General features: G+C 41.6%; 4 protein-coding genes and 1 non-coding gene across 6 annotated transcripts; 4 read left to right on the top strand and 1 right to left on the bottom strand.

Annotated features, from left to right (window-relative positions):
* Window positions 1–33,108: 33,108 nt before the first annotated feature.
* Window positions 33,109–35,497, top strand: LOC123491675 (INO80 complex subunit C-like). 2 transcript variants are annotated; one of them, XM_045223311.1, is made up of 5 exons: window positions 33,109–33,430; window positions 33,976–34,092; window positions 34,208–34,319; window positions 34,533–34,600; window positions 34,752–35,497. In XM_045223311.1, the coding sequence occupies exons 1-5, from the start codon at window positions 33,176–33,178 to the stop codon at window positions 34,881–34,883; spliced, it is 684 nt and encodes a 227-aa protein (XP_045079246.1). In that variant the 5' UTR covers window positions 33,109–33,175; the 3' UTR covers window positions 34,884–35,497. The 2 variants fall into 2 exon arrangements, with proteins under 2 accessions (XP_045079246.1, XP_045079247.1); XM_045223312.1 differs by lacking the exon at window positions 33,976–34,092.
* A 295-nt stretch (window positions 35,498–35,792) lies between these two features.
* Window positions 35,793–35,865, bottom strand: trnat-ugu. The gene has a single exon. It is a non-coding gene; the product is annotated as a tRNA-Thr (tRNA).
* A 4,941-nt stretch (window positions 35,866–40,806) lies between these two features.
* On the top strand, window positions 40,807–42,321 carry LOC123491641 (H-2 class II histocompatibility antigen, A-Q alpha chain-like). Its single transcript, XM_045223195.1, has 4 exons — window positions 40,807–41,029; window positions 41,244–41,510; window positions 41,648–41,929; window positions 42,118–42,321. The coding sequence occupies exons 1-4, from the start codon at window positions 40,972–40,974 to the stop codon at window positions 42,246–42,248; spliced, it is 738 nt and encodes a 245-aa protein (XP_045079130.1). The 5' UTR covers window positions 40,807–40,971; the 3' UTR covers window positions 42,249–42,321.
* A 2,727-nt stretch (window positions 42,322–45,048) lies between these two features.
* Window positions 45,049–49,984, top strand: LOC123491640 (H-2 class II histocompatibility antigen, E-S beta chain-like). The gene is made up of 6 exons (XM_045223194.1): window positions 45,049–45,271; window positions 45,787–45,907; window positions 47,820–48,092; window positions 48,729–49,010; window positions 49,190–49,303; window positions 49,397–49,984. The coding sequence occupies exons 2-6, from the start codon at window positions 45,847–45,849 to the stop codon at window positions 49,450–49,452; spliced, it is 786 nt and encodes a 261-aa protein (XP_045079129.1). The 5' UTR covers window positions 45,049–45,271; window positions 45,787–45,846; the 3' UTR covers window positions 49,453–49,984.
* A 1,803-nt stretch (window positions 49,985–51,787) lies between these two features.
* LOC121543262 (cytoplasmic dynein 1 light intermediate chain 1) lies at window positions 51,788–64,138 on the top strand. The gene is made up of 13 exons (XM_041853020.2): window positions 51,788–51,913; window positions 52,092–52,165; window positions 55,764–55,880; window positions 56,048–56,278; window positions 56,511–56,680; window positions 56,944–57,037; window positions 57,281–57,416; window positions 57,537–57,648; window positions 58,143–58,202; window positions 58,407–58,451; window positions 58,647–58,737; window positions 58,954–59,064; window positions 63,177–64,138. Exons 1-13 carry the CDS (start codon window positions 51,822–51,824, stop codon window positions 63,257–63,259), a joined length of 1,416 nt encoding a protein of 471 aa, XP_041708954.1. The 5' UTR covers window positions 51,788–51,821; the 3' UTR covers window positions 63,260–64,138.
* The last annotated feature ends 7,711 nt before the right edge of the window (window positions 64,139–71,849 follow it).

The raw sequence follows: 71,849 nt of genomic DNA, 5'->3' as shown, positions 1-71,849 counted from the left end.
TCTAAAAGACAGATACAGACTAGTACATCCTCTCAGTTCTAAAAGACAGACAGATACAGACTAGTACATCCTCTCAGTTCTAAAGACAGACAGATACAGACTAGTACATCCTCTCAGTTCTAAAAGACAGATAGATACAGACTAGTACATCCTCTCAGTTCTAAAAGACAGATAGCAGACTAGTACATCCTCTCAGTTCTAAAAGACAGACAGATACAGACTAGTACATCCTCTCAGTTCTAAAAGACAGATAGATACAGACTAGTACATCCTCTCAGTTCTAAAAGACAGACAGGTACAGACTAGTACATCCTCTCAGTTCTAAAAGACAGATAGATACAGACTAGTACATCCTCTCAGTTCTAAAAGACAGATAGATACAGACTAGTACATCCTCTCAGTTCTAAAAGACAGATAGATACAGACTAGTACATCCTCTCAGTTCTAAAAGACAGACAGATACAGACTAGTACATCCTCTCAGTTCTAAAAGACAGATAGATACAGACTAGTACATCCTCTCAGTTCTAAAAGACAGATAGATACAGACTAGTACATCCTCTCAGTTCTAAAAGACAGACAGATACAGACTAGTACATCCTCTCAGTTCTAAAGACAGACAGTACAGACTAGTACATCCTCTCAGTTCTAAAAGACAGATAGATACAGACTAGTACATCCTCTCAGTTCTAAAAGACAGATAGATACAGACTAGTACATCCTCTCAGTTCTAAAAGACAGATACAGACTAGTACATCCTCTCAGTTCTAAAAGACAGATAGACAGACTAGTACATCTCTCAGTTCTAAAAGACAGATACAGACTAGTACATCCTCTCAGTTCTAAAAGACAGTTAGTTACAGACTAGTACATCCTCTCAGTTCTAAAAGACAGATATAGACTAGTACATCCTCTCAGTTCTAAAAGACAGATAGATACAGACTAGTACATCCTCTCAGTTCTAAAAGACAGATAGATACAGACTAGTACATCCTCTCAGTTCTAAAAGACAGATAGATACAGACTAGTACATCCTCTCAGTTCTAAAAGACAGATAGGTACAGACTAGTACATCCTCTCAGTTCTAAAAGACAGATAGATACAGACTAGTACATCCTCTCAGTTCTAAAAGACAGATACAGACTAGTACATCCTCTTAGTTCTAAAAGACAGACAGATACAGACTAGTACATCCTCTCAGTTCTAAAGACAGACAGATACAGACTAGTACATCCTCTCAGTTCTAAAAGACAGATAGATACAGACTAGTACATCCTCTCAGTTCTAAAAGACAGATAGATACAGACTAGTACATCCTCTCAGTTCTAAAAGACAGATACAGACTAGTACATCCTCTCAGTTCTAAAAGACAGATAGATACAGACTAGTACATCCTCTCAGTTCTAAAAGACAGATAGATACAGACTAGTACATCCTCTCAGTTCTAAAAGACAGACAGATACAGACTAGTACATCCTCTCAGTTCTAAAAGACAGATAGATACAGACTAGTACATCCTCTCAGTTCTAAAAGACAGATAGATACAGACTAGTACATCCTCTCAGTTCTAAAAGACAGACAGGTACAGACTAGTACATCCTCTCAGTTCTAAAAGACAGATAGATACAGACTAGTACATCCTCTCAGTTCTAAAACAGACAGATACAGACTAGTACATCCTCTCAGTTCTAAAAGACAGATAGATACAGACTAGTACATCCTCTCAGTTCTAAAAGACAGATACAGACTAGTACATCCTCTCAGTTCTAAAAGACAGTTAGGTACAGACTAGTACATCCTCTCAGTTCTAAAAGACAGATAGATACAGACTAGTACATCCTCTCAGTTCTAAAAGACAGATAGGTACAGACTAGTACATCCTCTCAGTTCTAAAAGACAGATAGATACAGACTAGTACATCCTCTCAGTTCTAAAAGACAGATAGATACAGACTAGTACATCCTCTCAGTTCTAAAAGACAGATAGATACAGACTAGTACATCCTCTCAGTTCTAAACGACAGATAGATACAGACTAGTACATCCTCTCAGTTCTAAAAGACAGATAGATACAGACTAGTACATCCTCTCAGTTCTAAAAGACAGACAGATACAGACTAGTACATCCTCTCAGTTCTAAAAGACAGATACAGACTAGTACATCTCTCAGTTCTAAAAGACAGATACAGACTAGTACATCCTCTCAGTTCTAAAAGACAGATAGATACAGACTAGTACATCCTCTCAGTTCTAAAAGACAGACAGACACAGACTAGTACATCCTCTCAGTTCTAAATGACAGATACAGACTAGTACATCCTCTTAGTTCTAAAAGACAGACAGATACAGACTAGTACATCCTCTCAGTTCTAAAAGACAGACAGATACAGACTAGTACATCCTCTCAGTTCTAAAAGACAGATAGATACAGACTAGTACATCCTCTCAGTTCTAAAAGACAGATACAGACTAGTACATCCTCTCAGTTCTAAAAGACAGATACAGACTAGTACATCCTCTCAGTTCTAAAAGACAGATACAGACTAGTACATCCTCTCAGTTCTAAAAGACAGATAGATACAGACTAGTACATCCTCTCAGTTCTAAAAGACAGATAGATACAGACTAGTTCATCCTCTCAGTTCTAAAAGACAGATACAGACTAGTACATCCTCTTAGTTCTAAAAGACAGACAGATACAGACTAGTACATCCTCTCAGTTCTAAATGACAGACAGGTACAGACTAGTACATCCTCTCAGTACTAAAAGACAGATAAATACAGACTAGTACATCCTCTCAGTTCTAAAAGACAGATACAGACTAGTACATCCTCTCAGTTCTAAAAGACAGATACAGACTAGTACATCCTCTCAGTTCTAAAAGACAGATAGATACAGACTAGTACATCCTCTCAGTTCTAAAAGACAGATAGGTACAGACTAGTACATCCTCTCAGTTCTAAAAGACAGATAGCAGACTAGTACATCCTCTCAGTTCTAAAAGACAGACAGATACAGACTAGTACATCCTCTCAGTTCTAAAAGACAGACAGGTACAGACTAGTACATCCTCTCAGTTCTAAAAGACAGATAGGTACAGACTAGTACATCCTCTCAGTTCTAAAAGACAGATAGATACAGACTAGTACATCCTCTCAGTTCTAAAAGACAGATAGATACAGACTAGTACATCCTCTCAGTTCTAAAAGACAGATAGATACAGACTAGTACATCCTCTCAGTTCTAAAAGACAGATAGATACAGACTAGTACATCCTCTCAGTTCTAAAAGACAGATAGATACAGACTAGTACATCCTCTCAGTTCTAAAAGACAGATAGGTACAGACTAGTACATCCTCTCAGTTCTAAAAGACAGATAGATACAGACTAGTACATCCTCTCAGTTCTAAAAGACAGACAGATACAGACTAGTACATCCTCTCAGTTCTAAAATGACAGATAGCAGACTAGTACATCCTCTCAGTTCTAAAAGACAGACAGATACAGACTAGTACATCCTCTCAGTTCTAAAGACAGACAGGTACAGACTAGTACATCCTCTCAGTTCTAAAAGACAGATAGATACAGACTAGTACATCCTCTCAGTTCTAAAAGACAGATACAGACTAGTACATCCTCTCAGTTCTAAAAGACAGATACAGACTAGTACATCCTCTCAGTTCTAAAAGACAGATAACAGACTAGTACATCCTCTCAGTTCTAAAAGACAGATAGATACAGACTAGTACATCCTCTCAGTTCTAAAAGACAGATAGATACAGACTAGTACATCCTCTCAGTTCTAAAGAGACAGATAGCAGACTAGTACATCCTCTCAGTTCTAAAAGACAGATAGATACAGACTAGTACATCCTCTCAGTTCTAAAAGACAGATAGATACAGACTAGTACATCCTCTCAGTTCTAAAAGACAGATAGATACAGACTAGTACATCCTCTCAGTTCTAAAAGACAGATAGATACAGACTAGTACATCCTCTCAGTTCTAAAAGACAGATAGATACAGACTAGTACATCCTCTCAGTTCTAAAAGACAGACAGATACAGACTAGTACATCCTCTCAGTTCTAAAAGACAGACAGGTACAGACTAGTACATCCTCTCAGTTCTAAAAGACAGATAGATACAGACTAGTACATCCTCTCAGTTCTAAAAGACAGATAGATACAGACTAGTACATCCTCTCAGTTCTAAAAGACAGATACAGACTAGTACATCCTCTCAGTTCTAAAAGACAGATAGATACAGACTAGTACATCCTCTCAGTTCTAAAAGACAGATAGATACAGACTAGTACATCCTCTCAGTTCTAAAAGACAGACAGATACAGACTAGTACATCCTCTCAGTTCTAAAAGACAGATAGATACAGACTAGTACATCCTCTCAGTTCTAAAAGACAGACAGATACAGACTAGTACATCCTCTCAGTTCTAAAAGACAGATAGATACAGACTAGTACATCCTCTCAGTTCTAAAAGACAGATACAGACTAGTACATCCTCTCAGTTCTAAAAGACAGATAGATACAGACTAGTACATCCTCTCAGTTCTAAAAGACAGATAGATACAGACTAGTACATCCTCTCAGTTCTAAAAGACAGATAGATACAGACTAGTACATCCTCTCAGTTCTAAAAGACAGATAGATACAGACTAGTACATCCTCTCAGTTCTAAAAGACAGATAGATACAGACTAGTACATCCTCTCAGTTCTAAAAGACAGATAGATACAGACTAGTACATCCTCTCAGTTCTAAAAGACAGATAGATACAGACTAGTACATCCTCTCAGTTCTAAAAGACAGACAGGTACAGACTAGTACATCCTCTCAGTTCTAAAAGACAGATAGGTACAGACTAGTACATCCTCTCAGTTCTAAAAGACAGATAGGTACAGACTAGTACATCCTCTCAGTTCTAAAAGACAGATAGATACAGACTAGTACATCCTCTCAGTTCTAAAAGACAGATAGATACAGACTAGTACATCCTCTCAGTTCTAAAAGACAGATAGATACAGACTAGTACATCCTCTCAGTTCTAAAAGACAGATAGATACAGACTAGTACATCCTCTCAGTTCTAAAAGACAGATAGATACAGACTAGTACATCCTCTCAGTTCTAAAAGACAGACAGATACAGACTAGTACATCCTCTCAGTTCTAAAAAGACAGATACAGACTAGTACATCCTCTCAGTTCTAAAAGACAGATAGTCAGACTAGTACATCCTCTCAGTTCTAAAAGACAGATAGATACAGACTAGTACATCCTCTCAGTTCTAAAAGACAGACAGATACAGACTAGTACATCCTCTCAGTTCTAAAGACAGATACAGACTAGTACATCCTCTCAGTTCTAAAAGACAGACAGATACAGACTAGTACATCCTCTCAGTTCTAAAAGACAGACAGGTACAGACTAGTACATCCTCTCAGTTCTAAAAGACAGATAGATACAGACTAGTACATCCTCTCAGTTCTAAAAGACAGATAGAACAGACTAGTACATCCTCTCAGTTCTAAAAGACAGATACAGACTAGTACATCTCTCAGTTCTAAAAGACAGATACAGACTAGTACATCCTCTCAGTTCTAAAAGACAGTTAGGTACAGACTAGTACATCCTCTCAGTTCTAAAAGACAGATAGATACAGACTAGTACATCCTCTCAGTTCTAAAAGACAGATAGATACAGACTAGTACATCCTCTCAGTTCTAAAAGACAGACAGATACAGACTAGTACATCCTCTCAGTTCTAAATGACAGACAGGTACAGACTAGTACATCCTCTCAGTTCTAAAAGACAGATAGATACAGACTAGTACATCCTCTCAGTTCTAAAAGACAGATACAGACTAGTACATCCTCTCAGTTCTAAAAGACAGATACAGACTAGTACATCCTCTCAGTTCTAAAAGACAGATAGATACAGACTAGTACATCCTCTCAGTTCTAAAAGACAGACAGATACAGACTAGTACATCCTCTCAGTTCTAAAAGACAGATAGGTACAGACTAGTACATCCTCTCAGTTCTAAAAGACAGATAGGTACAGACTAGTACATCCTCTCAGTTCTAAAAGACAGATAGATACAGACTCGTACATCCTCTCAGTTCTAAAAGACAGATAGATACAGACTAGTACATCCTCTCAGTTCTAAAAGACAGATAGATACAGACTAGTACATCCTCTCAGTTCTAAAAGACAGATAGATACAGACTAGTACATCCTCTCAGTTCTAAAAGACAGATAAATACAGACTAGTACATCCTCTCAGTTCTAAAAGACAGACAGGTACAGACTAGTACATCCTCTCAGTTGTAAAAGACAGATACAGACTAGTACATCTCTCAGTTCTAAAAGACAGATACAGACTAGTACATCCTCTCAGTTCTAAAAGACAGATAGATACAGACTAGTACATCCTCTCAGTTCTAAAAGACAGACAGACACAGACTAGTACATCCTCTCAGTTCTAAATGACAGATACAGACTAGTACATCCTCTTAGTTCTAAAAGACAGACAGATACAGACTAGTACATCCTCTCAGTTCTAAATGACAGACAGGTACAGACTAGTACATCCTCTCAGTACTAAAAGACAGATAGATACAGACTAGTACATCCTCTCAGTTCTAAAAGACAGATACAGACTAGTACATCCTCTCAGTTCTAAAAGACAGATACAGACTAGTACATCCTCTCAGTTCTAAAAGACAGATACAGACTAGTACATCCTCTCAGTTCTAAAAGACAGATAGATACAGACTAGTACATCCTCTCAGTTCTAAAAGACAGATAGATACAGACTAGTACATCCTCTCAGTTCTAAAAGACAGATACAGACTAGTACATCCTCTTAGTTCTAAAAGACAGACAGATACAGACTAGTACATCCTCTCAGTTCTAAATGACAGACAGGTACAGACTAGTACATCCTCTCAGTTCTAAAAGACAGATAGATACAGACTAGTACATCCTCTCAGTTCTAAAAGACAGATACAGACTAGTACATCCTCTCAGTTCTAAAAGACAGATACAGACTAGTACATCCTCTCAGTTCTAAAAGACAGATAGATACAGACTAGTACATCCTCTCAGTTCTAAAAGACAGATAGATACAGACTAGTACATCCTCTCAGTTCTAAAAGACAGATAGATCAGACTAGTACATCCTCTCAGTTCTAAAAGACAGACAGATACAGACTAGTACATCCTCTCAGTTCTAAAAGACAGATAGGTACAGACTAGTACATCCTCTCAGTTCTAAAAGACAGATAGATACAGACTAGTACATCCTCTCAGTTCTAAAAGACAGATAGATACAGACTAGTACATCCTCTCAGTTCTAAAAGACAGATAGATACAGACTAGTACATCCTCTCAGTTCTAAAAGACAGATAGATACAGACTAGTACATCCTCTCAGTTCTAAAAGACAGATAGGTACAGACTAGTACATCCTCTCAGTTCTAAAAGACAGATAGATACAGACTAGTACATCCTCTCAGTTCTAAAAGACAGATAGATACAGACTAGTACATCCTCTCAGTTCTAAAAGACAGATAGTCAGACTAGTACATCCTCTCAGTTCTAAAAGACAGATAGATACAGACTAGTACATCCTCTCAGTTCTAAAAGACAGATAGATACAGACTAGTACATCCTCTCAGTTCTAAAAGACAGACAGTACAGACTAGTACATCCTCTCAGTTCTAAAAGACAGATAGATACAGACTAGTACATCCTCTCAGTTCTAAAAGACAGATAGATACAGACTAGTACATCCTCTCAGTTCTAAAAGACAGATAAATACAGACTAATACATCCTCTCAGTTCTAAAAGACAGATACAGACTAGTACATCCTCTCAGTTCTAAAAGACAGATACAGACTAGTACATCCTCTCAGTTCTAAAAGACAGATAGATACAGACTAGTACATCCTCTCAGTTCTAAAAGACAGATAGATACAGACTAGTACATCCTCTCAGTTCTAAAAGACAGATAGATACAGACTAGTACATCCTCTCAGTTCTAAAAGACAGACAGATACAGACTAGTACATCCTCTCAGTTCTAAAAGACAGACAGATACAGACTAGTACATCCTCTCAGTTCTAAAAGACAGATAGATACAGACTAGTACATCCTCTCAGTTCTAAAAGACAGATAGATACAGACTAGTACATCCTCTCAGTTCTAAAAGACAGATAGATACAGACTAGTACATCCTCTCAGTTCTAAAAGACAGACAGATACAGACTAGTACATCCTCTCAGTTCTAAAAGACAGATAGAACAGACTAGTACATCCTCTCAGTTCTAAAAGACAGATAAATACAGACTAGTACATCCTCTCAGTTCTAAAAGACAGACAGGTACAGACTAGTACATCCTCTCAGTTGTAAAAGACAGATACAGACTAGTACATCTCTCAGTTCTAAAAGACAGATACAGACTAGTACATCCTCTCAGTTCTAAAAGACAGATAGCAGACTAGTACATCCTCTCAGTTCTAAAAGACAGATAGATACAGACTAGTACATCCTCTCAGTTCTAAAAGACAGATAGATACAGACTAGTACATCCTCTCAGTTCTAAAAGACAGATAGATACAGACTAGTACATCCTCTCAGTTCTAAAAGACAGACAGATACAGACTAGTACATCCTCTCAGTTCTAAAAGACAGACAGATACAGACTAGTACATCCTCTCAGTTCTAAAAGACAGACAGATACAGACTAGTACATCCTCTCAGTTCTAAAAGACAGATAGGTACAGACTAGTACATCCTCTCAGTTCTAAAAGACAGACAGATACAGACTAGTACATCCTCTCAGTTCTAAAAGACAGATAGATACAGACTAGTACATCCTCTCAGTTCTAAAAGACAGATAGATACAGACTAGTTCATCCTCTCAGTTCTAAAAGACAGATACAGACTAGTACATCCTCTTAGTTCTAAAAGACAGACAGATACAGACTAGTACATCCTCTCAGTTCTAAATGACAGACAGGTACAGACTAGTACATCCTCTCAGTTCTAAAAGACAGATAGATACAGACTAGTACATCCTCTCAGTTCTAAAAGACAGATAGATACAGACTAGTTCATCCTCTCAGTTCTAAAAGACAGATACAGACTAGTACATCCTCTCAGTTCTAAAAGACAAATAGATCCAGACTAGTACATCCTCTCAGTTCTAAAAGACAGATAGATACAGACTAGTACATCCTCTCAGTTCTAAAAGACAGATAGATACAGACTAGTACATCCTCTCAGTTCTAAAAGACAGATAGATACAGACTAGTACATCCTCTCAGTTCTAAAAGACAGATAGATACAGACTAGTACATCCTCTCAGTTCTAAAAGACAGACAGATACAGACTAGTACATCCTCTCAGTTCTAAAAGACAGATAGAACAGACTAGTACATCCTCTCAGTTCTAAAAGACAGACAGATACAGACTAGTACATCCTCTCAGTTCTAAAGACAGACAGGTACAGACTAGTACATCCTCTCAGTTCTAAAAGACAGATAGATACAGACTAGTACATCCTCTCAGTTCTAAAAGACAGACTACAGACTAGTACATCCTCTCAGTTCTAAAAGACAGATACAGACTAGTACATCTCTCAGTTCTAAAAGACAGATACAGACTAGTACATCCTCTCAGTTCTAAAAGACAGATAGGTACAGACTAGTACATCCTCTCAGTTCTAAAAGACAGATAGATACAGACTAGTACATCCTCTCAGTTCTAAAAGACAGATAGATACAGACTAGTACATCCTCTCAGTTCTAAAAGACAGATAGATACAGACTAGTACATCCTCTCAGTTCTAAAAGACAGATAGATACAGACTAGTACATCCTCTCAGTTCTAAAAGACAGATAGGTACAGACTAGTACATCCTCTCAGTTCTAAAAGACAGATAGATACAGACTAGTACATCCTCTCAGTTCTAAAAGACAGATAGGTACAGACTAGTACATCCTCTCAGTTCTAAAAGACAGACAGGTACAGACTAGTACATCCTCTCAGTTCTAAAAGACAGATAGATACAGACTAGTACATCCTCTCAGTTCTAAAAGACAGATAGATACAGACTAGTACATCCTCTCAGTTCTAAAAGACAGATAGATACAGACTAGTTCATCCTCTCAGTTCTAAAAGACAGATACAGACTAGTACATCCTCTCAGTTCTAAAAGACAGATAGATCCAGACTAGTACATCCTCTCAGTTCTAAAAGACAGATAGATACAGACTAGTACATCCTCTCAGTTCTAAAAGACAGATTGATACAGACTAGTACATCCTCTCAGTTCTAAAAGACAGATAGATACAGACTAGTACATCCTCTCAGTTCTAAAAGACAGATAGATACAGACTAGTACATCCTCTCAGTTCTAAAAGACAGACAGATACAGACTAGTACATCCTCTCAGTTCTAAATGACAGATACAGACTAGTACATCCTCTTAGTTCTAAAAGACAGACAGATACAGACTAGTACATCCTCTCAGTTCTAAATGACAGACAGGTACAGACTAGTACATCCTCTCAGTACTAAAAGACAGATAAATTCAGACTAGTACATCCTCTCAGTTCTAAAAGATAGATACAGACTAGTACATCCTCTCAGTTCTAAAAGACAGATACAGACTAGTACATCCTCTCAGTTCTAAAAGACAGATACAGACTAGTACATCCTCTCAGTTCTAAAAGACAGATAGATACAGACTAGTACATCCTCTCAGTTCTAAAAGACAGATAGATACAGACTAGTTCATCCTCAGTTCTAAAAGACAGATACAGACTAGTACATCCTCTCAGTTCTAAAAGACAGATAGATCCAGACTAGTACATCCTCTCAGTTCTAAAAGACAGATAGATACAGACTAGTACATCCTCTCAGTTCTAAATGACAGATAGGTACAGACTAGTACATCCTCTCAGTTCTAAAAGACAGATAGATACAGACTAGTACATCCTCTCAGTTCTAAATGACAGACAGGTACAGACTAGTACATCCTCTCAGTACTAAAAGACAGATAGATACAGACTAGTACATCCTCTCAGTTCTAAAAGACAGATACAGACTAGTACATCCTCTCAGTTCTAAAATACAGATACAGACTAGGACATCCTCTCAGTTCTAAAAGACAGATAGATACAGACTAGTACATCCTCTCAGTTCTAAAAGACAGATAGATACAGACTAGTACTTCCTCTCAGTTCTAAAAGACAGATACAGACTAGTACATCCTCTCAGTTCTAAAAGACAGATACAGACTAGTACATCCTCTCAGTTCTAAAAGACAGATACAGACTAGTACATCCTCTCAGTTCTAAAAGACAGATAGATACAGACTAGTACATCCTCTCAGTTCTAAAAGACAGATAGATACAGACTAGTACTTCCTCTCAGTTCTAAAAGACAGACAGATACAGACTAGTACATCCTCTCAGTTCTAAGCGACAGATAGATACAGACTAGTACATCCTCTCAGTTCTAAAATACAGACAGATACAGACTAGTACATCCTCTCAGTTCTAAAAGACAGATACAGACTACTACATCTCTCAGTTCTAAAAGACAGATACAGACTAGTACATCCTCTCAGTTCTAAAAGACAGTTAGGTACAGACTAGTACATCCTCTCAGTTCTAAAAGACAGATAGATACAGACTAGTACATCCTCTCAGTTCTAAAAGACAGATAGGTACAGACTAGTACATCCTCTCAGTTCTAAAAGACAGATAGATACAGACTAGTACATCCTCTCAGTTCTAAAAGACAGATAGATACAGACTAGTACATCCTCTCAGTTCTAAACGGCAGATAGATACAGACTAGTACATCCTCTCAGTTCTAAAAGACAGATAAATACAGACTAGTACATCCTCTCAGTTCTAAAAGACAGACAGGTACAGACTAGTACATCCTCTCAGTTCTAAAAGACAGATAGATACAGACTAGTACATCCTCTCAGTTCTAAAAGACAGACAGGTACAGACTAGTACATCCTCTCAGTTCTAAAAGACAGACAGGTACAGACTAGTACATCCTCTCAGTTCTAAAAGACAGATAGGTACAGACTAGTACATCCTCTCAGTTCTAAAAGACAGATAGGTACAGACTAGTACATCCTCTCAGTTCTAAAAGACAGATAGATACAGACTAGTTCATCCTCTCAGTTCTAAAAAGACAGATACAGACTAGTACATCCTCTCAGTTCTAAAAGACAGATAGATACAGACTAGTACATCCTCTCAGTTCTAAAAGACAGATAGATACAGACTAGTACATCCTCTCAGTTCTAAAAGACAGACAGATACAGACTAGTACATCCTCTCAGTTCTAAAAGACAGACAGGTACAGACTAGTACATCCTCTCAGTTCTAAAAGACAGATAGGTACAGACTAGTACATCCTCTCAGTTCTAAAAGACAGATAGATACAGACTAGTACATCCTCTCAGTTCTAAAAGACAGATAGATACAGACTAGTTCATCCTCTCAGTTCTAAAAGACAGACTACAGACTAGTACATCCTCTCAGTTCTAAAAGACAGACAGATACAGACTAGTACATCCTCTCAGTTCTAAAAGACAGATAGATACAGACTAGTACATCCTCTCAGTTCTAAAGACAGACAGGTACAGACTAGTACATCCTCTCAGTTCTAAAAGACAGATAGATACAGACTAGTACATCCTCTCAGTTCTAAAAGACGTAGATACAGACTAGTACATCCTCTCAGTTCTAAAAGACAGACAGATACAGACTAGTACATCCTCTCAGTTCTAAAAGACAGATACAGACTAGTACATCCTCTCAGTTCTAAAAGACAGATAGATACAGACTAGTACATCCTCTCAGTTCTAAAAGACAGATAGATACAGACTAGTACATCCTCTCAGTTCTAAAAGACAGATACAGACTAGTACATCCTCTCAGTTCTAAAAGACAGATAGATCCAGACTAGTACATCCTCTCAGTTCTAAAAGACAGATAGATACAGACTAGTACATCCTCTCAGTTCTAAATGACAGATAGGTACAGACTAGTACATCCTCTCAGTTCTAAAAGACAGATAGATACAGACTAGTACATCCTCTCAGTTCTAAATGACAGACAGATACAGACTAGTACATCCTCTCAGTACTAAAAGACAGATAGATACAGACTAGTACATCCTCTCAGTTCTAAAAGACAGATACAGACTAGTACATCCTCTCAGTTCTAAAATACAGATACAGACTAGGACATCCTCTCAGTTCTAAAAGACAGATAGATACAGACTAGTACATCCTCTCAGTTCTAAAAGACAGATAGATACAGACTAGTACTTCCTCTCAGTTCTAAAAGACAGATACAGACTAGTACATCCTCTCAGTTCTAAAAGACAGATACAGACTAGTACATCCTCTCAGTTCTAAAAGACAGATACAGACTAGTACATCCTCTCAGTTCTAAAAGACAGATAGATACAGACTAGTACATCCTCTCAGTTCTAAAAGACAGATAGATACAGACTAGTACTTCCTCTCAGTTCTAAAAGACAGACAGATACAGACTAGTACATCCTCTCAGTTCTAAGCGACAGATAGATACAGACTAGTACATCCTCTCAGTTCTAAAATACAGACAGATACAGACTAGTACATCCTCTCAGTTCTAAAAGACAGATACAGACTAGTACATCTCTCAGTTCTAAAAGACAGATACAGACTAGTACATCCTCTCAGTTCTAAAAGACAGTTAGGTACAGACTAGTACATCCTCTCAGTTCTAAAAGACAGATAGATACAGACTAGTACATCCTCTCAGTTCTAAAAGACAGATAGGTACAGACTAGTACATCCTCTCAGTTCTAAAAGACAGATAGATACAGACTAGTACATCCTCTCAGTTCTAAAAGACAGATAGATACAGACTAGTACATCCTCTCAGTTCTAAAAGACAGATAGATACAGACTAGTACATCCTCTCAGTTCTAAAAGACAGATAGATACAGACTAGTACATCCTCTCAGTTCTAAAAGACAGACAGATACAGACTAGTACATCCTCTCAGTTCTAAAAGACAGATAGATACAGACTAGTACATCCTCTCAGTTCTAAAAGACAGACAGGTACAGACTAGTACATCCTCTCAGTTCTAAAAGACAGACAGATACAGACTAGTACATCCTCTCAGTTCTAAAAGACAGATAGGTACAGACTAGTACATCCTCTCAGTTCTAAAAGACAGATAGATACAGACTAGTACATCCTCTCAGTTCTAAAAGACAGATAGATACAGACTAGTTCATCCTCTCAGTTCTAAAAGACAGATACAGACTAGTACATCCTCTCAGTTCTAAAAGACAGATAGATCCAGACTAGTACATCCTCTCAGTTCTAAAAGACAGATAGATACAGACTAGTACATCCTCTCAGTTCTAAAAGACAGACAGGTACAGACTAGTACATCCTCTCAGTTCTAAAAGACAGACAGGTACAGACTAGTACATCCTCTCAGTTCTAAAAGACAGATAGGTACAGACTAGTACATCCTCTCAGTTCTAAAAGACAGATAGATACAGACTAGTACATCCTCTCAGTTCTAAAAGACAGATAGATACAGACTAGTTCATCCTCTCAGTTCTAAAAGACAGATACAGACTAGTACATCCTCTCAGTTCTAAAAGACAGACAGATACAGACTAGTACATCCTCTCAGTTCTAAAAGACAGATAGATACAGACTAGTACATCCTCTCAGTTCTAAATGACAGACAGGTACAGACTAGTACATCCTCTCAGTACTAAAAGACAGATAGATACAGACTAGTACATCCTCTCAGTTCTAAAAGACAGATACAGACTAGTACATCCTCTCAGTTCTAAAATACAGATACAGACTAGGACATCCTCTCAGTTCTAAAAGACAGATAGATACAGACTAGTACATCCTCTCAGTTCTAAAATACAGACAGATACAGACTAGTACATCCTCTCAGTTCTAAAAGACAGATACAGACTAGTACATCCTCTCAGTTCTAAAAGACAGATACAGACTAGTACATCCTCTCAGTTCTAAAAGACAGATAGATACAGACTAGTACATCCTCTCAGTTCTAAAAGACAGATAGATACAGACTAGTACATCCTCTCAGTTCTAAAAGACAGACAGATACAGACTAGTACATCCTCTCAGTTCTAAGCGACAGATAGATACAGACTAGTACATCCTCTCAGTTCTAAAATACAGACAGATACAGACTAGTACATCCTCTCAGTTCTAAAAGACAGATACAGACTAGTACATCCTCTCAGTTCTAAAAGACAGATAGATACAGACTAGTACATCCTCTCAGTTCTAAAAGACAGATAGATACAGACTAGTACATCCTCTCAGTTCTAAAAGACAGATAGATACAGACTAGTACATCCTCTCAGTTCTAAAAGACAGACAGATACAGACTAGTACATCCTCTCAGTTCTAAAAGACAGATAGGTACAGACTAGTACATCCTCTCAGTTCTAAAAGACAGTTAGATACAGACTAGTACATCCTCTCAGTTCTAAAAGACAGATAGGTACAGACTAGTACATCCTCTCAGTTCTAAAAGACAGATAGGTACAGACTAGTACATCCTCTCAGTTCTAAAAGACAGATAGATACAGATTAGTACATCCTCTCAGTTCTAAAAGACAGACAGATACAGACTAGTACATCCTCTCAGTTCTAAAAGACAGACAGATACAGACTAGTACATCCTCTCAGTTCTAAAAGACAGATAGATACAGACTAGTACATCCTCTCAGTTCTAAATGACAGACAGATACAGACTAGTACATCCTCTCAGTTCTAAAAGACAGATAGATACAGACTAGTACATCCTCTCAGTTCTAAAAAGACAGATACAGACTAGTACATCCTCTCAGTTCTAAAAGACAGATAGCAGACTAGTACATCCTCTCAGTTCTAAAAGACAGATAGATACAGACTAGTACATCCTCTCAGTTCTAAAAGACAGACAGATACAGACTAGTACATCCTCTCAGTTCTAAAAGACAGATAGATACAGACTAGTACATCCTCTCAGTTCTAAAAGACAGATAGATACAGACTAGTACATCCTCTCAGTTCTAAAAACAGACAGATACAGACTAGTACATCCTCTCAGTTCTAAAAGACAGATACAGACTAGTACATCCTCTCAGTTCTAAAAGACAGATAGATACAGACTAGTACATCCTCTCAGTTCTAAAAGACAGACAGGTACAGACTAGTACATCCTCTCAGTTCTAAAAGACAGATAGATACAGACTAGTACATCCTCTCAGTTCTAAAAGACAGATAGATACAGACTAGTACATCCTCTCAGTTCTAAAAGACAGATAGATACAGACTAGTACATCCTCTCAGTTCTAAAAGACAGATAGATACAGACTAGTACATCCTCTCAGTTCTAAAAGACAGATAGATACAGACTAGTACATCCTCTCAGTTCTAAAAGACAGATAGATACAGACTAGTACATCCTCTCAGTTCTAAAAGACAGACAGGTACAGACTAGTACATCCTCTCAGTTCTAAAAGACAGATAGGTACAGACTAGTACATCCTCTCAGTTCTAAAAGACAGATAGGTACAGACTAGTACATCCTCTCAGTTCTAAAAGACAGATAGGTACAGACTAGTACATCCTCTCAGTTCTAAAAGACAGATAGGTACAGACTAGTACATCCTCTCAGTTCTAAAAGACAGACAGATACAGACTAGTACATCCTCTCAGTTCTAAAAGACAGATAGGTACAGACTAGTACATCCTCTCAGTTCTAAAAGACAGATAGATACAGACTAGTACATCCTCTCAGTTCTAAAAGACAGATAGAACAGACTAGTACATCCTCTCAGTTCTAAAAGACAGATAGATACAGACTAGTACATCCTCTCAGTTCTAAAAGACAGATAGGTACAGACTAGTACATCCTCTCAGTTCTAAAAGACAGACAGGTACAGACTAGTACATCCTCTCAGTTCTAAAAGACAGACAGATACAGACTAGTACATCCTCTCAGTTCTAAAAGACAGATAGGTACAGACTAGTACATCCTCTCAGTTCTAAAAGACAGATAGATACAGACTAGTACATCCTCTCAGTTCTAAAAGACAGATAGATACAGACTAGTTCATCCTCTCAGTTCTAAAAGACAGATACAGACTAGTACATCCTCTCAGTTCTAAAAGACAGACAGGTCCAGACTAGTACATCCTCTCAGTTCTAAAAGACAGATAGATACAGACTAGTACATCCTCTCAGTTCTAAATGACAGACAGGTACAGACTAGTACATCCTCTCAGTTCTAAAAGACAGATAGATACAGACTAGAACATCCTCTCAGTTCTAAAAGACAGATACAGACTAGTACATCCTCTCAGTTCTAAAATACAGATAGATCAGACTAGTACATCCTCTCAGTTCTAAAAGACAGATAGATACAGACTAGTACATCCTCTCAGTTCTAAAATACAGACAGATACAGACTAGTACATCCTCTCAGTTCTAAAAGACAGATACAGACTAGTACATCTCTCAGTTCTAAAAGACAGATACAGACTAGTACATCCTCTCAGTTCTAAAAGACAGATAGATACAGACTAGTACATCCTCTCAGTTCTAAAAGACAGACAGATACAGACTAGTACATCCTCTCAGTTCTAAAGACAGATAGATACAGACTAGTACATCCTCTCAGTTCTAAAATACAGACAGATACAGACTAGTACATCCTCTCAGTTCTAAAAGACAGATAGATACAGACTAGTACATCCTCTCAGTTCTAAAAGACAGATAGATACAGACTAGTACATCCTCTCAGTTCTAAACGGCAGATAGATACAGACTAGTACATCCTCTCAGTTCTAAAAGACAGATAAATACAGACTAGTACATCCTCTCAGTTCTAAAAGACAGACAGGTACAGACTAGTACATCCTCTCAGTTCTAAAAGACAGATAGGTACAGACTAGTACATCCTCTCAGTTCTAAAAGACAGTTAGGTACAGACTAGTACATCCTCTCAGTTCTAAAAGACAGATAGATACAGACTAGTACATCCTCTCAGTTCTAAAAGACAGATAGGTACAGACTAGTACATCCTCTCAGTTCTAAAAGACAGATAGATACAGACTAGTACATCCTCTCAGTTCTAAAAGACAGATAGATACAGACTAGTACATCCTCTCAGTTCTAAAAGACAGATAGATACAGACTAGTACATCCTCTCAGTTCTAAACGGCAGATAGATACAGACTAGTACATCCTCTCAGTTCTAAAAGACAGATAGATACAGACTAGTACATCCTCTCAGTTCTAAAAGACAGATAGATACAGACTAGTACATCCTCTCAGTTCTAAAAGACAGATAACAGACTAGTACATCCTCTCAGTTCTAAAAGACAGACAGATACAGACTAGTACTTCCTCTCAGTTCTAAAAGACAGACAGGTACAGACTAGTACATCCTCTCAGTTCTGAAATACAGATAGGTACAGACTAGTACATCCTCTCAGTTCTAAAAGACAGACAGGTACAGACTAGTACATCCTCTCAGTTCTAAAAGACAGATAGATACAGACTAGTACATCCTCTCAGTTCTAAAAGACAGATAGATACAGACTAGTACATCCTCTCAGTTCTAAAAGACAGATAGATACAGACTAGTTCACCCTCTCAGTTCTAAAAGACAGATACAGACTAGTACATCCTCTCAGTTCTAAAAGACAGATAGATACAGACTAGTACATCCTCTCAGTTCTAAAAGACAGATAGATACAGACTAGTACATCCTCTCAGTTCTAAAAGACAGATTGATACAAACTAGTACATCCTCTCAGTTCTAAAAGACAGATAGGTACAGACTAGTACATCCTCTCAGTTCTAAAAGACAGATAGATACAGACTAGTACATCCTCTCAGTTCTAAAAGACAGACAGATACAGACTAGTACATCCTCTCAGTTCTAAATGACAGATACAGACTAGTACATCCTCTTAGTTCTAAAAGACAGACAGATACAGACTAGTACATCCTCTCAGTTCTAAATGACAGACAGGTACAGACTAGTACATCCTCTCAGTACTAAAAGACAGATAAATACAGACTAGTACATCCTCTCAGTTCTAAACAGATAGATACAGACTAGTACATCCTCTCAGTTCTAAAAGACAGATACAGACTAGTACATCCTCTCAGTTCTAAAGACAGATAGATACAGACTAGTACATCCTCTCAGTTCTAAAAGACAGATAGATACAGACTAGTACATCCTCTCAGTTCTAAAAGACAGATAGATACAGACTAGTACATCCTCTCAGTTCTAAAAGACAGATACAGACTAGTACATCCTCTCAGTTCTAAAAGACAGATAGATCCAGACTAGTACATCCTCTCAGTTCTAAAAGACAGATAGATACAGACTAGTACATCCTCTCAGTTCTAAATGACAGATAGATACAGACTAGTACATCCTCTCAGTTCTAAAAGACAGATAGATACAGACTAGTACATCCTATCAGTTCTAAATGACAGATAGGTACAGACTAGTACATCCTCTCAGTTCTAAAAGACAGATAGATACAGACTAGTACATCCCCTCAGTTCTAAAAGACAGATAGATACAGACTAGTACATCCTCTCAGTTCTAAAAGACAGATAGATACAGACTAGTACATCCTCTCAGTTCTAAAAGACAGATAGATACAGACTAGTACATCCTCTCAGTTCTAAAAGACAGAAGATACAGACTAGTACTTCCTCTCAGTTCTAAAAGACAGACAGGTACAGACTAGTACATCCTCTCAGTTCTAAAAGACAGATAGATACAGACTAGTACATCCTCTCAGTTCTAAAAGACAGACAGGTACAGACTAGTACATCCTCTCAGTTCTAAAAGACAGATAGGTACAGACTAGTACATCCTCTCAGTTCTAAAAGACAGATAGATACAGACTAGTACATCCTCTCAGTTCTAAAAGACAGATAGATACAGACTAGTTCACCCTCTCAGTTCTAAAAGACAGATAGATACAGACTAGTACATCCTCTCAGTTCTAAAAGACAGATAGATACAGACTAGTACATCCTCTCAGTTCTAAAAGACAGATAGATACAGACTAGTACATCCTCTCAGTTCTAAAAGACAGACAGATACAGACTAGTACATCCTCTCAGTTCTAAAAGACAGATAGGTACAGACTAGTACATCCTCTCAGTTCTAAAAGACAGATAGATACAGACTAGTACATCCTCTCAGTTCTAAAAGACAGATAGGTACAGACTAGTACATCCTCTCAGTTCTAAAAGACAGATAGATACAGACTAGTACATCCTCTCAGTTCTAAAAGACAGATAGCAGACTAGTACATCCTCTCAGTTCTAAAAGACAGATAGATACAGACTAGTACATCCTCTCAGTTCTAAAAGACAGACAGATACAGACTAGTACATCCTCTCAGTTCTAAAAGACAGATAGGTACAGACTAGTACATCCTCTCAGTTCTAAAAGACAGACAGGTACAGACTAGTACATCCTCTCAGTTCTAAAAGACAGATAGGTACAGACTAGTACATCCTCTCAGTTCTAAAAGACAGATAGATACAGACTAGTACATCCTCTCAGTTCTAAAAGACAGATAGATACAGACTAGTACATCCTCTCAGTTCTAAAAGACAGATACAGACTAGTACATCCTCTCAGTTCTAAAAGACAGATAGATACAGACTAGTACATCCTCTCAGTTCTAAAAGACAGATAGGTACAGACTAGTACATCCTCTCAGTTCTAAAAGACAGATAGATACAGACTAGTACATCCTCTCAGTTCTAAAAGACAGATAGATACAGACTAGTACATCCTCTCAGTTCTAAAAAGACAGATACAGACTAGTACATCCTCTCAGTTCTAAAAGACAGATAGATACAGACTAGTACATCCTCTCAGTTCTAAAAGACAGATAGATACAGACTAGTTCATCCTCTCAGTTCTAAAAGACAGATACAGACTAGTACATCCTCTCAGTTCTAAAAGACAGATAGATACAGACTAGTACATCCTCTCAGTTCTAAAAGACAGATAGATACAGACTAGTACATCCTCTCAGTTCTAAAAGACAGATAGGTACAGACTAGTACATCCTCTCAGTTCTAAAAGACAGATAGATACAGACTAGTACATCCTCTCAGTTCTAAAAGACAGATAGATACAGACTAGTACATCCTCTCAGTTCTAAAAGACAGACAGATACAGACTAGTACATCCTCTCAGTTCTAAAAGACAGATAGGTACAGACTAGTACATCCTCTCAGTTCTAAAAGACAGATAGATACAGACTAGTACATCCTCTCAGTTCTAAAAGACAGATAGGTACAGACTAGTACATCCTCTCAGTTCTAAAAGACAGATAGTACAGACTAGTACATCCTCTCAGTTCTAAAAGACAGATAGATACAGACTAGTACATCCTCTCAGTTCTAAAAGACAGATAGATACAGACTAGTACATCCTCTCAGTTCTAAAAGACAGATAGATACAGACTAGTACATCCTCTCAGTTCTAAAAGACAGATAGATACAGACTAGTACATCCTCTCAGTTCTAAAAGACAGATAGATACAGACTAGTACATCCCTCTCAGTTCTAAAAGACAGACAGATACAGACTAGTACATCCTCTCAGTTCTAAAAGACAGATACAGACTAGTACATCCTCTCAGTTCTAAAAGACAGACAGATACAGACTAGTACATCCTCTCAGTTCTAAAAGACAGACAGATACAGACTAGTACATCCTCTCAGTTCTAAAAGACAGATAGATACAGACTAGTACATCCTCTCAGTTCTAAAAGACAGATAGATACAGACTAGTACATCCTCTCAGTTCTAAAAGACAGATAGATACAGACTAGTACATCCTCTCAGTTCTAAAAGACAGACAGATACAGACTAGTACATCCTCTCAGTTCTAAAAGACAGATAGATACAGACTAGTACATCCTCTCAGTTCTAAAAGACAGATAGATACAGACTAGTACATCCTCTCAGTTCTAAAAGACAGTTAGCTACAGACTAGTACATCCTCTCAGTTCTAAAAGACAGATAGATACAGACTTGTACATCCTCTCAGTATTAAAAGACAGACAGGTACAGACTAGTACATCCTCTCAGTTCTAAAAGACAGATAGATACAGACTAGTACAGCCTCTCAGTTCTAAAAGACAGATAGATACAGACTAGTACATCCTCTCAGTTCTAAAAGACAGATACAGACTAGTACATCCTCTCAGTTCTAAAAGACAGATAGATACAGACTAGTACATCCTCTCAGTTCTAAAAGACAGATAGATACAGACTAGTACATCCTCTCAGTTCTAAAAGACAGATACAGACTAGTACATCCTCTCAGTTCTAAAAGACAGATACAGACTAGTACATCCTCTCAGTTCTAAAAGACAGATACAGACTAGTACATCCTCTCAGTTCTAAAAGACAGATAGATACAGACTAGTACATCCTCTCAGTTCTAAAAGACAGATAGATACAGACTAGTACTTCCTCTCAGTTCTAAAAGACAGACAGATACAGACTAGTACATCCTCTCAGTTCTAAGCGACAGATAGATACAGACTAGTACATCCTCTCAGTTCTAAAATACAGACAGATACAGACTAGTACATCCTCTCAGTTCTAAAAGACAGATACAGACTAGTACATCTCTCAGTTCTAAAAGACAGAGACAGACTAGTACATCCTCTCAGTTCTAAAAGACAGTTAGCTACAGACTAGTACATCCTCTCAGTTCTAAAAGACAGATAGGTACAGACTAGTACATCCTCTCAGTTCTAAAAGACAGATAGATACAGACTAGTACATCCTCTCAGTTCTAAAAGACAGATAGATACAGACTAGTACATCCTCTCAGTTCTAAAAGACAGATAGATACAGACTAGTACATCCTCTCAGTTCTAAACGGCAGATAGATACAGACTAGTACATCCTCTCAGTTCTAAAAGACAGATAAATACAGACTAGTACATCCTCTCAGTTCTAAAAGACAGACAGGTACAGACTAGTACATCCTCTCAGTTCTAAAAGACAGATAGATACAGACTAGTACATCCTCTCAGTTCTAAAAGACAGACAGGTACAGACTAGTACATCCTCTCAGTTCTAAAAGACAGACAGGTACAGACTAGTACATCCTCTCAGTTCTAAAAGACAGATAGGTACAGACTAGTACATCCTCTCAGTTCTAAAAGACAGATAGATACAGACTAGTACATCCTCTCAGTTCTAAAAGACAGATAGATACAGACTAGTTCATCCTCTCAGTTCTAAAAGACAGATACAGACTAGTACATCCTCTCAGTTCTAAAAGACAGATAGATACAGACTAGTACATCCTCTCAGTTCTAAAAGACAGATAGATACAGACTAGTACATCCTCTCAGTTCTAAAAGACAGACAGGTACAGACTAGTACATCCTCTCAGTTCTAAAAGACAGACAGGTACAGACTAGTACATCCTCTCAGTTCTAAAAGACAGATAGGTACAGACTAGTACATCCTCTCAGTTCTAAAAGACAGATAGATACAGACTAGTACATCCTCTCAGTTCTAAAAGACAGATAGATACAGACTAGTTCATCCTCTCAGTTCTAAAAGACAGATACAGACTAGTACATCCTCTCAGTTCTAAAAGACAGACAGATCCAGACTAGTACATCCTCTCAGTTCTAAAAGACAGATAGATACAGACTAGTACATCCTCTCAGTTCTAAATGACAGACAGGTACAGACTAGTACATCCTCTCAGTACTAAAAGACAGATAGATACAGACTAGTACATCCTCTCAGTTCTAAAAGACAGATACAGACTAGTACATCCTCTCAGTTCTAAAATACAGATACAGACTAGGACATCCTCTCAGTTCTAAAATACAGATAGATACAGACTAGTACATCCTCTCAGTTCTAAAATACAGACAGATACCGACTAGTACATCCTCTCAGTTCTAAAAGACAGATACAGACTAGTACATCCTCTCAGTTCTAAAAGACAGATACAGACTAGTACATCCTCTCAGTTCTAAAAGACAGATACAGACTAGTACATCCTCTCAGTTCTAAAAGACAGATAGATACAGACTAGTACTTCCTCTCAGTTCTAAAAGACAGACAGATACAGACTAGTACATCCTCTCAGTTCTAAGCGACAGATAGATACAGACTAGCACATCCTCTCAGTTCTAAAATACAGACAGATACAGACTAGTACATCCTCTCAGTTCTAAAAGACAGATACAGACTAGTACATCCTCTCAGTTCTAAAAGACAGACAGGTACAGACTAGTACATCCTCTCAGTTCTAAAAGACAGACAGGTACAGACTAGTACATCCTCTCAGTTCTAAAAGACAGATAGATACAGACTAGTACATCCTCTCAGTTCTAAAAGACAGATAGATACAGACTAGTACATCCTCTCAGTTCTAAAAGACAGATAGATACAGACTAGTACATCCTCTCAGTTCTAAAAGACAGATACAGACTAGTACATCCTCTCAGTTCTAAAAGACAGACAGATCCAGACTAGTACATCCTCTCAGTTCTAAAAGACAGATAGATACAGACTAGTACATCCTCTCAGTTCTAAATGACAGACAGGTACAGACTAGTACATCCTCTCAGTTCTAAAAGACAGATAGATACAGACTAGTACATCCTCTCAGTTCTAAAAGACAGATACAGACTAGTACATCCTCTCAGTTCTAAAATACAGATACAGACTAGGACATCCTCTCAGTTCTAAAATACAGATAGATACAGACTAGTACATCCTCTCAGTTCTAAACTACAGACAGATACCGACTAGTACATCCTCTCAGTTCTAAAAGACAGATACAGACTAGTACATCCTCTCAGTTCTAAAAGACAGATACAGACTAGTACATCCTCTCAGTTCTAAAAGACAGATACAGACTAGTACATCCTCTCAGTTCTAAAAGACAGATAGATACAGACTAGTACTTCCTCTCAGTTCTAAAAGACAGACAGATACAGACTAGTACATCCTCTCAGTTCTAAGCGACAGATAGATACAGACTAGCACATCCTCTCAGTTCTAAAATACAGACAGATACAGACTAGTACATCCTCTCAGTTCTAAAAGACAGATACAGACTAGTACATCCTCTCAGTTCTAAAAGACAGATAGATACAGACTAGTACATCCTCTCAGTTCTAAACGGCAGATAGATACAGACTAGTACATCCTCTCAGTTCTAAAAGACAGATAAATACAGACTAGTACATCCTCTCAGTTCTAAAAGACAGACAGGTACAGACTAGTACATCCTCTCAGTTCTAAAAGACAGATAGGTACAGACTAGTACATCCTCTCAGTTCTAAAAGACAGTTAGGTACAGACTAGTACATCCTCTCAGTTATAAAAGACAGATAGATACAGACTAGTACATCCTCTCAGTTCTAAAAGACAGATAGGTACAGACTAGTACATCCTCTCAGTTCTAAAAGACAGATAGATACAGACTAGTACATCCTCTCAGTTCTAAAAGACAGATAGATACAGACTAGTACATCCTCTCAGTTCTAAAAGACAGATAGATACAGACTAGTACATCCTCTCAGTTCTAAACGGCAGATAGATACAGACTAGTACATCCTCTCAGTTCTAAAAGACAGATAGATACAGACTAGTACATCCTCTCAGTTCTAAAAGACAGATAGATACAGACTAGTACATCCTCTCAGTTCTAAAAGACAGAAACAGACTAGTACATCCTCTCAGTTCTAAAAGACCGGTACAGACTAGTACTTCCTCTCAGTTCTAAAAGACAGACAGGTACAGACTAGTACATCCTCTCAGTTCTGAAATACAGATAGGTACAGACTAGTACATCCTCTCAGTTCTAAAAGACAGACAGGTACAGACTAGTACATCCTCTCAGTTCTAAAAGACAGATAGATACAGACTAGTACATCCTCTCAGCTCTAAAAGACAGACAGGGACAGACTAGTACATCCTCTCAGTTCTAAAAGACAGATATATACAGACTAGTACATCCTCTCAGTTCTAAAAGACAGATACAGACTAGTACATCCTCTCAGTTCTAAAAGACTGATAGATACAGACTAGTACATCCTCTCAGTTCTAAAAGACAGATACAGACTAGTACATCTTCTCAGTTCTAAAAGACAGATAGATACAGACAAGTACATCTTCACAGTTCTAAAAGACAGACAGGTACAGACTAGTACATCCTCTCTGTTCTAAAAGACAGATAGATACAGACTAGTACATCCTCTCAGTTCTAAAAGACAGTGTCAGTGTAGCTGTAGGTGGGTGTGGTGGTGGAATCAGGCGCAGGACGCACAAAGTAAGTCCAACAGACTTTAGTAGTTTAGCAACAAAACACAGCACGAAAACAAATGCCCTGAGGCGAGAAACTCCGCACGCAGGCGAAATAAAGCGGGCGCACAAAACACGTGCGACAAAATACTCCAAACACAGAATGGAGAGCAGCTCAACCGAGCAGACTGCAAAATACATAAGCTATACGCAAGACAGTGAAAACAATCACACACAACACTAGACAAACACAACGAGAACTTATAGGACACTAATTACACTAAACGATAACAGGTGTCACAACAAACAGACAAAAGCAAACGAACATAGAAACATGCAACGGTGGCAGCTAGTATTCCGGAGACGACGAACGCCGAAGCCTGCCCGAGCAAGGGAGAGAGGCAGCCTCGGCCGAAACCGTGACAGACAGATAGAACATGGTGTGTAAATCAAATTCTCATTACCTTATAAACCCACTGGCCTGCTTCTCTCAGACAGCAGAATGGTTCGGTGCTGCCTCCTCTGTCCTGGAGGAATGTGGACAGACAGTCTTGGACGGTGAACAGCTGAAGACACTGCTGCAGCACCATCAGCGTCATGGAAACCTGAACAATAGTAAGTGTCTCCATCCAGGTTATCATGGTCAACTATAGAGTCACATTGTCCACCTTTCCTAATAACTTGGGAATCCAGATGTATGGTCTTTCAAGCCAATCAATTTTAACACAAGAGATAAAGGAATAGCTCCAGAAACTAGCCGTAGGGGACTGGTTCTTGTTTCCTAGACAGAAGGAAGGTTTTCGTAGGAAGAGTTTAATATACGGGTCTGTGTTCTTTCTCCCAGGTCATACCTTTCATTTCACTGCAGATACCATCCTGTCTACGCTGTCTTTCCCTCCAAAAATAAGAGTTGTCATTGGCTCTGAGCAGGACAGCTCTGGCCATATGAGGGCATGCCCAAATGCAGATGAATGCATTCGGAACGAATCGGAGAGAGAAGGAAACAGAGAAGAGAGAGAAGGACAACTTAATGGGGGCAGAGAGGAGGAAGAAGAAATAGGAGAGAGGCAGAGTGATCCAGACTGGGAAGATGAAGACAACAATGAAAGAAGTGATGAGAGTCTGGATGAAGGCGCTGCTAGATGATTGGATGATATAAGACTATCAAACTTGGAGCAACGGGAAGAGGAGGGCTTATCACTTGCAGAGTCCTCCACTTCGTTTATTCCAGGGCCCAGCGATGGTAAGAACATTTAAATCAGTCACACATTCATCCACTTTTATTTGTAAACATTTAAAGTATATGAAGATAAATGGAGTGCAAAAGATAGCTCAGTTACAGCCATCACAACAGCTGCGATACACTGGTGGTGACTCAAGGTGTCTTTTACTCACAGTTTAACTGACAAGTCGGGAAGACGATTTAGAGTTATGAGTTATGAAAATGTAACTCTTCTTCCAGATTTTTTCAAAATACTTATTTACAATTAATAGCTTCAAATATTTTTTTAAAACTATAATACCAATCTCATATACTATTAATACTTGCATCCATAGCTCTATCAATGAATGTGAAAGTGGCTACATTTCCCCAGCCACATCACTCATCTCACCAAACAAAGTAACAGGGTCAGGCTGTTGAAATGGCAGACTGGGGCTGCCCGGTGGGGTGTGTACTGTTTTAGCAAACAACTTCTGTTGTACTTGGATTAATAAAGTTATATTTGAGTGAGGAAGTATTAGAGAATTGAAATCGCTCTTCATATGCTCATTAAGGAAGATGTCCAATAGGACCTAATATGTCATGTCCTATGTAACCTGCTCTCTTGTATTTCATCCCTACAGGAATGAATGGTGACATGCCATCCCGGGTCCTTGCCTGCTCGATGTGCTCCTTTTCTCACAGTAAAATGGCCGAACTTCACCAGCACATCAGGACCAAGCATCAAGGGACGGACAGCAAGTGTCTTGTCTCTGAAGAAGCTGAAACTGATAACCCTCTTCCCCAGCGCAAGACAAAAAGGGGCTCCAACAAGTGGACTCCAACTTGCACCCTATGTGGAAAGGTTTTCAAATTTGCATATCAACTACAGCGACATTTTAGAACTCATAAACTGCCATTCCATTGTAACCAGTGTGAGAAACGTTATGCTAAGCAGAGCAGTCTGGAAATACACCAGAGAATTCACACAGGAGAAAAAAAACTTGATTGCTCATACTGTGATAGGGGATTTTGAGGTGCTTTTACACTCAAACTGCATGTGCGTACACACACTGGGGAGCGTCCTCACTGCTGCACTGTTTGTGGGACGCGGTTGGTCACAAGACCAAATACTAATGAAACACCTGCGGATGCATAAAGGAGAGAGAAATTATTTATGTAGCATATGTGGAAAGGCATTCCTTGCCTCTGGAGAACTGAGGCTGCAAACACGATTGCAGACAGGAGAATGCCCATACATCTGTGAAATCTGCCATCATGCTATGTTCCGAACGCTCTACGGTGCTTTAGGTGCCAAGGATTTGGACATGTTGCAGCAGTGTGTAGAAGGGAGATCCCACAATGTGAGAAATGTGCAGGAGGACATAGTCAGAGGGAGTGTAAAGTTGGGATAGAGAAAGCACAGAGTGACAACTGTGGAGGCGCCCATGCAGCTGGGGATCCAAAGTGCCCTGTGAGAGAGAGAAGGGTTGAGATTGCCAGAGTTCGAATTAGGGGGAAGAGATTAGAGGATAGCCCAAGGGTGAGTGATTCGACTGGGAGCCTCCCAGTGAGTAGGCCTGAAGACAACAAGCATTTCGCTACACCCGCAATACCATCTGCTAAATATGTGTATGTGACCAATAAAATTAGATTTGTTTTGAAGAGAGAGATCCAGAGAGTATGAGTTTTAGTAAAGTTGGATTTCCTGCGTTTATAGCCATGTTGAAATGGAACGGAAATGACAGAAGATAGATGTGGTAATTGCAGCAGCAGAGAAATATTTGGGTGTGATCGATTTTAGTGCAGAAGATCTACAGGGAGTTTTGAGAGGGGGGGGTCCATCCTCCCAGGCCAACGGCCTGATGTAGGATCATTTAGCTTGAAAGTAGTGGGATGGGGTGGTGGGTTTTGGGGGATAGTTGGTGTTTTTAAGACAACTGGGAACTCTGAAAAAACAAGGTCAAATCATGGCGTCAGTGATCTTTAGGCCAGAAAGTTGGAGCTCTAGAAAGATGCCAGAGTTTCTGACTTGGAATTCTGATTTGGACCGTAAAAAAAAAAAAATCCTCAGTCGGAGCTTGTTTTTTCCCCGACTTCCCAGTTGTCTTGAAGTCTGAGACTTCCGAGTTCCCATTTCACAGTTGTTTTGAACGCTGCAAGTGTATAGGTGCAGGGTTAGATGGTGGTGCAATTTAAGATTTCCCCTTCTTCCATTTTTTTGTGACCAAAGAGTGTGCAAAGCTGACATCAAGGCAAAGGGTGGCTATTTGAAGAATCTCAAATATAAAACATATTTTGATTTGTTTAACACTTTGTTGGTTACTACATGATTCCATATGTGTTATTTCATAGTTTTGATGTCTTCATTATTATTCTACAATGTAAAAATAAAGAAAAACCCTTGAATGAGTAGGTGTGTCCAAACCTTTGACTGGTAATGTAGTTCATAAAGAACTACAAATGCCATCATGATCTGGGCGAGACTGCTGAATCGAGGCAAAGTTAAGAATCTCTGGATTAACTATCTAATGTTAGCTAAATGTAGTAATGAATAAATTGGTACATTTATTTAAATGTACCTGTTAGCAAACGTGCAGGAGCTTGCAGGGATTTGTAGTCTTGCATGATGTCTACTTTGATGGTAATTAGCATTTTCGAATCTGAGAGTAAATAGAGCCTAATATATTGATAAAAGTCAAATTGTCTGAGAGGGATTTACATGGTTATCAAAACGTCACGCCAGGGTAAGCCTACACGAAACACAGCCCTTAAGTGTTTCTAAAATCCCCTATGGGAAAAATGAATGGTGGAAAAAGGATTGCAATCATTTCCCTGTTTGACCGCTAGGTTTTATGGGTATTATGACACCTCCGCGTCTCAAGCTTGGAGCCATTGAAAGGAGTGATAACTGTGGTGGCATTAAGTGTTTAGGAGGAGCAACTGAAATGGAAGATTCTCCGTGCATGTGACGCCCGCAGTTTGGTGCGACTCATAGCCGGTGGAGAGCGTGGTGAAACACAGACGAATTTGTCTGTCCCGCTGAGTTTTGATGCAGAGTCTTTACCCGATAAAGTTAAGTTGTGATGTGTCAGTTATCCTGTGAAAGCTTTTGTGCAGAACCCACTAAGGTGTTTCAGATGTAAAGCTCATGTTGCAGAAGTGTGTAGGAGTGAGATTCCTAGATGTGAGAAGTGTGCAGGAGGACATGAGACATAGGAATGTATAGTAACGGTGGAAAAAGTGGTGGGTGTAAACTGTGGGGGTGCCCATGTTGCTGGCTTCAGGTGAGACAGAGGCAGGTTGAGGTTGCCAGGTTCAGAGTAGTGCAGAGCAGAGCCACAGGAAGTAGGGGTGCTGAGGGTGCTGCAGCACGCCCTGAAAAATGTAAATTAAAAAACTATTAATAAAATAAAAAAATTGAGCAGCTGTGTGCATTTTCTGTCACTTTTAGAAAGCAGAAGGCAGAGAGTGCCATTTGCTTTGCAGGTCAGCTGTTTAGGCAGTGCGCCAATTGCGCACTATCACAACCTATTTTAAAATTGTTATTTTAATTTATTCGCCCAGTAGGCTAGTGCAATTTTGGTTTCATGTAGGCCTATTGGTATGAAAATAAACAACTGAACAACTTGCTACTTAGAGCATTTCCCAAAAATACAAGTCTTGTTTTTGGCTTCAAAGACAATAACAATTGTAGGCTATAACAAATGTGCATTGTCATGCAGCTGACAGAATGATAATTGAGATAATGCAAATAATTCATAATGAATGATTACCTAGTTGGGCTAACTCTTTTAACTTTTTGCTGTAGACCTACATCACCATCCTCTGCTGGCATCCCTACCTGTAGCCTACCTGCCTCTGGTATAATGCATTTCCACCTCTCCCTCTATCAGTCTTACTGGTCCATCTTCCTGAATTAAAATGAGATATTCTAACAGATCAATCTTACTGGCAAAACGTAATTAAATATTGCTAAGTTATTTATCTATAGTGAGGATGTAGGGCTGTTTAAAAAATATATGTAATGAGCACCAATATGCTGCGTAGGCAACACAATCAGGCAGAGACAAGCTGGCCCCAGGGGAAATGTTCGCGGGCCGCCTTCGCGTTGCCTACAATGTTGCAATATTCATATTCTCGGAGTAGTCTTGTTGATACAAAATGTTTCAATATAATCCGAGCCGCCTGGTTCGTTGATACAGTGTTTCAATGTTCTCAGAAACACCTTGTTGATGTAATGCTTCAATATTCGCAGAATGCTGAGCTTACACATTATAAGGAACATCTCTGAATGCAGAGCAACAATTTTGGTGGCAAGCGCACAAGACAATGTCACTGTCATAGTACATGGTATGCGCCGTTCCACAAGAGTGACTTCATATAGCCTATAGCAGGGGGTCTGCAACCTTTTTCATATGAGTGACAGTTTACAATTTATCCTACAATTTCTAAAGATCTCCATGCCAGTTATGATTTTCATATAAGCATTGTAGGCTACTCAACTGTGCCCAGAAAATGTCTAAACTGAATAGCCTAATTCTAGCTGGCTACTGGACAGAGACGCTGTCCATTCAGCCACACCCCACGGAGCTCCCATATGTCTACCTGTACCGAGGCGCTGTCCATTCAGCCGTGCTGAATCACCGCGCGGCCTTAATGTGTAGATTTAGTTTGTCTTTATGCGTTCTTGTCGATTGTAGGCCTACGTAATTCCTTTAATGTATGCCTTTTATTTCAATGCATGTGTAGGATTTATCTGGCATAGTTTGCATTCGCAGTCAGCTGTTTTATGCTCCGGTTAAGTTCACATTGATGTCGGTATTTGAAGTCGCCCTTAGCGTGTATTATGCATCTATTTCATGTTGCACTGTATGCACTGTTCCACAAGTAGGCTAAAAGAGTCAATGTAGCCTATGTATGATGAGGTTGAGTATAAAACCTAATATAAACCTAATATTGCGGTGATAATGTCTGGGGGACATTTTTGTTTGTTTTTGTTGTTCTCCAAATAGCATTTTAGAGTTTTTAAATTGTGTAGAAGTAGGCTACATTAAATGAGCTTCAACTGTACGTTCCGCAGGAATGGGACGTAAATCACAGAGGATAGATGTTGTGGTGGCAGCTGCAGATAAGTATTTGAGTGTACATGATTGTACTGCAGAACAGTTACAAGCTGTTAGCGATAGTGTCCCGTCCTCCCAGGCTGTTGGCCTGGTGTAGGATCAGATAGGGTCTAAGTAGTGGAGTGGTGGTGAGGTTTTAATGGGTGTTGCATTAGTTGGTAGGGCAATTTTTCACAGTGTAATGAATTCATAATACAGAATAGTAGGCTGATAAACAGCCAAACAGTAGGTGGCGGCAATACACTAAAAGGTTGTAGTCTGCCATAAAGCCTAAAAAAAAGAAGAAGAAGTAGAAGCAGAATAAGGCCCTTAGAAATTGTTTTGACCCGGAAGTGGTTATCCGCGGGACGATTACTCGAAAATATTTTCAAAGACAATAGAACATGTGTTTATGAACATTTTATTTCTTCCGTTAATCATTTACAGAGAAATGGCTTCTCCGAACCATAATCCCGGTGTAGCAGGGACAGTCACGGTGACGGCTTCGCCAGCTGGTAAAACACAGACTTTGGTGGTGGCTTCTAGCCCGGCCGGGCTCCGCGGTAAGAAGCGACCTGCTAACACGGCCACCTCTCCTGCTCTACCGGCCAGTGGGAACAACAGCAAGAAGAAGAAGCAGCCCATCGCAAACCAGACACAAGCTCAGGTAGTTTCCTCGCTGCAAGTTAGCTAGCTAGCAAGCTACTACATACGCAGAGGAATAGACAGGCCAATTAAAATGTTTCTGATTTCGATGAAACAGTACCAAAAATTGAGTGGGCGTGGTAAGAGGTCCTCCCATTACAATAAAATACAGTTATAGAGTCACTTCACCACTTTTTAACCTCGTATTTAACATCTCCAGTTAAGTCCCAGTGAAAACTATGATCTACATTCTGCAGTCCAAAATATAATCAATCTCTTTTGTTTTTCTAAACACCAAAGATCACTCAAACTTGAAAAGTAGAGAGATTACATAATGCTTGTAATGCTGGCTGCACTTAATCCAAACTGGTTGGTGTATCTAGTTATGTAACAGCTGAGCTGTCCCCTGGGCCACGTTCAGTTGCCAAACAACTTGCAGATAGAAATGCCACGAATAGAGCCTACGTGATTACTTATTTTACATGTCAGAGAGGCATGTTGTATAAACATAGCATATTTCAATCTAAACGTTACAAAACGTTGCGTCCTGCTAAACCACCCCTGTAGGTGGCTGCAGTGGAGGCGGTGTCTGAGGGGAAGGCAGTGGGCGTGTCTGACGCTGTAGCTCCAGCCACAACGGACCCTGCAGCCAAACCCCTGCCCTTCAAAGACCCCATATTTGTGGTGAGCAGACTGGGGGGAGCACTTGTGAAATGATAACTGGTTGATAGAGCATTTTCTGTCTTTCACTCACTTGTCTTCGCCTCACTCCTCTCTCTCCCCCCATTTTTCTCTACAGCATTCAGGGATAGGGGGAGCTGCAGCAGGAAAAAAGAACCGAACCTGGAAAAACTTGAAACAGATCCTGTCAGTGGAACGGACTCTACCCTGGAAGATCAATGACCCCAATTGTGAGTGGGTCTGACTTTGTGTGTGAAACATGTTTTGGATCAATGTTTCTGCTTTGAAAGATGTTTACAGTGAAAATGATTACTCATTTTGGGGATTTTAACAGAAGGCTGTGTAACTATAAGCTACTTCTTTGTGCAGTATTACACCTGACCTGATACTTTCTGAGCCTTCTCTGATTGCCTGAGTTTGACCTTTGACCCTGCTGTGTTCAGACTACAGCATCGATGCCCCCCCCTCCCTGAAGCCAGCCAAGAAATACTCAGACATCTCTGGACTCCCTGTGAGTAACTGACACACACACACACACACACATACAGACTGTTCTCCAGTCCTCACACATGTTTATGGACACCCTATGAGCTATTGTCATTTTGTATGTGTCAGCTGAACTAAACACACTCACTGCATTATGCAATGTGTCCATGTGTCAGGCCAACTACACGGACCCCCAGACCAAGCTGAGGTTCACGTCATCTGAGGAGTTCTCCTTCCTGCGCCTGCTCCCCACTGACGCCGTCACCGGTTACCTGGCGCTCCGCAAGGCCACCTGCATTGTACCCTGACCGAAAGGCCTGCTGGGAGATGGGAGTTCAGCCAGTCTCTGTCCTGGCCAGGGAGGGACATTGACCATTAGGGAGAACAACACAACACTGACCTTTGATCAGTTTCCACTGTCTAGGAGGCGTCTGAGACTCTCGGGGAGAGGGACCAACAGTGACTGTTACAAAGAGAGGGAACTCACACTCTCACACAGACTGAAAACCAATAGAGACCTTGGACCCCATTTCAACAACAAGGAAGCGTCTGTAGTGTCAAGAGACTGTATCACGCCCAATCTGGCCGATGTCATGATGGGGATTTGATGATCACATTCAGTAGATTGAAGACCTTTAGAGTTATCTGCTGTCTACACAGACCTTTTGAGTTAGCTACTGTCTACAGGAAAAACAAACAAGTGAATAACTTGACCCTCCTATGATGATTGCTCCATGATCTGTCTGAAATCATCACGTTTCTATGTGTTTCTCATGTTGCTGTGTGATGATAGTGTTGCTACTTGTTTTATCTGCCCTCTGTAAGATAACACCACAACACTCAACATATTGTTACCTGTTTTTTTATTTATTTAAAAAACAAAATACTTATCATCCTTACTCAATAAACTAGTTGTGGCACATTCTGTAATCACTCTGTACTACCACCTGCTGTAAGGATATGATATGACAGCTTTAAAAGATGAGTTTCTCTCAAGGATGCTGTTGTTTTTCGGCTTGGGGACGAGACAGGGAGATAAGCTAGGGAATTGAGTAGAGGAGAGATGCAGAAAGAGACTTCCTAATGTGTTTTCCGGGGCAGGGTTAGTTTGAGTTGCTGGCTAACTGTAGAGAGCAACAGTCCAATGGCTGCTGCTGTTGTGTGACAACAGGTGCTACCGGCCTCGGGGTCACAAATCAGCTGGGCCAAAATATGTCAGGCCCCAGCGAGAATTGAACTCGCGACCCCTGGTTTACAAGACCAGTGCTCTAACCACTGAGCTATGGAGCCTTACTTGTATTGCAACTCTGAGACTAGGCTATTTAATTACCACACCTGTACTGGCTACAACGCAGACGCCACACCTCAGTAATATGTCAGACTCCTTGTATAAACACAAGTAACAATAGCTACCGGTATGATCCCACAAAGCCTTCAGAACAGTCATTGTAAATTATATCAAGTGAATTACCACGTTGAGATATACTCAGACAAGGCTTATCAATGACAGTTAGCCAGAAAGAAGATTACACAGAGCTACCCAGAGAGACACAAGATTATTATTGACCAAGATGGCGTAGTAGTGCAGACTTTTCATCCTTCTACAAAATATACTTTCCTGCAACCCGCCTCACTCAATGTGGAACGGATTCTATTATTGACTTACCTTTATCTAGAATCTAGAATCTCCAGTTGAAACTAGCTAGCCAGCTAACTAGCTACTTGCTATTAGCCACAGCTAGCGGTATTTCACCCAGAACATTGGATTTTTTTCTGCGGGATTAATTTTAATCACTGGACATTAATCACCGGATATTCGGCCAGTCTGCACAGCGCGTTATCGACCCAGAACATATCAGTTTTTCCGCCGGAATCACTGAATCTCTGGACCTTTAACTCCGGATTCATCGCTACCAGCTAGCTACAACAAAACGGACGCTGTGGTCTGGCTAATCATCCTGAGCTAGGCCCATCTCCCGGCTATCTACCTCTCTGTCAACCGGACGGGACCACCTAGTGTTGACACGGAGCCCCGCCGATCCTACACGACTGGTCTGCCGACGAAATCGTCTGATATGGTTACGACGTTAACCACGAAGATTCCATCCATCTGCTAGCCCTGGCCCGCTAGCACACGCTAGCCGTGGCCTCTTACTCACTATTGCTTTACCACCGGACCTTATGATAACTCAGCTATACAGCTGATGTCTGCTGGACTGTTCCTTTTTACGGTACTACATCCTGTTTATGTTTAGCCTCAGCCCAAACATGGTTAGTTTATTGTTGTTTCGGGTTATTTCTAATTGTACTATATCACTGTAGACCCCCAGCCTAGCTAAACCTGCCTTAGATAGCTCCTTTGCCCTCCCCTATACACGCGGAGACCGACTCAATTGATGCCTCCAGCGATGCTATCTCTTTCATTGTTACCCAACGCTTAGGTTTACCTCCACTTTACTCATATCCTTCCATATCCTTGTCTGTACATAATGCCCTGAATCTTTTCTATAACACCCGGAAATCTGCCCCCTTTATTCTATGTACCCAACGCACTAGAAGACCAGTTCCTAAAGCCTTTAGCCGTATCCTTATTCTAGTCCTCCTCTGTTCCTCTGGTGATGTAGAGGCTAACCCAGGCCCTGCAGCCCTCAGTATCACTCCTACTCCCCAGGCGCTATCATTTGATGACTTCTGTAATCGCAAAAGTCTTGGTTTCTTGCACATAAATATCAGAAGTCTACTTCCTAAGTTTGAGTTATTCACTGCGTTAGCACACTCTGCCAACCCTGATGTTCTAGCAGTGTCTGAATCCTGGCTCAGGAAGGCCACCAAAAATTCTGAAATTTCCATCCCCAACTATAACATTTTCCGTCTAGATAGAACTGCCAAAGGGGGGTGGAGTTGCAATCTACTGTAGAGATAGCCTGCAGAGCTCTATCATACTATCCAGGTCTGTGCCCAAACAGTTTGAGCTTCTACTTCTAAAAATCCACCTTTCCAGAAATAAGTCTCTCACTGTTGCCGCTTGCTACAGACCCCCCTCAGCCCCCCAGCTGTGCCCTGGACACCATATGTGAATTGATTGCCCCCATTTATCCTCAGAGTTTGTACTGCTTGGTGACCTAAATTGGGATATGCTTAATACCCCAGCCATCCTACAATCCAAGCTAGATGCCCTCAACCTCACGCAAATTATCAACGAACCTACCAGGTACAACCCTAAATCCGTAAACATGGGTACCCTCATAGATATCATCCTGACTAACATACCCTCTAAATACACCTCAGCTGTCTTCAACCAGGATCTCAGCGATCACTGCCTTATTGCCTGCGTCCGTAACGGGTCCGCGGTCAAACGACCACCCTCATCACTGTCAAACGCTCCCTAAAACACTTTAGCGAGCAGGCCTTCCTAATTGACCTGGCCCAGGTATCCTGGATGGATATAGATCTCATTCCGTCAGTAGAGGATGCCTGGTTGTTCCTTAAAAGTAATTTCCTCTCAATCTTAAATAAACATGCCCCATTCAAAAAATACAGAACTAAGAACCGATATAGCCCCTGGTTCTCCTCAGACTTGACTGCCCTTGACCAGCACAAAAACATCCTGTGGCGTACAGCATTATCATCAAATAGCCCCCGCGATATGCAACTTTTCAGGGAAGTTAGGAACCAATATACACAAGCAGTCAGGAAAGCAAAGGCTAACTTTTTCAAACATAAATTTGCATCCTGTAGCACTAACTCCAAAAAGTTTTGGGACACTGTAAAGTCCATGGAGAATAAGAGCACTTCCTCCCAGCTGCCCACTGCACTGAGGCTAGGAAACACTATCACCACCGATAAATCTACAATAATCGAGAATTTCAACAAGCATTTTGCTACAGCTGGCCATGCTTTCCATCTGGCTACCACTAACCCGGCCACCAACTCTGCACCCTCTGCTGCAACTTGCCCATGCCCCCCCGCTTCTCCTTCACACAAATTCAGACAGCTGATGTTTTGAAAGCGCTGCAAAATCTGGACCCCTACAAATCAGCTGGGCTAGACAATCTGGACCCTTTCTTTCTAAAACTAGCCGCAAATTGTCGCAACCCCCTATTACTAGTCTGTTCAACCTCTCTTTCATAACGTCTGAGATCCCCAGAGATTGGAAAGCTGCCGCGGTCATCCCCCTCTTCAAAGGGGGTGACACTCTAGATCCAAACTGCTACAGACCTATATCCATCCTGCCCTGCCTTTCGAAAGTATTCGAAAGCCAAGTTAACAAACAGATCACCGACCATTTCGAATACCACCGTACCTTCTCCGCTATGCAATCCGGTTTCCGAGCTGGTCACGGGTGCACTTCAGCCACGCTCAAGGTCCTAAACGATATTATAACCGCGATTGATAATAGACAGTACTGTGCAGCCGTCTTCATCGACCTGGCCAAGGCTTTCGACTCTGTCAACCACCGCATTCTTATTGGCAGACTAAATAGCCTTGGTTTCTCAAATGACTGCCTCGCCTGGTTCACCAACTACTTCTCAGATAGAGTTCAATGTGTCAAATCGGAGGGCCTGTTGTCTGGACCTATGGCAGTCTCTATGGGGGTGCCACAGGGTTCAATTCTTGGGCCGACACTTTTCTCCGTGTATATCAATGATGTCGCTCTTACTGCTGGTGACTCTCAGATCCACCTCTACGCAGACGACACCATTTTGTATACATCTGGCCCTTCATTGGACACTGTGTTAACAAACCTCCAAACGAGCTTCAATGCCATACAACAATCCTTCAGTAGCCTCCAACTGCTCTTAAACACTAGTAAAACTAAATGCATGCTTTTCAATCGAACGCTGCTGGCACCCGCCCACCCGACTAGAATCACCACTCTCGACGGGTCTGACCTAGAGTATGTGGACAACTACAAATACCTAGGTGTCTGGTTAGACTGTAAACTCAACTTCCAGACTCACATAAAGAATCTCCAATCCAAAGTTAAATCTAGAATCGGCTTCCTATTTCGCAACAAAGCCTCCTTCACTCATGCTACCAAACATGCCTCGTAAAACTGACTATCCTACCGATCCTTGACTTCGCGATGTCATTTACAAAATAGCCTCCAACACTCTACTCAGCAAATTGGATGTAGTCTATCACGGTGCCATCCGTTTTGTCTCCAAAGCCCCATACACTACCCACCACTGTGACCTGTACGCTCTTGTTGGCTGGTCCTCACTACATGTTCGTCAGTCAAACCCACTGGCTCCAGGCCATCTATAAATCACTGCTAGGCAAATCCCCGCCTTATCTTAGCTCATTGGTCACCATAGCAGCACCCACCCGTAGTCTGCGCTCCAGCAGGTATATCTCACTGGTCATTCCCAAAGCCAACACCTCCTTTGGCCGCCATTCCTTCCAGTTCTCTGCTGCCAATGACTGGAACGAATTGCAAAAATCTCTGAAGCTGGAGACTCTTATCTCCCTCAATAACTTTAAGCATCAGTTGTCAGAGCACCTTACCGATCACTGCACCTGTACACAGCCCATCTGAAATTAGCCCACCCAACTACCTCATCCCTATATTGTTATTTATTTTGCTCTTTTGCACCCCAGTATCTCTATTTGCACATAATCTCTTGCACATCTATCATTCCAGTGTTAATACTATTGTAATTATTCTGCACTATAGCCTATTTTATTGCCTTACCTCCATAACTTGCTACATTTGCACACACTGTATATATATTTTCTGTTGTATTTCTGACTTTATGTTTTTTACCCCATATGTAACTCTGTGTTGTTTTTATTGCACTACTTTGCTTTATCTTGGCCAGGTCGCAGTTGTAAATGAGAACCTGTTCTCAACTGGCTTACCTGGTTAAATAAAGGTGAAAAAAAAAGAAAACAAAAAAAAAGAAAAAAAAAAGAAAAAAAAAACATTATGCTTGTACTGTATCTCTCTGCTTGTGTCTTTCTGGGTATATCTGTTATCGTTCAGTCTAGTCTGAGCTGTGTTTGACCATTCACAGACAGCTTTGACTGGGCCAGGAAAAACAAACAAGATTTCAAAGGGTTTATCAAAAAGCCTATAGAAGAAGACTGGATTTATCCAGCCTTCTAAATTCTAAATAGAGAAATACAGTAGGTGATGACAGTGCCTCCTGGTGGTATAAGGTGGTTAAAACAGGAATATAGTGCTTAGTTCACCAGAGGAGTCCTCTACTCTCATTGTCTGTAAACTGTTTCTTCCTGGATACAGTAAGAGTGAAAGAAATGTTCTGATTGGTTCTAGTCTAGATAACGCATGTTCAGCAGTAGTATCTGTAGATGAGACTAAAGTGAAAGAGAGGAAGAGTTGTGTCAGTGCCTTGTTCTCGGCAGAGTTCTCCCACACGCTCACAAACTGAGATGAACCTCTCTGTGGCTATTGTCGTTCTCACTGCGGTCGTCTGCACTTCGGCAGAAAGTAAGTATTTTATTGATCTAATTCCAATTGAATTAGGGCCAGGATCATACGATTTCCTTCAAAGTACTGAGTACAGAAAGTGTGATAACGGTTTAAAACTGACTTTGAACCAGTATTTGAATCAATCACATTGTAAAGATTGAAGCTGGTGTTAATGATTTGGTGTATTTATCACTCAACTGAACTTTTATGTATTATCTGTTTGGGTTTCCAGTTCCTCATGAGGCTGTCTATGTGCTGGGCTGTCTTGAGCAGACAAAGGTGGAGGCAGAGGCGGAGGTTCAGGTGGATGGGGAGGAAGTGTTATATGCTGACTTCCAGAGAGGACAGGAAGTTTGGACGTTGCCTGAGTTCCTGGGGCCATTCCCAGGCTCCACTGTTGTTCATAACTTCTACAAGAATGCCGTCAAAGGCAGACGATTGTGTCGGGATGTCTTGGCTCTTTGGATATTCCACGAAAAGTCTCCACCTGAGATAAAGGGTAAAGAGCAAATCAACTTTATGACAATAATTAAAACTTTTTTGAAAATTTCTGTGAAATAACAAGTGACAAAAATGCCTATGCATTACAGTGAGAGATTGATTTTAAAGCGAGTGGTTGTATTCCCCACCCCCCAGATGCCCCTGAGAGCACCATCTACCCCAGGGATGAGGAGGAGCTGGGGGTGGAGAACACCCTTATCTGTTTTGCCAATCATTTCTACCCCCCGCCTGTCAAAGTCAACTGGACCAAGAATGGCCTTGAGGTGACTGAGGGAGCGTCTCTCAGTCGGTACTATCCTAATAAAGATGGAACGTTCCACCAGTTCTCCACCCTGAGTTTCACCCCACAGGAGGGGGACGTCTACGCCTGCACTGTGGAGCACACGGCCCTGAAGGACCCCAAAACCAGGTTCTGGGGTGAGAAACTGTTTCTCTAAATGGGGTATTTACTCAATTATCTTGGGTCTTTAGAGGCCCCTCAGATATAAGAAAATCTGAAACTCAGGGTAATGTTTCCCCATGAAGTATTGCCACTGCAATATATGATCTTTGAAATATGTATTTCTTCCTGGTTTTGATGGCACCTCTCTCCTCTTGTCCCCCAGAGTATGAGGTCAGTGAGGTGAGTGGGTCCAGTGCTGGTCCTGCTGTATTCTGTGGAGTGGGCCTGGCTCTGGGGCTGCTGGGGGTGGCTACCGGAACATTCCTCTACGTCAAAGGACAACAGTTCAACTGAATTGTGACATACACTACCAGTCAAATGTTTGGACACACCTACTCATTCAAGGGTTTTTATATATTTTTACTATTTTCTACATTGTAGAATAATAGTGAAGACATCAAAACTATGAAATAACACATATGAAATTATGTAGTTACTAAAAAAGTGTTCAACAAATCAAAATATATTTGAGATTCTTCAAATAGCCACCCTTTGCCTTGATGATAGCTTTGCACACTCTTGACTGGTAATGTATATTACATTAAAAAAGTCTTATTTTGCTGTTGTATGTAAACAATGTGACAAAGAATTAGTCGTGTACCACAGTTTCTTAAAAGTTTTATGCTAACTGCAGTCTGCAGTTTACAGCTAATCTCATGCTATTTTACATATTTTGCCATGAGGCTGAGAGAAAATATTGAGGCCCCCAGAGCCCCCCCCCTGGGGGGCTGCAGGGGTGTGTGGTACGCCAGTGCGAATAATATTATTATATAAGAGCTACTCTGTAACAGTTCACATTTGTTCCTGTCAATAAAATCTAAATGATTTTTTCAGAACAATCAAAGGTATCATAAATGTGATCTCACCCAACCTGAGACATTCAGCAATAATAGACATGATGGATCGCATTCATTAATTGTTCCCCCGTCTTACAACATTGTACACTGCAAGTGGGTAATTCACCCCTCCATCATCAATACTTACATGATCACGAACTTGAATGTCATTTCACAATTTACCAATAACTATCAGTTGTGTGGTAAACATCAAATTGTATTTGCCACATGCACCGAATACAACAGGTGTAGACATTACAGTGAAATGCTTACTTACAAGCCCTTAACCAACAATGCAGTTTTAAAGAAAAGAACAGTAGGGAGGTTATGTACAGGGGGTACCGGTTAGTCGAGGTAATTGAGGTAATATGTACATGTGGGTAGAGTTAAAGTGACTATGCATAAATAAAAACAGAGTAGCAGCAGTGTAAAAGAGGGGGTTGGGGTGGGATGGGGAGGCAATGCAAATAGTCCGGGTAGCCATGATTAGCTGTTCAGGAGTCTTATGGCTTGAGGGTAGAAGCTGTTAAGAAGCCTTTTGGACCTAGACTTGGTGCTCCGGTACCGCTTGCCGTGTGTTAGCAGAGAGAACAGTCTATGACTTGGGTGGCTGGATTCTTTGATAATTTTTAGGGCCTTCCTCTGACACCGCCTGGTATAGAGGTCCTGGATGGCAGGAAGCTTGGCCCCAGTGATGTACTGGGCCGTACGCACTACCCTCTGTAGTGCCTTGCGATCGGAGGCCGAGCAGTTGCCATACCAGGCGGTGATGCAACCAGTCAGGATGCTCTCGATGGTGCAGCTGTAGAACTTTTTGAGGATCTGATGACCCCATGCCAAATCTTTTCAGTCTCCTGAGGGGTAAAAGGCTTTGTTGTGCCCTCTTCACGACTGTCTTGGTGTGTTTGGACCATGATAGTTTGTTGGTGATGTGGACACCAAGGAACTTGAAGCTCTCAACCTGTTCCACTACAGCCCCGTCGATGAGAATGGGGGTGTGCTAAGTCCTCTTTTTTTTCCTGTAGTCCACAATCATCTCCTTTGTCTTGATCACGTTGAGGGAGAGGTTGTTATCCTGGCACCACACGGCCAGGTCTCTGACCTCCTCCCTATAGGCTGTCTCATCATTGTCGGTGATCAGGCCTACCACTGTTGTGTCATCGGCAAACTTAATGATGGTGTTGGAGTCGTGCCTGGCCATGCAGTCATGGGTGAACAGGGAGTACAGGAGGGGACTGAGCACGCACCCCTGAGGGGCCCCCGTATTGTGGATCAGCTTGGCAGATGTGTTGTTACCTACCCTTACCACCTGGGGGCGGCCCATTAGGAAGTCCAGGATCCAGTTGCAGAGGGAGGTGTTTAGTCCCAGGGTCCTTAGCTTATTGATTGATGAGCTTTGAGGGCACTATGGTGTTGAACGCTGAGCTGTAGTCAATGAATAGCATTCTCATGTAGGTGTTCCTCTTTTCCAGGTGGGAAAGGGCAGTGTGGAGTGCAATAGAGATTGCATAATCTGTGGATCTGTTGGGGCAGTATGCAAATTGGAGTTGGTCTAGGGTTTCTGGGATAATGGTGTTGATGTGAGCCATGACCAGCCTTTCAAAGCACTTCATGGCTACAGACGTGAGTGCTACGGGTCGGTAGTCATTTAGGCAGGTTATCTTAGTGTTCTTGGGCACAGGGACTATGGTGGTCTGCTTGAAACATGTTGGTATTACAGACTCAGTCAGGGACATGTTAAAAATGTCAGTGAAGACACTTGCCAATTGGTCAGCGCATGCTCGGAGTACACGTCCTGGTAATCCGTCTGGCCCTGTGGCCTTGTGAATGTTGACCTGCTTAAAAGTCTTACTCACATCGGCTACAGAGAGCGTGATCACATGAGGAAGTATGAAGGATTTATACAATGTACTGAAACTGTGAGTGAGAATGGGAGAACATGTCTGAGCTATTGTGGGACCAATACAATAGAAACCCAAACAAGACTGTAAAGTAGTAGGTTGGTTAATATTTACACACAGTGATGGCAATAAGAGTTTTATTGTATGCAATAATCGCTATGGGACTTTTCCTGGTGTCAAGAAATCATTAATCATGAACAGGGTTGGGTTAGTTACTTTCTAAATGTAATCCTTTACTAGTTACCAGTCAAATTGCAATCAGTAATGAAATTTTTGGATTACACAAACTCAGTAACGTAATCTGATTACTTTCAGTTACTTTCCCTTTAAGAGGCATTAGAAGAAGACAAAAAGGATCCATGCAACACATTTAGTGTGTAATTACACGGAATCAGTCATGAATTGCAGTGCTTTGTGATATGCTTAGAGAGAGAGAGAGAACATAGCAATACGACAACAAATGACTCCCTGAAAGACTTTAGAGCTGTTTCGCTACTTTCCCCTTAAGAGGCATTAGAAGAAGACAAAAAGGATCCATCCAACGCATTTGATGTGTCATCATTGTGGTCTCTGACTTGTGGTAGGACTCGCTCAGGCGGACAAACTTAAACTTGCACCTTTTTTCAATGCTGAATTGAATGTTATTGAGAAAACAGAAAGTGTCAATGTATTTTTTCACAAACATCCTTTCTGAATTTAAAAGTCATCCAAGAAGTAATCATCTAGTTTCTCAAAATAATCTGTCATCTGATTACAATATTTTAAGCTGGTAACGTAATTACACATAATCAGTCATGAATTGCAGTGCTTTGTGATATGCTGAGAGAGAGAGAGAGAGAGAGAGAGAGAGAGAGAGAGAGAGAGAGAGAGGAGAGAGAGAGAGAGAGAGAGAGAGAGAGAGAGAGAGAGAGAGAGAGAGAGAGAGAGAGAGAGAGAGAGAGAGAGAGAGAGAGAGAGAGAGAGAGAGAGAGAGAGAGAGAGAGAGAGATAAATATGATAACAAATGACTTCCTGTAAGACTTTAGAGCTGTTTCGCTACTGGACTGACATTGGTCCATCCAATCTTATTCCTCATTCTGTTCTGTTCCGTTATAGACACAGGCCGACATTAACCACAGAGACACAGAAGGAGGTTTCTAACTCTGAGACGTAAGCATGTCTCTGCTGAATTTCTCCTCCATACACCTGGTGCTCCTCTCCTCTCTGTCTGTAGTAGGTGAGTAAAAATCTGCTAATGTCCTATAGATGTGATCAGGTTCGACAGGAACCATAGAATGACTTTGAATTGATCAAGATACACAAAGTCTCAGTTATCGTCTTGAGCTTTGCAAAATGACTGCCATTATAGACACTTGCAGTGGTGAGATAAATGTTGGATTAATGTTGACTATTGTCTCTGTACAGAGAGACTGAAGTGATTGAAGTCATAGGCAAAGTTGACAGGGGGGATGGGCGGACATGTCATTTCTTTAAAATAAAAAAAGATAGCATATGAACATGTCATAAACAATGGCAAAATGTGTAGAATTGCAGGAAATTAGCTTTAACAGTCAACTTTGGGCACGAAAAATTTTCCAACTCATCTTTCTAAAAATTTTAAACAGAAATGGGGTGTGCCTTTGGTGGTTCATCGCTGTCATTGTGGTCATGCGTGCCATGACCGACATAGCTAGTTCGTTAGCTAAGCTAGCCACTTGTAGATATCAAGTATGTGTTGATATCATTTCACAGGATTTGTTTTTGGACGGAAGCTGTAGAGATTGGTAAGAAATGGCACTTCTGTAGCCAAATATCTTATTCATCCATTTATTTATTTTTTTACTTTACATGACCTGGTTTGATGGTGCGTTGATCAGTTATACAGTTTAAAGCCGTTGTTTTTTTGCCCAAAAAGTTTACCTTTAAAGTCACTGTCCAGTGTTTCCAGATTTCTATGAAATATGATCCATAATTAATTACAATATGAGTGAAATCGTTTTCCTTCCTATTTTTTTATTTATTAAGTATCTTAAAAAGCAGCTTTTCTGTGTTAGAATGGTGTGGGCGTATACCAGTCATTAAAAATATTAATGCGAGTAGACTGCTGATTGGCCAGATCATCCTCCTCAAGAGGATGACATCATCGTCTATGAGGAAATAGCAAGCATTTTTGAATGGTCTGTTGAGATACAAGTTTTAGTTGGGGTTTTTTAAGTGTTTTTTCTCTAATTTATGCTTTGGCCACAAATACAAGTATAGGATGAGTCAACAACATTATCTGGGTATGAGTTAACAGAATATTCACTTTTAACAGTGAGATTTTCACTGGACAGTTACTTTAAAACTGCAACATGTTCTCTCAGCCTCATGGCAAAATGTGTAGAGTAGCAGGAAATGTGCTTTAAAACTGAAGAAAAAAAACTCATCCTCATGGCAAAAGGTGACGAATAGCATGAGAGGAGCTATAAAACATCAAATATTTCTCTCTGCCACATGGCAAAATGTTTATAATTGCAGGAAATTAGCTTTCAAACTGCAAAATTGTCTCTGATTCATGACAAAATGTGTAGAATAGCATTATAAACTGCACATTTTTCTCTCTGCCCCATGGCAAAAACATTTGAAATACAGGAAGTTAGCTGTTTATGTTTTCCACCAAAAATATATTTTTATTTTGGGAGGGGGGGGCGCTTACACTTTTCTTCCACTTCTACTGTGTTTTCAAAATACCCCTCCATATATCCCTCAAAACACCCCTCAAGAGAAGCATAATAAATAATGTCAAGCTGTGTAGAATTGCAGGAAATTTTTAAAATGTCCAAAAACATTGCGGGGAGGACCCCCCCGTCTACTGTTCGTCCCCCCTCCAATATCTACACCACAATTCCGCCCTTGATTTAAGTATATTGGCCAAAGTGTGTCATCCTCTGTGTTCTTGTAATCGTGCACTGATGAAATTGTGCACTGAACATGTTTGTATTTTGATAAAGAATTATTCTATCTTATAATCTTTCTATAGACATAGATAAGTAAAGAGTGAAATCCACAGGATTTCTTTGATTTCTCTGGTCTGTTGATCAGATGATATTATGAAAGAAGAGAAATGAGACCTCCAGAAATCATCTTGTTTGTGACTGTTTATTTGACAGATGGCTATTTTGGACACTATGAGATGAGGTGTCGGTTCAGCTCCAAGGATCCCCATGATGTTGAGTTTCTGATACAGGTCTACGGCAACAAGAAGTTACTGGGACAATACAACAGCACAACAGAAGAATGTACGGTATACACACAATGGATGAAGAACTTCACTGAAACGGCCTGCAAAGGCCCTGCTTTTCTGGCTGAGAGGAGAGAAGAAATGAAGAAATACTGCAGCGGCAACGTTCCTGTGGTGTATGGGTACTTACTAGATAAGACAGGTGAGTGTATGAGTACATACTAGATAAGACAGGTGAGTGTATGAGTACATACTAGATAAGATAGGTGAGTGTATGAGTACATACTAGATAAGACAGGTGAGTGCATGAGTACATACTAGATAAGACAGGTGAGTGCATGAGTACATACTAGATAAGACAGGTGAGTGTATGAGTACATACTAGATAAGACAGGTGAGTGTATGAGTACATACTAGATAAGACAGGTGAGTGTATGAGTACATACTAGATAAGACAGGTGAGTGTATGAGTACATACTAGATAAGACAGGTGAGTGTATGAGTACATACTAGATAAGACAGGTGAGTGTATGAGTACATACTAGATAAGACAGGTGAGTGTATGAGTACATACTAGATAAGACAGGTGAGTGTATGAGTACATACTAGATAAGACAGGTGAGTGTATGAGTACATACTAGATAAGACAGGTGAGTGTATGAGTACATACTAGATAAGACAGGTGAATGTATGAGTACATACTAGATAAGAGGTGAATGTATGAGTACATACTCAATGGTAGTGATAAGGAGGAGTACATATTAGATGAGACAGATGAACGTTGTGAAAAGAGCATGAGGCGAGCCCTGAAGAACCCAGTGTGTTCTTCCCTCTCCAGTTGAGCCCTACATCAGACTGAGGTCAGTGGAGCCGTTCAGTACTAGACACCCGGCCATGCTCTTGTGCAGCGCCTACGGCTTCTACCCCAAACCCATCAGAGTGACATGGCTAAGAGACGGACAGGAAGTGACCGCAAATGTGACTTCCACAGAGGAGCTGGCCAATGGGGACTGGACCTACCAGATCCACTCCCACTTGGAGTACACGCCCACACCTGGAGAGAAAATCACCTGTATGGTGGAGCACTTCAGCCTCACTGAGCCCAAACTGTATGACTGGGGTAAGTGTGTGTGTGTGTGTGTGTGTGTGTGTGTGTGTGTGTGTGTGTGTGTGTGTGTGTGTGTGTGTGTGTGTGTGCGTGGACTAGGAGTGTCTGAATGAGATACGAGTGCTTGGGTGGGAGGGTTTATAAGGCTATTTATTATAAGATGTATGTCTTAATTGTTTGTGTAATTACAGACCCCTCCCTGCCTAAGCCTGAGAGGAATAAGATGGTGATCGGGGCCTGTGGGCTGCTGCTGGGGGTGGTCTTTATAGCAGCTGGACTGATCTACTACAGGAAGAAATCTACTGGTGAGGAGACACAGGCTATTCTATGTCAAATCAACCAAATACCTTTCAAGTCCAAATTGTAAATGTAGCTTTACCTTTTTCGTTCTCTCTCAGCAGGAGGAGTGTTGGTGCCAACCATGGTTTTACCAGAAAGTTATGGCGCCATCTAGTGGTTCACACTAGTCTGACTTCTTAAGATTGTGATCTGAACCCACTTAATTAGTCTGGGTACCAGTCTTTTTTGCTAACATTCCACTCCTTGCAGCTTTTTCCGTGTCATATGCCAAGGAGTACAAGTAATGGAATGTTAGCTAAAAAGACTGGTACCCAGACTACCACTTAATCACTCCAAGCATAATCTCTTCTCTGTCTCCTAGGCCTTTTGCATTGGAGGAGAGAAGAGAAGAGGTTGCAGCCAAATACTCCCCAAGGCCCTTCTATGGGGATCAGAATTTGCTAAATATTTGATCAGGTCATTCAGATCAAGAGTTTACCACAGAGTGTCCAACGTGAATAAATCTAAGTCCACATCCTGTGCGAGACGTTAGATCTATGATATGATTTTGTAAGGTATGTTCAGATGTGACATACAAGATTGGTTTATGGAATTGTTCCTCCTTAGGTTTCTATTCTAATTCTTGTTTCTATTGGCAACTGATGTTATTGTTAACTTGGCTTTGTCTTTTAATAAAATAGTTTTATTTAGCAGTTTTAATTTGTTTGGGCATTTGTTGATAGATTCGCAGTGGTCAGGCTATATTTAAGCAATAAGATCCGAGGTGGTGTGGTATATGGCCAATATAACATGCCTAAGTGCTGTTCTTAAGCACGACTCAACGCGGAGTGCCTGGATACAGCCCTTAGCAAACCTCGAGGTGCCTTATTGCTATTATAAACCGGTTACCAACAGAAATATAACTGTAAATGTAACCAGTGTGAAATGGCTAGCTAGTTAGCAGTGCTCACACCGGTTAAATAAACAATACTTTTTGCATTATACCCGTGGTTCATGACGCTGCCAGATCTTACAACGCCTGAATAGGTATTTTACCTTTCAGCTAACCACATATGTTACAGCAATCTGTCAGTTGATGACACAGTCGATGACACGCATGCAACCATTGGTTTATAAACGTCTATATAAGTGAAAGGCTATATAAGGCTATAAGTCTGAAATGACTTCCTCTCCTGCTTTCCCTTCCTTCAAGGACACTTATGCAAAAAATAAATAAATAAGGAAAGCCATTTGAAAGTAAACATCCTCCATATTGCTTTCACCCATCCTTTGCTTTCAGATCAGTGCATATCAAGGAAAGGAGACTAGGACACAGGAAATGAAGCTAGGCTGGGACACAGGAAAGGAGGCTAGGCTAGGACACAGGGAAGGAGGCTAGGACACAGGAAAGGAGGCTAGGACACAGAGGTCTAGCACCAGCAGACTCTCCTTGCCAGAGGATTGGGTTGCGTTCCAGGTCATGTTTTTTTTGCAGTCACAGTTTGCATCTCTTAAAATTGCTGTATTTTATTAATGTGGAACTGATTCTTTCTACAGTCCAGACATTGTGAGTATGCTCATCTTCAAAGCGTAATGGCAAAAAAGATTACATAAAGTTGGAAGACAACTTGAAGGTAAAATTAGTATGAAAAATGTATGCACTCACTAAAACTGTAAGTCGCTCTGGATAAGAGCGTCTGCTAAATGACTAAAAATGTAAAATGTAATTATTTCCAAAAACATATCAATGCAATTGTTTCCATTCCGAACAAACACAGATTGTATGACTGCATCATTTAATAATTTATCATTTTACACATTCCCGTGTTTAAAATGTCTCTTTCACTCTGTGCATGGTGCTGCACAGATTTGCTGCAAGTTGATTTTTTTATATCAGTGATTCTGCACGGCTTCATCAAGGACATCAACCACCCGAGCCACTGCCTGTTCACCCCGCTATCATCCAGAAAGCAAGGTCAGTATATGTGCATCAAAGCTGGGACCGAGAGACTGAAAAACAGCTTATATCTCAAGGCCATCAGACTGTTAAATAGCCATCACTAGCACATTAGAGGCTGCTGCTGCCTATTGAAATCACTGGCCACTTTAAGAAATGGAACACTAGTCACTTTAACAATGTTTACATATCTTGCATTACTCATCTCATATGTATATACTGTATTCTATAATATTCTACTGTATCTTAGTCCATGCCGCTCTATCATTGCTCGTCCATATATGTATAAATTCTTAATTCCATTCCTAATTTAGATTTGTGTGTATTGGGTATATGTTGTGAAATTGTTAGATATTACTTGTTAGATATTACTGCACTGTCGGAGCTAGAAGCATAAGCATTTCGCTACACCCGCAATAACATCTGCTAAACACGTGTATGTAACAAATACTTTTGATTTGATTTGATTTGCTTCAAATTTGAACTTGCCGTGACCGCAGCGCTTATAAATTAGGTGATCTGGAACGTGCCCTCTATTATGGAAATTCAAACATCCGGGCACCTTATCCATTCAAGGCTGATAGAAGATGGCTTCTGCATTGAGAATTACGTCAACTGCAAATACACTAAATTCTATAGAAAATCAAACCAGCGAGGAGGAGGATGGCCAGAATTTATGGTGAGTATCGGCCCTGAACTGTACAATAATATAGCTTTTAGAAAGACCTAGCTCGCCTGTCAGAGCCCCTTTGAATGGTTTTAGGTTTTGAAAAATCTGATTCTAGGGAGTAGCGCATCAGATTGAATGGCAGCGATACGGGTGCTTGGTATTTATCTGATGTCATTGTGTCTTGCAGGTCCTCTATTTTGAGTGAGGTATCGACGCGTTCACGGTCAAAATTGCCGTCTGGGAAAAATGTTCTTATTATGGGTAAGCCTATTTAATCTTCCGCTTGCAATGTGTAATATTGACACGGGATGGACCACCTGCTCTCTCAGCTACTCCAGAGTGCGGAATGCTAGACAAGGAGTGCCTCTCACCACGCGTTCTATATTCCATTACAATGTCAATAACTGCCAGTATTGGACCATTGTTGCGAGGTTTGAGAAACAATTGATGATTAACCGAATCATGGCAGGCTATTGTTAAATGCATTCGTAACAGCGCGGCCTATTGTCCAACAAAATATGGACAGTGTTTCATAGACGACTGAAAATGGCCATTTCTGCAGAAGATCAGATCACATTGAAAGAGTGATGATATTCAACACCTGCTAGTTTAATCCGCAAGACAAATCCCTCAACAAGCAAATGAGATTACAAATATTTCTTATCTGGTCGAGTAGTGGTATACAGTGCCTTCAGAAAGTATTCACACTCCTTGAAAATGGATTAAATTGATATTATTTGTCACTGGCCTACACACAATATCCCATAATGTAAAAGTGGAATTATGTTTTTTGAAATGTATTAGAAATGAAAAGCTGAAATGTCTTGAGTCAAGTTTAGGTGTAAAAATGTGTTTAACAAGTCACATTGCATGGACTCACTCTGTGTGCGAAGTGTTTAACATGATTTTTGAATGACTACCTCATCTCTGTTCCCCAGACCTACAATTATCCCTCAGTCAAGCAGTGAATTTCAAACACAGATTCAACCACAAAGACCAGGGAGGTTTTCCAATTCCAAAATCAGACATTGAATTTCCCTTTGAGCATTGTGAAGTTATTAATTACACTTTGGATGATGAATCAATACACCTAGTCACTACAAAGATACAGGCATCCTTCCTAACTCGTTCAGTCAAAAAAACAAATATTTCGGCTCATTCTGTTCATTTGGGTCAGTAAGTGCCAATTTATGCTTGCTCTCGAAATGTGGTCAGAGGCACCGTATGGATGGTGTGATGCAATTGCGGAGCCTCCGGAGGCACGCAGAGGCCAAATTGAGCTCCATACTGCATCGCTGTGCGCCTCTCAAATGTTGCAACAATGTGGAGGGCTCCGTATAGCTCAATATCCCATTACATGATTGGTTGACGGTAGGTCAGGGCGGGAGGTCCTGTGTAAACACAAACTCACTTCCTTGATAACTTCCTTCACAACAGCTCTGCGCTGATGTATGAATGCCCTCACTTCTGCAGAGGACATGTCACCGTAAATGCTGCACGGCCAATGCAGAAGTCGGAATGACCATGCCGCACCTTTAATGCCCAGAGCACGCAGGACCTCCTACCGGCGAACGATGAACTGAAAACTGTCGTTCACAGTAGGGGGCTTATTGGAGCTGTCATTTGTGACTGAGACTTGTAAACGTGTGCTTTAAACAATGTACATTTGTTGATTGCTAGGCATACAAATTAAATGTATTTCTTGATACATTTGAAACAAGGTCCTTCTAGCTGTGGTTGCTACCGGACTAGATTGTGAACAACTCTTGGCGGAATGCATTGCTTGACTGTCGTGAGAGTTCACAGTCGTTTATGAACTGCAGCCGACTAAACAAATCGTTCTCGAGTTTGTTGAGCAGAGGCTGTGCATGCTTTGGTTCTACAAAGCTGTGTCCATCATAACATTAAATAATCAATTAATGGCAGTCATTCTTGCACCATACGATCAATTATCAGTTCTAAACATGTATCTTCTCTATGCTCATGATCTATTTTCCTGCGCGCATATGACAGACAGTTGGGGGTCGGAGCACGTCTCTGGAGCTGGAGGAGCCTGTATGGAAGGTGCTGCATGGTCATTCTGACTTCTGCATTGGCCGTGCAGCATTTACTGACACGGCCTCTGCAGAAGTCAGGGCATTCATACTTCTTGAGCTTCGCTGAGCAGCACAGTGCTGTTGTGAAGGAAGTTGTCAAGGAAACCGCTCAGGGATTTCACCATGAGGCCAATGGTGACTTTAAAACAGTTACAGAGTGTAATGGCTGTGATTAGAAAACTGAGGATGAATCAACAACATTGTAGTTACTCCACAATACTAACCTAATTGACAGAGTGGGAAAAAAAAGGAGCCTGTACAGAATACAAATATTTTCTTTAGTCATTTTTAGCAGACGCTCTTATCCAGAGCGACTTACAGTTAGTGAGTGCATAATTATTAATTTTTTTCATACTGGCCCCCCGTGGAAATCGAACCCACAACCCTGGCGTTGCAGGCGCCATGCTCTACCAACTGAGCTACACGGGGCCCAATATTCCAAAACATGCATCCTGTTTGCAATAAGGCACTAAAGTAAAACTGTAAAAAATGTGGCAAAGAAATTAACTTTATGTCCTGAATACAAAGTGTTATGTTTGGGGCAAATCCAACACAACACATCTCTGAGTACCACTTTTCATATTTTCAAGCATAGTAGTGACTGCATCATGTTATTGGTATGCTTGTCATTGGCAAGGACTAGGGAGTTTTCTTTTTTAATGATAAAATGAAACGGAGTGGAGCTAAACACAGGCAAAATCCTAGAGGAAAACCTGGTTCAGTCTGCTTTCCAACAAACACTGGGAGACGGTCACCTTTCAGCAGGACAATAACGTAAAACACAAGGCCAAATAAACACTGGAGTTGCTTGACATTGAATGTTCCTGAGTGACATGGTTACCGTTTTGACTTAAATCAGCTTGAAAGTCTATGGCAAGACTTATCTCCTGAGTGGCGCAGTGGTCTAGGGCAGTGCATCGCAGTGCTAGCTGTGCCACTTGAGATTCTGGTTCGAATCCAGGCTCTGTCGTAGCTGGCCGTGACCGGGAGACCAATGGGGCGGCGCACAATTGGCCCAGCGTTGTCCAGTGTAAGGGAGGGAATGGCCGGCAGGGATGTAGCTCAGTTGGTAGAGCATGGCGTTTGCAACGCAAGGGTTGTGGGTTCGATTCCCACGGGGGGGTCAGTAAGAAAAATATAATAATAATAATGTATGCACTCACTAACTGTAAGTCGCTCTGGATAAGAGCGTCTGCTAAATGACTAAAATGTAAAATGTTGAAAATGGCTGTCTAGCAATGATCAACAACCAACTTGACAGAGCTGGAAGAATTTTTTTAATAGTAATGTGCAAATGTTGTACAATCCAGATGTGCAAAGCACTACCAAAGGTGATTCTAACATGTATTGACTCGGGGTTGAATACTTTTGCTTTTATTTTTTATATTTTTTACAAATGTTAGAATTTTTCTTCCACTTTGACATTACAGAGTATTTTGTGTAGATCGTTTACAAAAAATGACAATTACATCCATTTTAATCCCACTTTGTAACACAACAAAATATGGAAAAAGGTCAAGGTGTGAATATTTTCTGAAGGCACTGTATTTGCCCTGCATATAGGCCTAACTCATTTTGTGAGCTATAGCTGCACTGATGCAAGATCATAGATAATTGTATAGGCCTAGAGCACTGGCCACCACTGGCCACCGCAGGCAACCAACCTACAGGCCTAATGGAGCCTGCAGTGGGCTATAACGTGTTTTAATAATTTTGCTTACCATGCAGTTTACCTGCACGTATGTGTTTCATGTTTGCTGCAGGTGAGACGGGGGCAGGTAAGACCACTCTGATAGCCAAACTGCAGGGAGTTGAAGAATACATGAAAGGCAGAGGACTGGAGTACCTGTACTTTAACGTTCACGATGATGACATCGATGGTAAGTGTGGCTTTTTGGAACATGATGAGAAAACAAAGGTTTGTTTTAGTTCATGATATAGCTCGGGCATCAGTTTATGATGGATCACTGGTGATCAATAGGATAGCATGGTACGATTTCTCCTTTTTGGTGTGATTTGACCCCAAACTGTTTGTGTGTCTGTGCAGATCATGCTATGTGTAACGCATGGATTCTGGACGGTGACCTGTATCACAAAGGCCTCCAGAAGTTTGCTGTGTGTGGGGAGAACCTGGCCGACACTATGGCCCTGCTGGTAGTGGACATGTCCAGGCCGTGGACGGTGCTGGACTCTCTGCAGAAGTGGGCCAGCGTGCTGCGAGAACACATCGACAAGCTCCGAGTCAACCCAGAGACACTGAGGGACATGGAACAGAGATGTACGTCTATGAATCTGCGAGATGGAGGGGGGTGGGGAGACAGACACAGACGTTCATACTTCATAACATTAAAGACAGAAATGGCTACTTCAACAGTATTTCTTTAAAACTTTGATTAGCCATGAGATGTAAACTATAAAGTTAATCGAGATGAATTGCTCTGGGTTTGAATGAAAAAGGGTAAAATAGCAGTCTAAAATGGAATCTCTTCCTCCCTCTCCTCTACCGCTAGTGGTCCGACAGTTCCAGGAGTACACAGAGCCAGGGGGAGACCACAGCGCCTCTCCCAAGAGGAGGAACCCCATGGCTGGGGAGGCTGAGGAGGAGTGTGTGGTCCTCCCTTTGGGAGAGGAGACACTCACACACAACCTGGGCGTGCCTGTTATGGTGGTGTGCACAAAGGTAGGGTGGGCAAACCAATTGGCATTAGGGAAAGAACAAGGCAACTTCATTTAACTCAACTTATCAAAATATACTTTCAGTGGCATTGGTATGGTTTCTTTATTCATACATGTGTATAAAGGATGGAAAATCTGTCATTGTGTTTTACACTATTTCTAATTTCCTCTGCTTTCAATCTCTTTTTCAATCTTGTCTTGTGTGGCTTACCCTCGCTCTCTCTCAGTATTCTCTTTCCCTCTCTCCACTTCCCTCCTCCTCTGCAGTGTGACACGTTTGTCAGTCTAGAGAAAGAGCATGACTACCGGGAAGAACACTTTGACTTCATCCAGTCTCACATCCGACACTTCTGCTTGCAGTGTATCCTTCCGACTCACCGACTGGTTTTCTGACCTAAGAGTTGGCATTCCGCTGGCGTTATTCTTTCAAACTAATACATTTTCATGTTTTTCTTCGATGTACCAACAATGTGCAGGCACCAGTTTCAGGTTTTTCTTGTGTGAAGTGAGCACGGTCTTTCTTAGCTAGGTATTAGAGGGGTCTTTAAGATATCGTTGGCCATTCTATCAATAATACTATCCTTGACAGGTAGTGGCCTCTCAGATGGCGCTGCGCTGCTATACACGTCAATGAAGGAGAACAAGAACATAGACCTATTGTATAAATACCTGGTCCATAGATTATACGGGTTTCCCTTTGACATGCTGGCCCAGGTGGTGGAGAAAGACTCAGTATTCATGTAAGTGTGACTCTGTGTTCTCACTAATGAAACATTTAGCCTTTTTTCTCATGTGCTGTTGACACTGACGTTTTTAGTTATTTCGTTTTTTCATGCTTTTCGTGGTTTGTTGTCTTCCAGCCCATCAGGATGGGATAATGAAAAAAAGGTCGCCATTTTATATGAAACCTTTCAGTCGTTGAAAAGGGAAGACAAGTTTGAGGAGGTTATCGTCCAGCCTCCTGTTAGAAAGGTAATAGAACTCCCAGATCTCCTCGTTCTTCTTCTTGGCACTGACATTACCGTTTTAGAAACAAGTGTAATTTTAAAAGGCCTTTTAACTATAACCCTACACTATAGGAGTAGGATCTTGGAGTTGATTGAACTTGTGACTGAATCTAAACTCCTTAGCCCTGATCAGGGTCAGAGGTTACTACTGGCATGCAGGGTTGGTGCTGTGTCTGGGTGGATTGGGGGATTCTGGGTGTTTTGCTCTCTCTCCAGTCCTCTCCTCTGGACTTTACTGGGCTCCGGGATGAGTACCATAATCTCAAATAACATCAGATTACCAGGATGAGCCTGCCTGTACTCAGATCTCAGATTACAGTGCCAAAACCCAAGGCCAAGCAAATTATGTACTTGATCGGATGTACACTAAACTAACACATTAGGATGACTTGCATGTCATTTTGTGGAGAAACTGTATATAGGTATGTTTGTTTATGATGTTTTTTTTTTTTTGTGCAGTTTGTACATGAAAAGGAACTAGGTGCGGAGGATGACCAAGTGTTTCTCCTAAAGCTTCAGGTAAGTGAGAATGTACAGTATATATTGATACAGCTGGTATGACCCAAAACATGACTTTGATAATATTGCATGACGCTAATCTGACATCAGCTGTTATAACAGTTTATTTCTGCCAGTTGCCATATGAATTAGGCTAGTTGTGTTAAGGGCTTCAGACTCTATCTGGACTGTCACACTGACATGCTCTGTGTTGTTGTTTAACAGACCCTGTTGTCCAAGCAGCCCCCAGCGGCGGCAGGCAGACCAGTGGTAAGTGTCTGGGGAAACATGCTACTGTAAAGGACCAAAAGAAGAGTTCATGTAGATCTTCTGATATATGCAATAAATGATCCTCTCCTCCTTCTTCCTTTCCTGTCTCTTCTCTTTCTCTCCCCTCCCTTCTCCTCGTCCTCTCTCCTCTTCTCTCTACCTTTCCTGTATCATTCCTCCCCCTCTTCCTCTCAGGACACCACAAACAGAGCACCCACTGGCTCTCCTCGGGTGTCAAACCGATCGGCAACAGCAAACGTGGCCAATGTGATGCCCATGCAACCAGGTACCAAGACCAGAGATCCCAGATAACTCATTCTACTAAAATGACTAAGATTATCTTTGGCACCAGTGCTAAGTTTGTACCTATATTTTGTACATAGGGAATGAAACCGTTAGCCTAACTGTTCTTTTTTATTTTTTTAAACAATACCTGCCAACCTTGCTTGTTCGCTTAGTAACTGGTGTTTTGTCTCTTTTTTGTTTTTCGCTGTGCCATTAGGCGGGCAGACCAGCGAGGGCGTGCTGGCTAACTTCTTCAACAGTCTGCTGAGCAAGAAGACCGGGGAAGGGGGTGGGGCCAACAACACGCCCAGAACAGTCCGGAAATCAGGTACTGCTCCACACATGGAAGATCTGTAACTCTTTTATCATACACTTTCTAGTAAAGTTCTAGGTAGCACAGTGACAGGTATTCTTCCCCAAATTTACCCCCAGAAAGACAGGACTTGAAATAGAAAATAGTCCATTCTGTCATCTCACTGCATGTCTGTCACTGTGGTTGTTTAGGTGAACTGTGCACGTGGGTGTCCTGTCCTCCTTCTGACTTTATTAGACTCACTCCCACTCCTTCCATTGTCTTTACCAGCGGTTCTAAACCTCAGTAACTAAGCTCATGAGGCATTTAGAAGTTATATTCTTCAAGAGTCGTTGGTGTAATAGAGAATTTCCATGGAAACCAGAAGGTGAGCTTAATACAAGTTGCAACAGGGAGATAACCTCCAGCATAGAACATTTCTAACTGGCCTTCTCTAAGTAGGCCCTTATATTCTAATCTCATAGCACCAATGTTCTGTTAACACCCGCCGAGAGGCTTGTAGGAAGTCACCGCATCAGCTGCTACAGAATCACACAGGGTCACAGAATACAATAACAACCAGTGTCATCGGTCCTTGTACCTCCAGTCTGGCATCAATCACTATCAACAGATATGAGCGCAATCCATAACATTCAGTTTATTTTTATTTCAACTTTATTTAACCAGGTAAACCAGTTGAGAACAAGTTCTCATTTACAACTGCGACCTGGCCAAGATAAAGCAAAGCAGTGCGATAAAAACAACAACACAGAGTTACATATGGGGTAAAACAAAACAAAGTCAAAAAAAATACAACAGAAATACATATATATACAGTGTGTGCAAATTTAGCAAGTTATGGAGGTAAGGCAATAAAATAGGCTATAGTGCAAAATAATTACAATTAGTATTAACACTGGAATGATAGATGTGCAAGAGATGATGTGCAAATCAAGTCTAGTGACCATACACAATGAGTGTCCCAAATAGAATACTCAAAATCATGTGTATTACATAAAGGGAGAACATATAAATATGCTAAGTATTGTGGTAATATGAACTTTATTCATCTTAAATATTACCATTACAAATGGCTATATATCTTCAAAAGTTCAGAAATGTATGCATGTACCAATCTTACAGTGAATAAAAATATAAACGCAACATTCAACCATTTCAAAGATTTTACTGAGTTACAGTTCATATAAGGAAATCAGTCAATTGAAATTAATTTCATTAGGCCCTAATCTATGGATTTCACATGACTGGGAATACAGATTTGCATCTGTTGGTCACAGATACCTTTTAAAAAACAGTAGCGGCGTGGATCAGAAAATCAGTCAGTATCTGGTGTGACCACCATTTGGCTCATGCAGCGTGACACATCTCCTTCACATAGAGTTGATCAGGCTGTTGATTGTGGCCTGTGGAATGTTGTCCCACTCCTCTTCAATGGCTGTGCGAAGTTGCTGGATATTGGCGAGAACTGGAACACTGTGTCGTACACGTTGATCCAGAGCATCCCGTGCTCAATAGGTGACATGTCTGGTGAGTATGCAGGCCATGGAAGAACTGGGACATTTTCAGCTTCCAGGAATTGTGTAAAGATCCTTGCGACATGGGGCCGTGCATTATCATGCTGAAACATGAGGTGATTGCGGTGGATAAATTACACGACAATGGGCCTCAGGATCTCATCACGGTATCTCTGTGCGTTCAAATTGCCATCGATAAAATGCAATTGTGTTCGTTGTCCGTAGCTTATGCCTGCCCATACCATAACCCCACTGCCACCATGGGGCACTCTGTTCACAACGTTGACATCCGCAAACCACTCGCCCATACAACGCCATCTGCCCGGTACATTTGAAACAGGGATTTATCCGTGAAGAGCACACTTCTCCAGCCATCGAAGGTGTGCATTTGCCCACTGAAGTCGGTTACGACGACAAACTACAGTCAGGTCAAGACCCTGGTGAGGATGACGAGCACGCAGATGAGCTTCCCTGAGATGGTTTCTGACAGTTTGTGGAGAAATTCTTTGGATGTGCTGGTCTCAGACGACCCCGCAGGTGAAGAAGCCAGATGTGGAAGTCCTGGGCTGGCGTGGTTACACGTGGTCTGCAGTTGTGAGGCTGCAAATTCTCTAAAACGACGTTGGAGATGGCTTATGGTGGAGAAATGAACATTAAATTCTCCTGCAACAGCTCTGGTGGACATTCCTGCAGTCAGCATGCCAATTGCACGCTCCCTCAAACTTGAGACAACTGCACATTTTCAAGTGGCCTTTTATTGTCCCCAGCACAAGGTGCACCTGTGTAATGATCATGCTGTTTATTCAGCTTCTTGATATGCCACACCTGTCAGGTGGATGGATTATCTTGGCAAAGGAGAAATGCTCACTAACGGGGATGTAAACAAATTTGTGCACAACATTTGAAATAAATAAGCTTTTTGTGCGTATAGAACATTTCTGGGATCTTTTATTTCAGCTCATGAAATATGGGACCAACACTTTACATGTTGCGTTTATATTTTTGTATAAACCCCTTTTTTTAAAGTAGTAAATAGTTCTGTCCTAAATGACCCTTTTGTTTATGCTGGTTTTCAGTCAACCTTTTAATAATCATGATGTAACCTATAATTGTCTAATGATGTGGATGGTAGATCAACTGATCATAACTGAGTTCTCAATCCGGTGCTCCGGATTGTATTTTAGAACCCCTTCTATGGCCATTGCTCATCTTTCTCTCTGTGTGTGTGTTAGTTACAGGATGCTGGCCCCGCTAAGGTCGGTGTATCATGTAACTCTCCTGCATGCGCTCATATTCATGGGGCATGCTCACTCTGTAGCCATATGACCATTCCACCATTCAACAAACCCTGATTTTATGTTGTAAACATGACCCCTAAGCATGATTGGATGTTTATTGCTTAATTAACTGAGGAACCACACCTTTGTGGAGTCTGGTGGGTGGAGCTATAGGAGGACGTTGTAATGGCTGGATTGAAATTAATGGAACGGTATCACACATATTGACTCTGTTCCATTAACACCATTCCAGCTATTACAATGAGCCCGTACTCCAATAGCTCCTCCCACCAGCCTCCTCTGTTGTGGAAGCACCTCTTTTCAATATACTTTGTATCCTTCATTTACTCAAGTGTTTCCATTATTTTGGCAGTTACCTGTAGATCTGCAGCAGTTCTTTTGACTCCTTTGTACTTGGTCAGTTAGACTGAACGGCCTGTTTCCCTGCCCTTGTGTTCCCTTATTTGAATGCCTGCACACACACAGAGCCTGCCTGGCCCAAATGAGTGGATGTGGCTGGGTGCTCCATCAGCTTTTGCTTGTTTGGGTCCTAAGCCTCCTTGTTTGTTTGTGCTCATTCTGCTACTCCATAGGTCTGCCACTAAAGGACAGCACAGAGCTCATGTCCTCCCATATCCTCATGTGTTGCTACTCCCCAGACGTCAGACATACAGGTCTGCCACTAATGCCAAGAGTGTGCAAAGCTGTCATCATGGCAAAGGGTGGCTATTTGAAGAATCTCAAATATAAAATATATTTTGATTTGTTTAACACTTTGTTGGTTACTACATGATTCCATATGTGTTATTTCATAGTGTTGATGACTTCACTATTATTCTACAATGTAGAAAATAATAAAAATAAAGAAAAACCCTTGAATGAGTAGGTGTGTCCAAACTTTTGACTGGTAGTGTAGGTCTGCCACTAAAGGACAGCACAGAGCCTATGTCCTCCCATATCATATTTTGTTGTAAAATGCCTTAGTAGTTGGTTAGAACTAATTTCTTTGTTTTCAGAATTTGATTTACATTTTTACATTTTAGTCATTTAGCAGACGCTCTTATCCAGAGCGACTTACAGTTAGTGAGTGCATACATTTTCATACTGGCCCCCGTGGGAAACGAACCCACAACCCTGGCGTTGCAAGCGCCATGCTCTACCAACTGAGCTACAGGGGACTATTGATGTATTAATTTGTTTCATATGTATGTTTTATTTGTCATTTTCAAATGGTGCCACAAAGAGAGTACAACTGCAAACTGATCTTTGTCCCAATACTAGCAATTGGGTGAAAGTGTATTTTTAACACCAAGACCTATTTTGTGAACTCTTCCAGGGTCAAAGATGGGACTAGACGGTGAGCCAGAGGCATCCTCCCCCACCTCACCCTCCCCCCCAGCCGACATGGAGGAGTCCTGAACCCCCAAACACCAACCCCTGACCCTCCCCGCCACCACACACCCACACGCGCACACACTCGCTGGGTCCTCTCCCTCTTTTTAAACCCTCGACTGTCGGATGGATCAGAAGCTGGACTGGAAACAGAACAGAGCGGTCTTAGAGCGGTTGCCGTGAGACTGAGCCTTGCATGCCAACCCGTTGAAACACCGCCAAAGCAACACAACATGGACTTACTGAAAACCATCAATGTATTATATAAAAGATAAGCTCACAGGATATTGGAGGGAAATGGAGTACGGCTGTTGACTCGTTGTTGCTTTATTTTTAGACCAACATTAAAATGAGAGCAACTGGATTTCTTGCGGGTGGCCTTGAAGCCACTGTGACAGGTGCACATCCTTGGTGTCACTCTGAACTCTGTGGCTGTCTGCGAGGATGTTTTCAAAGTGGAGGAGATAGATTTTTGCCATTTGGGGAGATAGGTATTTGGTAGACACCAGTTACATTGTTATATGATTTCATAATGCACTGGAACGCTGATGGATGAAGACCGCTGTACAATCGGGCAGAATGATTGAAATAGTTCATGTTTTAGTGCTTATAATGGTCATAATCAAGGGTTCTATTAGAACTAAAGAGTCAATGATGATGCGTTAAAACCAGGGAAATTATTTTTTATTTTTACTTGTGTCGTGTTTATTTGCTTGGTTTGGATTAGAAAATAGGCAGACCACTGGAGTATTTTATTGGCATAGGGTAATCATCTGTCACAATCTTAAAAAGGTAGTCGAGGTTTGATGATGAGCAATGTCCATGTGTTCGGAATATGTAGTCAAGTTCTCAATGAACCGTTGTTAAATCTGCCGTTGTTCAATAAAGCTGTATTAATAACCAGTATTCGGCTTTTGTCTCATGTTCCTTTAGGCCTATGGTACCTGTTGATGCAATAGCCAATGATATTGTCTAACGTCCACCACTATTGTTGAGCTGTATCCTGGTGCTGGCCTGGAAGTCTGAAAGACTATAAAAGGAGACCGGGAGGTTTCAGAACGGGGTGCTAAGAAAATCATCGTCGTTCAGTTGCAAAGAGTGAGAAGATATTGACAAAACAGGAAGAAATCCGGTGGAGGTGGTTGAGCAACACTGGGCTGTGACTGGAGCAGAGATGGATAGAAAGGTAGGGGGGTTAGGAGTTGAGGAGGACGGGATGGAGTGGAGTGGAAAAAGGTGGCAGTGTAGTAAGAGTAAAGGTTAAGAAGAAGAGGAAGCCTGAGGAGCCTTTGCAGGTCTTGTCAGAGGAGAGTAGGGATGAGGGCGGTTCGGTTCACAGTGTTGTACTGAGAGAAGTGGAGTTCAAGGTGTTGGTGAAAGGCGGTGAGTCCGCTCACGTTGACTAGGGATTTGGAGAGTAAAGTAGGAGAGGTTGTGTCTGCTAAAGTTCTTCGTGATGGAAGTTTGGTGGTGTTGTGTTTCAATGCTAAACAGTGTGAGAAGGCGTTCAAACTCAAGCAGGTATGTAAACGTGTGGTTGATAGCAGCATGCCGAATCAAACTGGATGGAAGTGGGTGACGGGAGTTATTACAGGAGTTCCAGAAATTGTTAACATGCAAGAAATAAAGGACCACTTGAAGGGAGGCTCTCTTATTGAGGCAAAGTGCCTCCAGATGACGCGAGATGGGAAGAAGGTGGATAGCTTGACAGTGCTACTAAACTTTGAGGATCTGGTATTGCTAGGAAAATGTAGGATTGGGTATATGAGTTACTATGAGCGAGCATATGTTCCGAAACTGTTGCTGTAACTGTCAAAGGTTTGGGCATGTGGCTGCGGTGTGTAAAGGCAAAAGGAGATGTGCAAAGTGTGGGGGAGAACATACATATGGGGAATGTGGAGACGGGCCCAGTTAAAGTGCTGTTCAGTGATGAAAAGACAGGTGGAAGTGCAGCAGGTCAGGAGGGAGCGTAACATCTCGTATGCAGAAGCTGTGAAGGTAGTTCACACAGAAACAAGCGGGGCACCTAGAAGAGCAGGTATTCCTGGGCAGATTGCGATGCAGGTTGGGCGTGATGGAGGGAGCAGAATGGGGGAGAACACAAGACTGGTAGGAGACATGAGGAAGGTTGTTTCATTTGTGACAGCAGCAATCAATTGCACAGAAAAATTACAATCAAAGACTAAGAAGATACAGATCATAGTGGAGCAGGCAGTGAGGTATCTTGGGATCACAGGACTGACATGGGAAAATGTACAGGATCACCTCAATAAGATTGAGAATCAGTCCAGCCAGGAATCATGTATTGGTTAATTTTCATTGTGGCATTAATCCTTCAATGGAATGCCAGAAGTTTGATGGCTAATGGGCAAGAGTTCAAATAGTTTCTTGAGGAGTTACCAGCCAAACCTGATATGATATGTATCCAGGAGACATGGCTTAAACCAACTCTAGATGTTGTATTACAAGGTTATGTTGCAGTCCGTAGTGATAGGGGAGGAGGGGGAGGAGGAGGGTGTGCTACCTTTATAATGCGGGGGATCCCATATAGGCTTGTGGGAGAGGGAGTTGAACAGGAGTATGTAGTGGTTGGGAGGGGGGAATATGGTAATAGTGAATTTTTACAAGCCGTGTAAGAGACTAGAGTTGCTGCCCCTTAGGGAATCTAGAATTTCAAGATAAGAGACGGGTAATGTGGTGTGGGGATTTTAATGCTCATAGTACGCTCTGGGGAAGGTTACGGACTGATGTTAAATGGACAAGTGTTGGAGGAACTACTGGATGAGAAAGGGCTTGTGAGTCTTAATGACGGCCGTGGAACCAGGATTGACCCAGTAACTTTGATCTCAAGTTAAATGGCAGGCAGATGTAGTTGGGAGGTTTTGGAGGAATCTACAGTGGGTAGTGATCACTATCCTGTCATGTGTACTGTAGGATTGAGGGAGGAAGAATCAGTAGGAAATGGATTGAGATGGATATTTGGGAAAGCGGAGTGGGGTCAGTTTCAGGAGTTGAGTGAACAGGAGCCGTCTCAGGTTGATCTTCATTCAGATATAGAAACAGTCAATGATGGAATAAGAGGAGCAATAGTAGGGGTCGCAAGGCAGGTGATTCCTATGGGTACAGGGGGGAGAAGGAGCAAGGCAGGTGATTCCTATAGGTACAGGGGGAGAAGGAGCAAGGCAGGTGATTCCTATGGGTACAGGGGGAGAAGGAGCAAGGCAGGTGATTCCTATGGGTACAGGGGGAGAAGGAGCAAGGCAGGTGATTCCTATGGGTACAGGGGGGAGAAGGAGCAAGGCAGGTGATTCCTATGGGTACAGGGGGGAGAAGGAGCAAGGCAGGTGATTCCTATGGGTACAGGGGGAGAAGGAGCAAGGCAGGTGATTCCTATGGGTACAGGGGGGAGAAGGAGCAAGGCAGGTGATTCCTATGGGTACAGGGGGGAGAAGGAGCAAGGCAGGTGATTCCTATGGGTACAGGGGGGAGAAGGAGCAAGGCAGGTGATTCCTATGGGTACAGGGGGGAGAAGGAGCAAGGCAGGTGATTCCTATGGGTACAGGGGGAGAAGGAGGAAGGCAGGTGATTCCCTATGGGTACAAGGGGGAGAAGGAGCAAGGCAGGTGATTCCTATGGGTACAGGGGGGAGAAGGAGCAAGGCAGGTGATTCCTATGGGTACAAGGGGGAGAAGGAGCAAGGCAGGTGATTCCTATGGGTACAGGGGGGAGAAGGAGCAAGGCAGGTGATTCCTATGGGTACAGGGGGAGAAGGAGGAAGGCAGGTGATTCCTATGGGTACAGGGGGGAGAAGGAGCAAGGCAGGTGATTCCTATGGGTACAGGGGGGAGAAGGAGCAAGGCAGGTGATTCCTATGGGTACAGGGGGGAGAAGGAGGAAGGCAGGTGATTCCTATGGGTACAGGGGGGAGAAGGAGCAAGGCAGGTGATTCATATGGGTACAGGGGGGAGAAGGAGCAAGGCAGGTGATTCCTATGGGTACAGGGGGGAGAAGGAGCAAGGCAGGTGATTCCTATAGGGACAGGGGGGAGATGGAGCAAGGCAGGTGATTCCTATGGGTACAGGGGGGAAAAGAAGCAAGGCAGGTGATTCCTATGGGTACAGGGGGGAGAAGAAGCAAGGCAGGTGATTCCTATGGGTACAGAGGGGAGAAAGAGTAACGCAGTCCCCTGGTGGACTGAAGAGTGTAGAGAAGCAGTGAAGAGTAGGAACAGGGCTTTCAGAATGTTAAAAAAGTATAAACAAGTACAAGCAGTAGTAAGGAGGATCATTAGGACAGCTAAGAGGGAGTATTTGGCGCCGGCTCTGTGGAAACATAGGCAGGACCACTCCTGTGGGAGAGGTATGGGGGATGATTAAGAGGATGAGTGGGGTCAAAAGAGATTGGGATCTCCCTGTGCTGAAAAGTAGGGAGATTGTTGCAGTGAGAAATATGGAGAAGGCAGAGATGTTAGCCCAGGCATTTGTGAAGGTGCACAGCTCAAATAATCTGACAGAAGAGGGGCAGTGTGGGAGAGAAAGGGTCAGAGGAGAACATCATGGGGTCCTGGATCAGAGAGAGATGGTGGGGGATACATTGAATGGCCCTTTTACATTGGCTGAGATGAAGAGAGCATTAGCTAAAGCTGGGGTAGCATCTCCTGGGAAGGATGAGATGTGTTACATCATGATGGCTCATCTCAGTGACACTGCAGTGGGGAAAGTATTGGGCCTTTACAATAAGGTGTGACAGGAAGGGAAACTGCCTGGAAGTTGGAAGCAGGCGGTAGTGGTGTCAATACAGAAACCAGGGAAAGACCCTAGTAGTCCTTCAAGCAATAGGCCGATAGCGTTGACATCTCACGTATGTAAACTTATGGAAAGAATGATAACGGAAAGGCTGACATACTTTCTGGAGAGTAGAGGACTAATGTCACCAGATCAAAGTGGGTTCAGGAAAGGCAGGGGAACGATGGATCCTGTACTGTGCCTTGAGTCATACGGAAGGCACAGGCAAATAAGGAGGTGGTGGTAGCCGTTTTCTTTGATGTAGAGAAGGCTTATGATATGTAGTGGGAGGAAGGCCTACTTATCAAGCTGGATAACATGGGGGTTGGAGGAAGGGTTTTTAACTGGATAAAGGATTTTCTTTTTGGGCAATCAATACAAGTGAAGGCAGGTAGCTCAATGTCAGAAGGCTATGAGGTAGATAATGGTACCCCCCAGGGAAGTGTCATTAGTCCTTTGTTGTTCTCCATTATGATTGAAGATGTATTCTCCCAGGTGAGACCTGATATTGGGAGGTCATTGTTTGCGGATGATGGGGCACTGTGGAAGAGAGGGAGAAATATTACCCATACTGCCAGAAGAGTTCAAGAAGCGATAACTGAAGTTGAGCAGTGGTCCCTCAGGTGGGGCTTCAAGTTTTCAGATGAGAAAACACAGATTGTGTTTTTTTCTAGAGGGAAGGTTGGGGAGGAAATATACTTGAAGTTGTAATGAAGGAATCTGGAGAGGGTGGGAGGGTTTAGGTTCCTGGGCGTCTGGTTTGACGCTCGATTGACATGGGCGGAGCATATTAACAGAGTAGTTGTCAAAGGAAAGAAAATATTGAATGTGATGCGTTGCTTGTCAGGAATGGAGTGGGGGGCAGATAGAATGGCGTTGAAAATGATATATATAGCTCTTCTTCCTTCTATCCTACCTTGGTTGCGCCCTCAGACAGTGATAGATCTAAGGTTGCTTGAGAAGGCAAGAGATGTTGAGGAAAGAGTAGATTCAGTTGTAAGGGAACATTTAAGAACGAAATACTATGCTTTCTTGAATATATTCACAGATGGATCTAAGGACCCTAAAACAGGGAGGACAGGAGCAGCTTTTAGTGTTCCTGAGTTTAAGGTGGCAGTGACGAAAAGAGCACCGGATCATTTATCTGTTTACACAATGGAGTTGTTGGCCATACTATTGGCTGCAATCAATCAATCAATCAATTTTATTTTATATAGCCCTTCTTACATCAGCTAATATCTCGAAGTGCTGTACAGAAACCCAGCCTAAAACCCCAAACAGCTAATAATGCAGGTGTAGAAGCACGGTGGCTAGGAAAAACTCCCTAGAAAGGCAAAACCTAGGAAGAAACCTAGAGAGGAACCAGGCTATGAGGGGTGGCCAGTCCTCTTCTGGCTGTGCCGGGTGGAGATTATAACAGAACCATGCCAAGATGTTCAAAAATGTTCATAAGTGACAAGCATGGTCAAATAATAATCAGAATAAATCTCAGTTGGCTTTTCATAGCCGATCATTAGAGTTTAAAACAGCAGGTCTGGGACAGGTAGGGGTTCCATAACCGCAGGCAGAACAGTTTAAACTGGAATAGCAGCAAGGCCAGGCGGACTGGGGACAGCAAGGAGTCACCACGGCCGGTAGTCCCGACGTATGGTCCTAGGGCTCAGGTCTCTCAGTTGGCTTTTCATAGCCGATCATTTAGAGTTGAAAACAGCAGGTCTGGGACAGGTAGGGGTTTCGTGAGCCGCAGGCAGAACAGTTGAAACTGGAATAGCAGCAAGGCCAGGCGGACTGGGGACAGCAAGGTGTCATCATGCCCGGTAGTCCTGACGTATGGTCCTAGGGCTCAGGTTCTCAGAGAGAAAGAGAGAACGAGAGAATTAGAGAGAGCATACTTAAATTCACACAGGACACTGGATAAGACAGGAGAAGTACTCCAGGTATAACCAACTAACCCCAGCCCCCGACACATAAACTACTGCAGCATAAATACTGGAGGCTGAGACAGGAGCGGTCCGAGACACTGTGGCCCCATCCGAAGAAACCCCGGACAGGGCCAAACAGGAAGGATATAACCCCACCCACTCCGCCAAAGCACAGCCCCCGCACCACTAGAGGGATATCCCCAACCACCAACTTACAATCCTGAGACAAGGCCGAGTATAGCCCACAGAGGTCTCCACCACAGCACAAACCAAGGGGGGCGCCAACCCAGACAGGAAGATCACGTCAGTAACTCAACCCACTCAAGTGACGCACCCCTCCCAGGGACGGCATGAAAGAGCACCAGCAAGCCAGTGACTCAGCCCCTGCAACAGGGTTAGAGGCAGAGAACCCCAGTGGAGAGGGGAACCGGCCCGGCAGAGACAGCAAGGGCTGTTCGTTGCTCCAGCCTTTCCGTTCACCTTCACACTCCTGGGCCAGACTACACTCAATCATATGACCTACTGAAGAGATAAGTCTTCAGTAAAGACTTAAAAGGTTGAGACCGAGTCTGCGTCTCTCACATGGGTAGGCAGACTGTTCCATAAAAATGGAGATCTATAGGAGAAAGCCCTGCCTCCCGCTGTTTGCTTAGAAATTCTAGGGACAATTAGGAGGCCTGCGTCTTGTGACCGTAGCGTACGTATTGGTATGTACGGCAGGACCAACTCGGAAAGATAGGTAGGAGCAAGCCCATGTAACGCTTTATAGGTTAACAGTAAAACCTTGAAATCAGCCCTTGCCTTAACAGGAAGCCAGTGTAGGGAAGCTAGCACTGGAGTAATATGATCAAATTTCTTGGTTCTAGTCAGGATTCTAGCAGCCGTATTTAGCACTAACTGAAGTTTATTTAGTGCTTTATCTGGGTAGCCGGAAAATAGAGCATTGCAGTAGTCTAATCTAGAAGTAACAAATGCATGGATTAATTTTTCTGCATCATTTTTGGACAGAAAATTTCTGATTTTTGCAATGTTACGTAGATGGAAAAAAGCTGTCCTTGAAACAGTCTTGATATGTTCGTCAAAAGAGAGATCAGGGTCAAGAGTAACGCCTAGGTCCTTCACAGTTTTATTTGAGACGACTTTACAACCATCAAGATGAATTGTCAGATTTAACAGAAGATCTCTTTGTTTCTTGGGACCTAGAACAAGCATCTCTGTTTTGTCCGAGTTTAAAAGTAAAAAGTTTTCAGCCATCCACTTCCTTATGTCTGAAACACAGGCTTCTAGCGAGGGCAATTTTGGGGCTTCACCATGCTTCATTGAAATGTACAGCTGTGTGTCATCCGCATAGCAGTGAAAGTTAACATTATGTTTTGGAATAACATCCCCAAGAGGTAAAATATATAGTGAAAACAATAGTGGTCCTAAAACGGAACCTTGAGGAACACCGAAATGTACAGTTGATTTGTCGGAGGACAGACCATTCACAGAGACAAACTGATATCTTTCCGACAGGTAGGATCTAAACCAGGCCAGAACTTGTCCGTGTAGACCAATTTGGGTTTCCAGTCTCTCCAAAAGAATGTGGTGATCGATGGTGTCAAAGGCAGCACTAAGGTCTAGTAGCACGAGGACAGATGCAGAGCCTCGGTCTGACGCCATTAAAAGGTCATTTACCACCTTCACAAGTGCAGTCTCAGTGCTATGATGGGGTCTAAAACCAGACTGAAGCATTTCGTATACATTGTTTGTCTTCAGAAAGGCAGTGAGGTTGCTGCGCAACAGCTTTTCAAAATTTTTGAGAGGAATGGAAGATTCGATATAGGCCGATAGTTTTTTATATTTTCCGGGTCAAGGTTTGGCTTTTTCAAGAGAGGCTTTATCACTGCCACTTTTAGTGAGTTTGGTACA

The sequence above is a fragment of the Coregonus clupeaformis genome, chromosome 10 (assembly GCF_020615455.1).
Source record: "Coregonus clupeaformis isolate EN_2021a chromosome 10, ASM2061545v1, whole genome shotgun sequence".
In the NCBI taxonomy this organism is placed as follows: domain Eukaryota; kingdom Metazoa; phylum Chordata; class Actinopteri; order Salmoniformes; family Salmonidae; genus Coregonus; species Coregonus clupeaformis.
Note: the sequence above shows the minus strand (reverse complement) of the source record. Positions and strands in the feature narration are given on the sequence as shown.

What these genes read in the sequence shown, in the direction of transcription:
- LOC123491675 (XM_045223311.1), top strand. Translation starts at nt 33,176, where the DNA reads ATGAACATTTTATTTCTTCCGTTAATCATTTACAGAGAAATGGCTTCT. An exon ending in TCAAAGACCCCATATTTGTG is followed by an intron (nt 34,093 to 34,207) that starts GTGAGCAGACTG and finishes TTTTCTCTACAG; the next exon opens with CATTCAGGGATAGGGGGAGC. An exon ending in GAAGATCAATGACCCCAATT is followed by an intron (nt 34,320 to 34,532) that starts GTGAGTGGGTCT and finishes TGCTGTGTTCAG; the next exon opens with ACTACAGCATCGATGCCCCC.
- LOC123491641 (XM_045223195.1), top strand. Translation starts at nt 40,972, where the DNA reads ATGAACCTCTCTGTGGCTATTGTCGTTCTCACTGCGGTCGTCTGCACT. An exon ending in CGTCTGCACTTCGGCAGAAA is followed by an intron (nt 41,030 to 41,243) that starts GTAAGTATTTTA and finishes TTGGGTTTCCAG; the next exon opens with TTCCTCATGAGGCTGTCTAT. An exon ending in CCCCAAAACCAGGTTCTGGG is followed by an intron (nt 41,930 to 42,117) that starts GTGAGAAACTGT and finishes CTTGTCCCCCAG; the next exon opens with AGTATGAGGTCAGTGAGGTG.
- LOC123491640 (XM_045223194.1), top strand. Translation starts at nt 45,847, where the DNA reads ATGTCTCTGCTGAATTTCTCCTCCATACACCTGGTGCTCCTCTCCTCT. An exon ending in GTACTTACTAGATAAGACAG is followed by an intron (nt 48,093 to 48,728) that starts GTGAGTGTATGA and finishes TTCCCTCTCCAG; the next exon opens with TTGAGCCCTACATCAGACTG. An exon ending in CTACAGGAAGAAATCTACTG is followed by an intron (nt 49,304 to 49,396) that starts GTGAGGAGACAC and finishes GTTCTCTCTCAG; the next exon opens with CAGGAGGAGTGTTGGTGCCA.
- LOC121543262 (XM_041853020.2), top strand. Translation starts at nt 51,822, where the DNA reads ATGGCTTCTGCATTGAGAATTACGTCAACTGCAAATACACTAAATTCT. An exon ending in TCACGATGATGACATCGATG is followed by an intron (nt 55,881 to 56,047) that starts GTAAGTGTGGCT and finishes GTGTCTGTGCAG; the next exon opens with ATCATGCTATGTGTAACGCA. An exon ending in CAGAACAGTCCGGAAATCAG is followed by an intron (nt 59,065 to 63,176) that starts GTACTGCTCCAC and finishes GAACTCTTCCAG; the next exon opens with GGTCAAAGATGGGACTAGAC.